At 36.3% G+C, this 72,089-nt stretch overlaps 1 long non-coding RNA gene across 2 annotated transcripts; it reads left to right on the plus strand.

Annotated features, from left to right (window-relative positions):
* The first annotated feature begins 13,355 nt into the window (after window positions 1-13,355).
* LOC147825989 (uncharacterized) lies at window positions 13,356-52,327 on the plus strand. 2 transcript variants are annotated; one of them, XR_015440132.1, is made up of 3 exons: window positions 13,356-13,583; window positions 13,734-13,831; window positions 48,382-52,327. It is a non-coding gene; the product is annotated as an uncharacterized LOC147825989 (long non-coding RNA). The 2 variants fall into 2 exon arrangements; XR_015440133.1 differs by having other exon boundaries at window positions 50,644-52,327.
* The last annotated feature ends 19,762 nt before the right edge of the window (window positions 52,328-72,089 follow it).

Raw genomic sequence — 72,089 nt, forward strand, 5'->3', positions numbered from 1 at the left:
AAGCTGGCCAGGTAGGAGGTGGGGACTGTCGCTCACAGGTTTTGCCCACACTAGCAGTGTTCTGGCATTTCAGCAGCACACCGTTTTGGTGAGGATTCTGTATGTTATTTTAGCAGAAAAATTTTTGCCAAGATCATGAAGGGAGTGCAAGCTCCAGGAAATCTTGTAAAAGAAGCAAAAATGTTGTCATGTGCTTGGGTTTCAGACCAACTGAGGCAAAACTACAGTTCACTTACACTCAAGCCTATCAAGTATGAGAATTCTGAGACTTCCATTGAAAAGTCTTGCTCAGAGGTGACAAAATTTCTAATATTATTTTCAAATCACCTCCTTTGTATTAGGTTGCTCATCTTTACATTTATAGACATGTATCAATACTTTATTTCTATGATGTTGAGCGTTCCACAAGATTATGTGCACAGACAATATATTATAAAAAAAGGCAAAAATTAAGAATGATTCTAGAAAAACAAAATTCCTTAATTTTATTCTACCTTATTTTGTGTTCAGTGAACACATAAAATATGTTAATTTTCTGTAATGGGGAAGGGGGACAAAAGTAACACTTGGTAAATTACAATTATGTGCCAGGCACAATTCTAAGAACTTCACAAATGTTTTCTAGCTGTACTATGTAACATTTTTATCTTACATATACTCTTTAAGGCTTACCGTAATTCAGAATCAGAGATTCCCAGTGTTTTTTAAGGTGACATAGACAAAAAGGAAAGTATACTCTGACCCTCTATCTGTGACATAGAAGTTTTAAGTATTTTTCTCAAGTCCACAGAGCAAGAGGAGAGAAAGGAAAGGAATAATATTTTTACACTCATTCCAGATGAAAGCTAGGATGCTTCAGCATTATTATAGGGTAAGTTCTGGGTGATAAATATTTGGTAAAACAGTCTTCCTCTCAAATAAGATGTATAATTACTCAGTAGCTTCACTTTAATTCTTTTCTTTTGGCTCTACCTTTTTTTTTTATAATGCAGAATGCAGACAATATTTCTGCATTCATAAGGAGTCCTCAAAGCAGAACCTCATGCATTTCCTAGCCTTGGTTCCTCATCAGTAGTACTTATGTTCCAGATTCCCCCAGCTGCCTTCATTCCCACATTCATTGTCCCCTTCCCCCTGGAAGTAGAGTAGTGGACATTTGGCTTTGTTGTTTCACCAATCCTTCTGCTCCAAGGAAGGACTGGCAGTGACACCCTGGGGTAGCTGTTGGCTGTAGTCAGCCAGGTCAGCAGAGGCAGCACAACCTTCACCACCCCAAGTGGAATAGGTTCTGCCAGGAACTGGGGTCCAACTGGCCACCCAGGGAATGTTTAAGTCCTGTTTACAAGAATGAGGAAAGAAAAGGTTCTCTTAATGACATATTTGAAAAATGAACCATATCCTTTCCAGCAATGGAAATGCTACTTCTGACTTTTTTCTCTTCCATTTGGGCTCACCTATATATAATCTTCATGTTATCTTAAGTATTGTGCTGCATTTGAAAACTAATTGAATCCTGAAAGTTTTCTGTTGTAGTTTTTTCCCCTAGTATTAAGTATTGTGCTGCGTTTGAAAACTAATTGAATCCTGAAAGTTTTCTGTTGTAGTTTTTTCCCCTAGTAAAGTCATAACTCCATTAAGCATTTTATTATTCCCTAGTGGTTGAGTGATTTATTATCCTGACTCTATTGGTCAGATAAGCAAAAACCTAACTAAAAATGAACAACAGTCTCTCTTTCTTTGAGTGATGGGAAATGGTTGGTGTTTTTAAAAAATGAAAAAAAAACAAAGAAAAATGCTTTTCCCTTTTACATAAAGTGTGGGGTACTATAAGCAGAAATTTTTGTCTTCTACTCTCTGAAAATATCTTCATTTGTGTTCTGCAATGGAAATTAAGCTCTTTCATTAAGGAAATGTATTTCATTAGTAAATAATATTATTATTTGAAATATTCTCACCTAAACTTTCTGTTTTTTTGTTAGGTTTTAATTGTTTGGCTTCAGCTTTTTCTAATTTGAGGTGAAGGGAACTAGTAAATACTTTCTAATTTTATTTATGGATTTATTCAACAATGCTTCGGATCACTTTGTTTATGTCAGGTTCTTGGTCCTTAAGGAAACAGAAATGGAAAAATAAAATTTGCCTGTAAGAGGTGGGCAAATGGCCAAACAACCACACTCTGCACACTGTGATGGAGCAGCCAGCAAATGTGGTAGAGTAGAGGGAGTTAAAATGCAGAGATACTTAGCAATCCAGAAGGTCAGGAAAGGCTTCCCACAGGAAGTAATATTTGAGCAGAGTCTTGAGAAACTCCTGGATAGGGAAGAAGGTTGAAAACTGAGGGGAATAGCCATGCACAGCAAGGAGGACTGGTCCAGGTCTGGGGTAGACAGAGGTGTGATGAACCAGGAGTAAGAATAGTATTGAGAGAGACTAGAGGAGGTGAACGTACATCTGCAGGAGTAGAATCATATATAAGAAGTAGGCATGGAAAGAGGGACTCGGAGAAAACTAAAGAGTTGTGTAAAGAGAGGCAGAAGAAAACTTGAGAATGATACCATAACCTTAATCATCTTTAGTATTCCCGAGAATCTAGAGTAAGTTACACCTAATGGTTTTATCTTTTGGTTACTAGTTTTCTAAATAGAGAGGATTATTTGATTTGAAAATACAAAAGGCATCCGTTATTGAACACCCATTATTTTACTTAATACAAAAATATACCTCTGTAAACACTTAAATTTAAGGCATGATTAAAGTATTTGTCTACAATAAAATATGATTGTCCCCTGGTCAAATTGGGAAAGATTTAGGAGATTGATACTACTTAAATTTTCTGGAAAGCCGTTTTGCAAAGTATATAAAAATTTATCTGTATCCACATCTTGACCTTAAAATTCTATTTTTATTAAAACAAATAACATATGCATTCTTTGTTCAAGAAGAAGAGTGTACTTAAATAATATTTCACTATGCAAAACGATGCTGTACTCTATGAAAAGTAAAATGATGAGCCAGAAATATATATATATATCTATCAAAATGGAAGGATGTTTTTATATTGCAGTATTGCTAATTATAAAAAGCAGGTTATAGGCTGGGTATCTAGCTCAGTGTTTTCACTGCCTGCCTCCAAAGCACAAGGTTCTGAGTTCGATCCCTGGTACAAAAAAAAAAAGCAGGTAATAAACAGAATATATAGATTTGCTTTATTTTTAATTTATGATACATAGAGAAAAGGGGTGGAAACACTTGCATAAAAATGTTAATACTGTTAATATTTGTAGTTCTGTGTTTTTTTAATAAACATTATATTATCTGATAAAAATGTCCAATTATAGTATTATTACATTAAAAGTGTAATAAAAATAGGAAAAAAATCATTTGCTCATACCATTAGCAGTTAAACACAGGGTCTGAGACTGCTTTTCCCACTGTCTGACCATCCCTTTCTGCCTTGCTGGTTTGGGACCACACTATAAATAGCTAATTTAAAAAGCCCATGATACAAACTATAAAAAGCCTTTTATTGTTTTTGTTGTGCTTCTTTTATTACAGGCAGAAACATGCATGGAATAATAGAAGATTTCTAAGAAAACAAAACTGAAACTGTCCCGTAGAATGAGTCTCTTAACAAGTTGAGTAAGCTGAACCCCCATCTTGATAAATACGGTCTTCCTGAATCCATGGGACTATTCTGGGACTCACACTTTCTTTTCTTTTTGAAAAAAAGCCAAATAAGGACTTTGAATAAGGAAATTACTTTGTAGATTTTTTTTCTTAAAATTAATTTTTTGGTACATTTTAGATACACATAATGATAACATTCACCGCAGGGGATTTGTATCTGTACATAATATATCTTGATTCTTTTTCCTCAAGCCCCTCCCCTCCCTTCAGCCCCTTTTATTACTTATAAAAGCTCTTGTTTCCATTTTTATCCTTTTTTCTTTTTTTCTTTTCCCTTCCTCCTTTCCCCTTTCCTCCCGCCCTCTTCCCCTTCCCATTTGAACATTTTCTTCCTATATCTATTCCCAATATCTAGTTTAGATTTTTGTCTTTATTTACCCTTTTGGTTCCTCACACCAGACAAACAATGAGAGATTTAAATGTGTGTCGGAGACTTGTGCTTTCGCAGCAGAACTTTCTTCTCAAAACAGAATCTCCTGTCTAGCTTCTTGGACAGCCATCTCCATCTATGAAACTTGCCAATTAGAAGTTCCTTTGCCTTGGAAAAGTATATGGGACTCTTCTGAATGCTTACACAGAAATACTTTCTTGAATTTTTAGCTTCTTCTAAAGTGCTTAACATTTCACATGTTTCTACAGGTTATTAAGTCTGAGAAATTGAATAAAGCAGCAAGCTCAGGCATGAAAGGATCAGCAGAGATTTTCTCAAAATGCATCTGCCTGCTGCCAACAGGGCTTAGCTTCAGTCAAATCTGTCTCTGCCCTCACGCAGGTTATTAAGCCACATACTTTGAAGTTTCAACAATTTAGTTAAAGGGCTCAGCAGTCCAATTAAAAACAAACAGACAAATCAAAATTGTCCCAAATAGTCCCACTTAATTTGCCAAAAGTTGCTGTTTTATATTTATTGTTCTTATTGTTGAGCTAACTAATATGGCAATTGGTGTTAACAGTACTTATTTTTGAATCTATTAGTTTCAGAACTAGCAGAGGGTACAACTGTGGCAAAATGTCATGCTCTTATTTATTATTAACTTGCTTGTTTGAGGGGGGTCTGTTTTGCTGCACTACAGGTTTCCTTAATGCAAATTATTCTTATGGGATTGATGAATAGAAAAATGATATCAACAGAAGCAGATTTAGCCTAGAGTGAATTAGGCATTACATGCATATGATGATAATGTGTTTCTGTAAAATTTACTAAAGTGTGGTACAAATGACAGCAATTATTTGGGAGCAAGAGATACATTCTTAATAGAATTAATTCCTACAAAAGAGAAACTGAGAACAAATTTTAAAAAATAATTTAAAAAATGCCTAGACTCTTGGGGTTTTTTGATAACCCACTTAATGAAAGAATGGAACCATATGATCATATTGTAGAAAAATTTGAGTTTTCTGCTGGTTTGACACAAAAGACAGTCATTAACACAGATAACATACCGTATAATGTGCTAGTAGAGTGAGGACATAGAGAACTAACTTGTTAATGCATGTTAAAAATCCCAAAATATTTAAGACCAGTGACTACATGCAGAAACTTACAGAGCCCCATGTTCTTTTCCTCTTACAGTTCTTATATGAAAGAAACTTGATAAATATTTTCCCAAATTGCTAAAAATTCTAAACACTATAATAACACATAGTGGAATTTAGAAAGAAACTTCTCTAAAGTATCAATGAGAAAAAAGATTTTTGTCAACTTTGCTTGACGGGGGATTGAATTTTATTTTCTCCAGAGGTAAGATTATCCTTTATCCATTGTACCAAGAGATGATCAAGGAGAGTAGAAGTGAAAATGGAGTCAGCAAAATCAGTCAGGTCAATTAATTAATGAAAACAAATAGATTTTCTGTGTCTCATAAAGATTTTGGCAATTATCAGCATTTTAATATTGGTAAATTGTTGTGATTTGGCTCTTATTCTAAATTCTAACTGAAGAGTTACTTCTTGACCAAATTTGACATTAGTAATTTCATATACTTTTTTTAAAAGAAGTACTTCGAAAGTGTAGAGGATTGAAGTCCCTCATAAAGCTGCATCTGTCCCTGATTCCAGAATAACTTGAAATTCTAGGTGACTCCTATGGGATGTTCTCTGGCATGCTAATATTTTGAACTCAGCAGCAAGCTTTTTCACAATAAAAGGGAAAGCCTTAGGAGTATGTGCAGAAAATTTAAAAAAGCCTCAAAATAGAGGCACTTCTTCCTTTACTGCAAATGTGCCTCATTCTGTGTCACTTAGATCCTTATATGTTGCCTAGGTTGGACTGTCTGGGGAGGCACCAGTGAAATCTGTGAAAACAATTCTGCTTGTGTCATTACCCTCCATTTCCCACTCCAACTGATGAAGGTGATTCCCTTAAACTATAGTTTGGATTTTGATGAAATTGATCTCTGTTACAGGAAAATGTTACCAGGGGCTGGCATCTTGAAAGGGGAAACAGAAGCCCAGAATATAAATATACAAAGAATAAATGAGATTTTAAGTGTGTCTGAGGAGAGTTAATTGAACTAGAGTTTTATTAATATCACTATTATTTGAGATAGGATACTTGCTACAATGCTCCATAGGATTTGAGTTCATCTGTCTCATTTCTGTTTTCCCTACAAACTCCATTATTTTTGTACATTGTTTTGTATAATGATGTTGAATGTGAGCCTTTTCCAGAACCTAATTATGACAATAAGGCAGATACGCTTGCATTTATACCATGGCTATTTGTAAAAGATTTTGTGCAACTTCTAAGACGAACATGACACAAAGCAAAAATATAAGCTCTACGAAAAGAGAGATGATCTGAGAGAGGCAGGGTATAGAGATGTTAGGAACAAAATGTTTAAAACAACAAAAATTTGTCCCCAAAAGAAAGAAGTCCTGATAAATAAAACAGCACTTTTTTCTCTTCTTCCTGGCACCTAGGATAGGAAAATGCAGTCCTAATACAGTTTTCATTTTGGGATGAAATGAATCATAGAAATTTTAAAGTTGAGACCACATGGAAAAAATATCCCAGCACTGTGTGGAGCTCATAGTAGGTGCTTAGAAAATGTGGAAGAAACATGAGTTGTGCAGTCTGAAGAGCTTGTTTTCATCCTAGCTCAGTTTCTTACTGGATTTCTGACTTTGGTCATGTTATTTACCTCTTGAAACTTTGTTTCATCTGTGACAAGGGAATAATATCTCAGAAGCACAAGGTAAATACCTAATAGTGTTATATGATGATACTGTTGTTGCTATTATTATTTCACAAAGGGTACAGAATCATAATTCAGAAGGACAGATTATTATATACCACTTTAGAAAATCAAAGGCCATAATATTTGACTATTACCTAGGAAGGCATTCCTGTAGATACTTTGCTTTCTGAGTTGGGATTCAGCGTTTGAAAATGCTAGATGAAAAATGTCTCTCCTTGGGTAGATGCTATGACAGGTCTATTTTGCTAATGCTTTCAAACCTTGTCTACAAACTGCTTTTCAAAAGTAATGAAAATGGACATGACTTGCCAGATCCTGGCCCTGTGGTTCACCATGTGATGTCTGTGGTTGGGATGTGGCCAGAACAAATTCTACCACCTGGATTGTCAGCCAGGTGATGCCCTGCTTCAGAGTGGGTTAGTGAAGTCCCCACAGAACCGCACCCTGAGGGCTTCCTGGAGAAGCATGTGACCTGCTTGCTACATGTCCTTCTTCCTGTGATTGAGGTCCCTGCTTATGGGGCCAAAGGACTCTGCAGATTTGAGCCACCTAGTCAAATCTGTCCAGCTCTTCATGCAGATAGAAATCTGCCTAAGTCTTGAGTTACCTCATGGTAGGGGATAGCAGGTGCCAGACAGCACAGAGCTGGTCTGGGAGGCGCTGTGCTCTCAGCACTTTGAGCTTCAGGTTTCACCCTGCCCAGGCCCCTGTGGGTGGCAGCCAGTGGCTTGTCTGCTCCACACACAATGGAGCCAGGGAGGGGAGAATGTGTCACTGGGATCAGGGAGCCATTTAAGGGCGGTGACTGCTTTTGCTATCTCTACAGAAATGGAACTGCAGAGCCCACCAGATTTGGTTTTATATCAGTTTTCAACCTTAGACAACTATATTAAGTGCTCTTTGGGTTAGACTGAAATGCTTCAAGAACCTCATTATGGACTTTAATTATCATAGCGTTTTATAAAGGGGAAAGATGAGTCCAGCTGGGAGTCCACAGCTATCTGAATGCTGACAATGCTGGTTTGATTTCAGCAACTGCCGAAAGGTGCATTTTGTATTCTTTGCAGATGTACTTTGCCAGACAGGAAACTGGAAGGGGCAGAGTGGAAAAAACAACAAAACACCACTGATCTGTTTTCTTTTTTGAAATTGTAAATTACATAAAAAAGAAGAAAATCGAAACATGAATAGACAAAGACTTTATTTATTGCCAGGAGAGGCCCATTAGGATGCCGCACTGTGTTTCCATGGCACTGTGGAGACATAAACAGAAAACACGGGCTAATGCATTCAGTTAGGCAGAGATTTTAAAGTCTAATGTGCAATCTAAATATATATCACATGTATCTTTGTTATTTATTTATCTATTGTATATCCAGCAGTGAAGGAGGAGACTGGCTAACTAACAGGAGGTTGTGATCCATTTGTAAATGTGCCTACATGTTCAAGGCTTCAGCCTTTGATGATTTCTGTGGCTTCTCTGTGCTCTTTGTTGCCTCATAGCCATGAGTTAACTTACCTTTGCCTCTTTGAGACTAAGGATGGTAAACTGAGATGCTTTAATTCACCTTGCTTAAGTGTATATAATCATCAAGAGTGGTGAGGATGCAAGAAATCTGAGAGCCCATGGTCTCTTGACAAAGAGCAATTTTTAACAAACACAGGTTTCCTTTATGAGCTATGACAAATTTTCAAGAAAATCTGTAAATATGCAATTGTATTTAAAATCTGCTAATTTAAAAATTAGCATACTAACCCCATGCAAAAGGACAGGTAGAATACAAGGGCTACCAGTTTATACTTTCTGATTTGTGATAGTAACTTTGCTGGGGGTTTTGTTGTTGTTGGTAAAGACAAAGAGTCTTTAACCCTTTGATGGTACAAATTGTACAGTGCATATAATGCAACTGAGCCAAGGCCAAATCAGAGGCCAGGACCCAGGACTTTTGAATCCCAGTTCAATGAATTTTCTCATTGCCATAGTTTTGCTAACCTGTTAATTCTTTAGAACCTTTAGCTTCTATGTTTTCTGAGAAAAAGCAGGGGATAATATGGTACCAAGTTCCAAGGAGCTCAATAATGAGTGAACAATACATGAGCAGAACAAGAGAGAGTAATTCTATTCTATTGGAGACCATGCTTGAATACCACTCAAAGAATTCAAGATCAAGAAAGTTAATTATAAAACCAGAAATAGGGCTTTCCAGGCTCAGAGGATGCTTATAATTATTACTGCCTGCAAGAAATCAACTGGTATCACTGGGATTTCCACTACCCTTAATTTCAGAAAATCCTTTCTCATAAAGGTCTGTTCTTAAGCAAATATGGCCTTTCACACTTTTTCCCAAAACTTAGGTGTAAGCTTTTTCCTTTAGGACAGTGTGGTTGGGCTCAGGCTGACTGTGAAATATAGCATATATCTTCAGAGACAGAAGTACAAATCCTTGTTGCTTGCCGTCAAACAAGAAATTTTAAAAATTGCAGATAATATATTTTCTACACCCCTAAAATTAAAATGGATTTCTTGAAAAATATCTAAACAAATAAAAATAATGGCTCTAAAATGTCAAAAGCCAATCACTGACTTGTATTTTTATTTTCTTTCACTTTGTTTGCCTGTAATTTTGCAACTATGGTGGACTCTTTGTATTGGATTGTCTAAGGCTTCATTGCCTTTTGCTTTTCATATGGATCAAGTTTACACTGTGGTTGAGAACCACCCACTTTTCTTGTTCTTTTTTGTTTGTTTTTATTATCAGATGCCCATTGAACAGGAAACAACCCACTCTAGCTACAAAGTGAATATGTTTCTCTCTTACCTCCTGGTGTCGCAAAAAGGGTCTGGTTTTCTGTGAAGAGGATCCCCTTGCTACCAGTATCACAGTGTGCTCGAATTACCTGCCAAGTGCTTGCTGTGTAAATTATAGCTGCCTGGTGGGAGATTTAATTCACATGCTTGATGTTTTAAAAATATATTTTCAAGGTTGTACTCCATAAATCCAAGTTGTTGACTGGGTTATGTCTGCTCTCATTGTTTTCTTCTTCTTGTGTTTGGAATTAAATCTTCAGAGAGAGAAGGAAGAAGACAAAAGCTCCCTGAGAGTAACTGTTTTGATGAATTTCAATAATGAGTTAGCATAGATTACAGAATAATATAGCATACTACTTATATTTATTCATATAAAGCAGTACTTTTAAACCTTGAGAGAAACTTTGGGCCCCAAGATTGCTTTGTTCTGTTTTGCACACTTGGGTGCATGTGTGTATGGAGCTCTGACATACACACATTTAATGTAGACCATCATGTGACTTGGCATTGAGACACTGAGAAGTGATGAGCATTTCTTTTGTGTCTGGTTTCAAGTTTGGCATTAACTTAAGTACTTTGCCTTTTCTCACCCAGTCTTTCTCTTCTTACAGGAAATAAATATGGATTTGAATGTCCATATTAACTAAATGACATCCTGGGATCAGAGAAGTTGAGATAAAGAATTGGTGTTTGAAGGCAGACACCATGAGAATGTCTTAACAGATCAGAGATGAGCAGCGCTTGGTGTAAGATTTGGAGAGCAAAGTTTTGCTAATAAGTAGTTCCTCAGTAAGGAAGGAAAAAATTGCTGTAAGATGGAATAGTTTGACTAAAGATAATTATGATGCATCTTGTCATTCATTCATTCTCTCACAGTTCTAGGTATTAAACACAGGGTGCTCATCCTGAGCTACATTCCCAGCCTTTTTCATTTAATTGACTTAATTTTATATTGACACAGGGTCTGGATAAGTTGCCCAGGTAGGACTTAAATTTTAGATCCTCTTTCCTCAACTTTCAAAATTCTGGGGTTACAAGCCTGGGCCACCCCACCAGCTATTAACATTCTATTTTAAATTGAAATACTCTTGGAGTAGAGTCTTGTAGCTAAAGGCTGCCTCTCCTTTGCTGATGGGTGGGATATGTAAGCTAGACTCCCAAGCTTGGGTGGGTGAAGAATTGCTCTGAGTAGTAAATGGAGAGATGAACTGAGATTCCTAAGACTAAGGAAGGGCGAGGAACTATCTAGAGGGTCTCAGGAGGGGAAGGACAATCAGTGAAGTTGGGTAGGTCTCAGAAGAAGGCAGAAGAGGCGACAGCTTGGATAGTAAGGAGAAACAAGAGTGGGACAACTGATGAATCTGAATGGAATTTGATGGCTTTGAGGATCAGTAATGTGACGAAAAGCCTTTCGCTTGCTATGTCTTGTGTAATTCTCTCAATTGTTGATGAATGTTTTGGGTACATATGACTTACTTTTGCAGTCTGTCAGAAGACTGATATTAAGGTTGAAGGCAAAAAAAGTTTAACTGGGTGAAGTCTGTTGTCTAGATGAGCACAGCAGCAGTACCAGTAACAGCAGCAGCTGCTGCCAACAAAAACGATGCTGAGGCCTACAGTGTGCCAGGTGCTTTATATGCTTGATCTTATTGAATGTTTACAGCTCTGCAGAGCTGTTCCTGTCTGTACCTTTGGACAGTTTCATTCCTTTCCCACCTTGCTCTCTGGATTGGCCTGAACCTTTAACAAGATAGCAGGAGAGAGCATCCTTTTCCTCCAATCTGTGTTGTTTATTTTGGCATTTCCCTTTAACTAAGGACAGTGGCAAAGACTTGATACCAGAGTGTACATTTGTTGCCTAACACTCACCAAACCCAGTCTGTAAAAGTAGTGTTACACGGTATATAAAGCTTCTCCTAGATATATGGGCTGTAGTTGACCCTTTTTTTTGAGAACTTATTTTCTTTTCCTTCATGACATTCACAAACTCCTCCCTAGATTCTTTTGCAGGGGAGCTAAGGGAACCATGGTGCCACCCCTAATTATAGCTTATTTTATTTTCATGTGGTGTCTCATTATAATGCAATTACTACAAGTCAGTGGTATCTTGCCAGGGTACCTGGGTAATGGAATATGCTCAGTACAGACTAAACCAACAACTTGAATTTGATAGTCTCAGTCTTTCTTTGCTCTTGACTACCTTCCCCTAGGAAGTAAAATAAAACAAAGTACTCACTGCTTTCCTTTTTTTCCCTCTCATTTTGCCCTCCTCCTACTTTCCTCTTATTCCAAGGGCAGACTGCCCTGCAGAATGTCTTCTGAATCATCTCCTTCCCTTCCAAACCATAGATTCTCCTCTGATCAATACTTTACTGTGATTCAGTGATATAAAGAAGTAATATCATTTCCTGCTTTATAGACGAGATTTAGGAAGGTAAATTAAGCTGTTTAGTGTTCAAGGTCACATAGTTAGGAAGACCTGAAATCAGACCTGAGTCTGACTTTCAAAATCAGCCTTTCCTTTCCTTTCCCGTTCTCACTCTCTACTGGTTAGGGAGGATTTATGAAGGGCAATCAACAAATTCTGTCTTGTCCTACCATGGAAACAGGCTGGACAGTCGAGGGGTATCTGGTGGTTAAGCAATAAGTATCATAAAGCTACTTTACAACATCTAATGCATTTCCTTGAACTATTTTTTCCAGTTTGAACTTGTTTTTAATTAAAAATATAAAATCTCCATCTAAGATTACATTAGAATTAGTTCCAGTAAAAGTTGCAACTGATATTAAATTTTTGTAATAATGCTTACATTATTATTTTATGTGAGAATTCAGGGACAATGCATTTTCCATGAGTTTTTTCCTATAGTTCAAAAATAAAGTTTCCCCATCAAAATTATTGTAGAAGAGATAAAAGTTTGCTTAATGGCAGGAACATGTAAAATACCTTTTACACAAAGAACAGCTTTTATTTCACTAAGACTAACTCTAAGATATTAAACCTTAAAAACAATAGCAAATCCTTACAAATGTATTCCTACACTGACAGTTGTTGAGAATATACTTTGCCTCATTACTCTACCTTAATATACAGTATAAATAATATCAAAGTAGATCTATGTTTCCATCTCAGGAACCATAAGCCTGCCTTTGACATTGTAGTATCTGCTTCATTTTCTACATGGTAAATTGAACTTATTTTCTTTATGATACATTGGATGAATCTATTTTCAACTTTATATTACAAAATTTTTCAAACATATACAAATGTAACAAGAATTTTATAACTAAACCCCACTTGCTTTAATAATAATCCAGTCATAGCCAATTCTGTTTTCTCTGTTGTCCCCAGTTTGGGGTAAAGGTAAAGTATATCATTGTATACAAATCTGAGTCTCCTTTCCAGTATCTCTGCATTAATTCCAACTTCTCCAAGTAGTTCCTATATATAATAAACCATGGAAATTACCTTTTCCATTAATTAAGATCTGCAGGAAGATGTAATGAGAGTGCTCTGGGCTCTGTTGTGATGTATGTCTTCTCCTCCATCAGGTGGCACAAAGGTTCCCTTGGTCAAGTGGGTACAGTGGACTCAGAAGAGGTGATGAGTGATGGCTCGTTATGTGCCTGGCCTTCCTCTTCCATCCTCCCTGCACCCAGCAGATATCTCTGTCACAAACAAGGGAATGTGTGATAATTCCTTCCTTGAAATTCATGAGCTTTGCATGCACTGTATATAGACTGGGCTACCAGAGGACCTGACTGACAGAGGAGCCACTCATGTCAACCTCACAGATCCAGATCAGCACAGAAGAGAGATGCGTTTTACCCCCAAAGTCAGCAACCTCTATGATGGCCCTTCAAATACTCCTGAGCCCATAAAAAAGGTTGGTGAATGGGGCCAATGTTTTATTTTGTCTAGATCTGCTCGTGGGTTTATTGTTTCCGGTGTCTAGTTATTATTAGAAAGTTCATGAGAGGGTACATCTTCAACATTCAAAATCGATTATTTGATATTTATTTATTTGTGATTCTAGGAATTGCTCAGTGTTCTGGGCAGTATGTAACAGTAAAAAGAAGAAAAACCCTCAGCTTTCATGGAGTTTATGTCATAATGTGAGAGACTAAACAAAATGTAAGTAAACAAATAATAGCAGTCATGTAAAGTGGTGGAGGGATAGAGCCTGACTGGGAACATAGAACCTACAACTTTATGCTACAGCCATGATGGTGAACCTGTGGCACGTGCCGCAGCAGACTGTATTGTTGAAAGCACTAAAAGGTTTGCCATCACTGTGCTAAAGGATATATTTGTCAGCATCAGCAGGGCCAGTGTTTCAAAGTGTGCTCTGGGAGCATCACAGCACCTAGGAGTCTTTTAGAAATTCAAGTTTCCAAAGATCTAAATATTTTATCTAAAAGTACAAAATCTACAGAATCAATATCTTTGGGGGAAAGAGATTTCCCAGTTATAATCATGCAGCTGAATTTTCAAACACACGGGACTAGGTTATGCAGTGATGGTGAAAACCCAAAACTAAAACCAGAGCTTCATAGTACATGCTTACGCAGGTCACCAAAGGATGGTTCTTAGAGTTTCCCAAGAGGCCCAGGAAGAGCAAGGCTACAGTGTGACCAGGAAGAGGAACACAATAGGTAAGCAGGAAAACTGGCCTGGAGCAACATCATAAAGTTGAGACCTGATAGATGAGCAAAATCCATCCCTGTGAAGAACATGCCAGAAATAGACATAAGTGAGAGCAGACACGAAGGCCAGAAAAAAAAGTAACTGCTCTTAGCTTATTCCAGAGATCAGAAATTCATGGAAGTAAAAGGTGAGACTGATACCATCTCATACCTTTGAGTGGTCAGTACACCAGGTTCAGCCATATATCCATGGTTTCCTTTGAAACAAATATGATTTAGGGAAGTGGTACCACAGAATAGAAAATACATGAGAATTGCTTCCAATCCCTGGTATGCCACTTTTTCAGCTATGTGTCTACAAGTAATTTATTCATGTTCTTTGATATTGAGTTTTTTTTATCTGTAAAGTAGGTTATAATACCTTCTTTTCAGGGTATTGCACAAATAAAATAAGGAATCTAAGGGATCTGTCTAGTACAACTTGTGGCATTTGTGTCTAGTAGCAGACACAAAGTATACTACTCTTTGTGTTTAATAGTAGACACATACTATATAGTGATGCCTATCTGGAATGAAAAAGATTCATGAAATCTTGGGAATTGAAGGGACTTTAAGAAGTCTCTGAGTCTGTGTCCCATCAGACACAACATTCCCCCAAAACTTCCTGGCAGTTTGTCATACAATCTTGCTTGAAACTCTAGTGACAAACTAAACTTCCCTTTCTGAGAAGGCTTTTTGAATCTAGCATTCCCAAAACTGTGCATTTTCAGAAACTGATCCATTAGTATGATTAATTTGTGCTTGAGGAAAAATGTGTTGAAAGATCAAATAAGTTTGAAAACTTTGGGGGTTCAATGAAGTTCCATAAGCTTATTACACAACTATTTAGATCTCATTATATTTTATAAAGTATCGTGATTTTCCAAAATAGTGCTATGTATGCAGTATTTTCCAAGTAGTACTTCCTTCCAAAGCCTTTTTTTGAAAAACACACTATTTAAATACTGATAAAAATTTTAGATATCTTTGCATTGAAGAAAACTCTGATAACAATTTGAAACTGCTTTTCATATTTCTTCTCTTTAGTACAACAGAAATATGTCACACAGCCTTTGACATAATAGATCCCTTAGAATTGATGTATGAGTTGAGGACATGATCTGACATAGAATGGAATGTGTCTTTGTGGTTGTTACAATATAATACCTTTAGTATCTGTTTTTAACCCTTGTTATGCATACAGGTAGATTGCTAAAAATGTAAGAGGTGGGACAAATTTCTCTGAATGATATTTTTAATTGAGCATTAAAGAAAGTATTTATCTGAAGAACAAAAGAAAGATTGTGCTCAATCTCCCACGTGTGCTTTTGATGCCTCTCATTATACGGCTACCCTTCTGCAGCAAAGTTATGCTATCATCTTTTAGTCCAGGCTGACCAAGGCAGAAAAGCTAAGGGATCGGCCAAGGCCACTGAGGGAGTTTATGTGTCAGCTCCCAAAGTAGAATGCAAAGGTGTCTGGCTCCTGTGGTCTGAGCTTGAGAACACATCACAGCTCTGAAGAGGTCATCTGATGCTGGGAAGGGAAACTGAACTGGCAACAGAATGAAAAGGTTTCAATGATATCCTTTCCCTCCTATGAAATCTTTGTGATGAGATCTTCTGATGTCTCCAAATCCACATTAGTTGTGTAATGTAATGAGAAATTGCCCCTGTCATCAAAAGCCTAGGACAGACAATAGATCTTCTTTGAACATTTTATTTGAGTAGTAATTCTTTTGCAAAAAAAGAGGCATCATGGATGTAATGCAAAGAACTGTGGAATGGGAAGCAGAATATCAGAGCTATTGCCTACCAGTGTGCCACCAATAAGCTGTGATAATAAGCAATACATTTCCCTTTTACAAATCAAATTCTTCATCATGAAAGTAAGTAGGCTGAACAAAATATCTATGTTTTATCCCATCTCTTCAGTACTATAGTCATAAGACATTCTATTTTTAATGAAAGGAATTCCCTTTAGTTCACAAAATCAGAGTTATAAGAAATAATTTTATTTATTAAAATCAACTTAAATGTGACTCTGAGCCACATTTGGCCAAGGCAAAATTCACTTTGACATTATTGGTATTAACATTCCCCACCTGGAAGACATAATCAAGTTCAGCACCTTATTCAGCATCAAATTATCAGCAAAACCTCTGGTTACCAGGTATAGAACCATACTAGTTGGCATTGAGATGTTGTGTCTACTGGCAAAATGCCCTCTGGTGTCAGGACTCACTGGTTCTGTGTCACAGTAAAGCACAGGTCCTTCTGCTGGGGATGTCATGTATGTCTAGACTCCTTCTTTGCCCATGAGTCATGAAGCCATTTCTGTCTTGGCTGTCTTCCAGAAAGCTGCCAGAGAGGATCTCTGCTGTTGTGGAATCTAAATTTCTGTCTTTTCAACAATTTAAGAGACTAACAGTCCCTAAAGACATTCTTTAGTCTCCCTGTACTCTCCAGGAAATAAACAGGCTCTGAAAGTTATTTTATATTGTTTAAAAAAAGAAAGAGCTTTTGTTTTTTGTCTTTAAGTAACTTACGCTGTATATCGACAAATACCCCCAAAGCTAGTAAATACTAAGTGGCTGGCCACTTGCTTAAAAAAGTAAAAAGGAAAAACATGGGAGACAAACATCAATGAATGTTTTGATAAATTATACTGACATTTGTAAGAGACAATTTTATGATCTGTAAGAAAGGCAAAACTTTTAAGTTGTTCTGGAAAATAACAACTGGGGAAAAAACAAGTGAGGTGGATCCTGGGACCTAGGAAGTGTCTGATGGGAAAATTGGAGCCTGTACATGGAAGAGACAGAACACAACGTGGGAGAGGGGGAGGAAGGGGCAACCTGTACTTTCTGCCTGGCTCCTGAGAAATGAAGACTGACTCTGCAGAGAAAAAGTGAAAGTGGGGGACTGTAGAGGCCTTCAAGGGAAATGCACCAATAGAACAGAGTGGTGTATGCTGTGTGCTGCAACAGCTGGTGAGTGACTCCAGTCCAAGTGCCTGCCATCCCCTAGAGGAGGTGGTGCATGCCATTCCAGGAAGGGATCAACTGAACCTGGGTCTCAGAACATCCACAAGTTGGCTTCCTTTTAGGTCTCCCAGTTACATTTACAGGGTCAGGGACAGCTATGGGAGACATCTGTGGTCAGGAAGCCATGGTCAGTCCAGCAAAAGACCTCTAGTGGTGTTTAAGCTAAATGACCTAGGGCCCACCCTCATAGGCAGAGGATAGGCTCAGCCTGAGTTGTGGATCTGAAAGTCCCACGGTTGGCACTGTTAGCCTAATCCTACTGCCTGCTTGCTGGTGACTGCACACAGTATAACAATAAGAATAGGGATGTAGCTTGACTTGGAAATTGCCTCAAAACTGTAGACCCTGGAAGAAAAAAACATGTTTGAAATCACAAAGAAAATTTTAAAAATTTTGTTTGTTTTTTGTGAGTGTAAGCATTGTTTTTAGTTTAGTTTTTTTCCCTCTTCTTTCCTTCCCTCCTTTCTTCTTTAGTTTCCTGTGCATTGGGAAATCTTTTGTTCTTCTCTCTTGCTTCTTATCCTTTTTTCCTCTTCTCCCTCCCCCCATAATATTTCCCTCTTATTTAATTTCTTTATTCTTCCATCTTCTATTTCTTGCCAGTTTTTTCTCTTACTTTTACCTATTCTATAAACATCCTTCCACTTCCCAATAAGCCTTTTTATCACTTCTTGCTCTCCTTCTCTTATCAATATTTGAAGTTTCAAAGTTTTTCTCTTGCATTCCTACATTCCCAAACCCTGTATCTTAAATAGTATAACCATAAAGATTTGCTGATCTTTTGATAGTTAATTTTGTAAAATTATTGTTGAATTCTTCTATCGTTTGCAAAGACAGAGTTAATATGTACTAAATGTGACAACTATAAGTCATAAACATTAAGGCAACCTAGGTTTTATCATAAGTGACAATTTCTTCTTTAGGATTGGTAGGACATAATTGTTTCTTATGGTATATTTATATCTAATTTGTCTTGGATGATACTACTATAGCTGATTAATTTGCTATTAACAGGGTCACATAATTGTTGCTATTTCTCTCTAACTCAAAACTCAATGCCTTTGTGGTATTAACAATACCAGAGTTTGGTTACTGTGCTAACAACACTGTATCCTCCCTTCCCAAATTAAGCAAGGTGGTTGGATTTTGGGGCTGTGGGAAAGGATTATAGTTAGTCACATCCAAATTACATCACTGAAAAGCAACTAAAGATATCTCCATCTGAGTAACAAAGTATACAGACTATATGATGCACAAACCTGAGCACAAAACATCTCTCAAGACTCCCAACTCCCCCAAAGTCAATCCAGGGGGCACCAAGAAGGCAGAATAGCATAAGCCACAACCTGAATTACTTAAAAAGATAGCAGAGGAGGTTAGAAAACAGCACAAAGAGATATTCAGCAGGATTAGAGAAGATCTAACTAAACAGATAACGGTAGTAATAACCAAAAATATACAGGAGCTTTGAGAAGACACTAATAGAAAGCTAGGTGAGCTAAACAAAACAATACAAAACATGAATATCACTGTACCAAAGAATTTGAGTCCATGAGAAGCCCTCAGTCAGAAATCCAGGAAATTAAAAGATATATTGATAATATGGGCAGGAGAAACAACAATTTTGATGACAGAATTTCAGAACAGAAGACAATGATTACTTTAAAGACCACCTACTCTTATAAACAAGAGAGCATGAAAAAATGGATCCAACAACTGGTAGATGACTAATCTAAGAGTAATTGGAATAAGTGAAAAATTAAGACATAACACAAGGGGCATAAAAAATCTGTTCACAGAAATAATGGCAGAAAACTTTCCAAATATAGGGAAAGAAATATACATATGAGTGAGGCATATAGAACCCCACATAGCCATGACCAAAAGAGAACCTATGTACCAGAAGTCCATTACCAGGACAAAAATTTTAAAAGCTGTCAGAGAAAGGAAACAAATCACATATCAAAGTAAACCCATTAGAATCACAGCAAATTTCTCTACACAAATCCTAATGACCAGGAGAGCTTGGAGTGAAGTGTTTCAAGCTCTAAAAGATAACTTCCAACCCTGACTTATGTATCCTGCAAAACTTTCCTTTAAAATTGATGGAGAAATAATGTATTTCCAAGACAAGAAGCACATCAAAAAATTCATGACCATCTAATCAGCATTACAAAAATTCTCAAGGTTATACTATAAAGACAATGAAGCCAACATTGCTAACAAGTTAAAAAAGAATGAATACATCTGGTGGGATGAGCAGCTAACCAAAAGGGGAAAATGAGGCAATCAGCAACAGGAAAATAATCCAATGACAGGAATGTTAATAAATGTCAGTAATAATTCTCAGTGTGAATGGTCTCAATTCTCCAATCAAGAGACATAGACTAGCAGAATGGATTAGAAACCCAAACCCAACACAGCCAAAGGCCCACCTGGAAAAGAGCTGCACAAATAACAGCCAGAGACCTGGCCAGATACCATCAGTAAGTGTGAACAGAACCCAGCAAGAAGTCCACTGTGCAGGTATGCACAGGTCCCAGCCAGGGCCCTGCCTAGACCCCAGTAGCTTGGGCCCACAGGCCCTGGCCAAAGGCCTGCCTGGAAAGGAGCTGCACAAGCACACAGGCAAAAGCCAGAGACCCTCTCAGACACCATTGGTAAGTGTGTGCAGACCCAAGCCAGAAGTCCACTCAGATACCACAGACTGGGGTGCACAGCCCCTAGCCAAAGGCCCTCCCAGACAACAGCTATGAAGGGGGACAGGCCCAGATAACACACCAAGTGTGCACAGGCCCCAGCTAGAACCCTGCCCGGAAAACAGGGCAGTGCAGGGATCCAGAAGGCCACCATTCTGAACCTAGGAATTAGCACATTAGTGAGCAGCAGAGAAAAGGTCTATTGGTGGCTTGATGAGAATTGAAGAACACTAGACAAGCAAAAAGTCACATCAACAAAGGTGAAGCAGGCTGCAACTGTTGAAATGAGAAGACATATAAACAAGGATCAAAACCAGACTTCGAGATCACCTAAGGCAACTCCAAAGGGCAATGAGATGGAATAATCTGATATTCAAATACTTGGACTCCCTTAACTGGCAACAAAAGAGGATCTGGAAAAAAATCAGAAATAATTTCTCAGATAACAACAGAGACTGTGTCCATAGTGCAAGACATGATTAATAACTCTAGAACAGACATAGATAAAAAAATAGAGGAGCTGAGGAACATTATGGAATTCTAGCATAGGAAACAAATGGAATCCATAAAAGCTGAAAACAGATATCCAGGAGGTTAAAAACTCCATTGAAAGTTTACACAGCAGAATGAGCCAATGTGAGAGCAGAATATCAGATATAGAAGACAGGCTTGTGACCAGGAAAAGAAAAATTTCTTAAAAATAGTAAGGGACCACAAGAAATCAATACAGCAGCTGCTAGATGATGCAAAGAAGAATAACATAAGACTGATCAGACAACATGAAAAAACTGTTCACAGAAGTGATGGCAGAAAACTTCCCAAGCAGGGGAGAAGAACTTGACATACAGATAAGTGAGGCATATGGGACTCCAACTAGCCATGATAAAAAAATAAAATCTATAGTTAGGCATATAAAAGTTAAGATTACAGAAACCCCACAGAAGAACAAAATTCTACAAACAGAGAAAAGGAACAAATCACATACAAAGGAAAGCCCATCAGAATCATAGCAGACTTCTCAACACAAACTCTCAAGGGAAGAAACTGAAGTATTTTAAGCCCTAAAACAAAACAACTTCCAATGCAGATTGATGTACCCTGCAAAACTATCTTTCAAAATTGATGCAGAAATAAGATACTTTCATGACAAAGAGCACCTTTGGAACTTCATGAATAGCACTCCAAAAATTTTTAAACAATATTCTAGGAAAAGACAATGAGGATCACAACCCCAGAAAGTCCAACATAATGAATCTATGAGGCATGACAACAAATTAAATGCTAATGGGGAGAATCCAACAACAAAAAAATCATGTCAGGCATAATTCAGTATATATCAGTTATAACCATCAATGTTAATGGTCTCAACTTATCAATCAAAACAAATAGACTGGCAGAATGTGTCAAGAAGCAAGATCCAGTAATATGCTGTATACAAGAAACACACTTAATTCAAAAAGAAACTCATAGACTGAAAGTTAAAGGGTGGAAAAACAATACTCCATGTGACAGGAACTCCCCCAAATCAGGAGTAGCTATTCTCTTTGCAGATCAAAATGATTTCAAATCAACACTAAGAGACAAAAAAGGGTGCTTATCAAAAAGTAAGAGACAAAGAAGGGCACTTACAAACTTATAAAGGGAACAATCCAGGAGGAAGAGATGACAATCATAAGTATATATGCACCTAATACTAGTGAACCCAACTCTATAAAACAAATGCTATCAGACATGAAAAATCAAATAAGCACTAATACAATAGTAGTGGGGGACGTCAATGCCCCACTGCCACAAATATATAAATCAATTAAACAAATATAATCAACAAAATACTAGAACTCAAACTCTTGAAGAAATGGACTTAACAGATATTCACAGAGTGCTCCACCCCTCAAAATCAGAATGAACATTCTTTTTGGCTGCACCCAGATCATTCTCCAAAATAGACCACATACTAGCTCACAGAACATTTTTAAGTACAAAGCAATCAAAGTTATCTGGTGTATATTATCAGACCATAGTGCAATGAAATTGGATATCAATAGCAAGAGAAACTGCAAGAATTTTATAAACACATGGAAATTGAACAACACACTTCTGAATAATCAGGGTTCAGAGAGGAAATTAATTGTAGAAACCATCTGATTTCTTCTGTAAATGACAATGCCAGTACAACATATGGGGATCTATGGGACACAATGAAAGCCATACTATGAGGGAAATTCATAGCACTGAATACTCATGTTAGGAAAACATTGCAAAGTCAAGTAAACAACCTAATGCTGAACTTCAAGCTTCTAGAAAAAGAAGAGCAGGACAAACCCAAAGCTCATACAAGGGAGGAAATTATAAAGATCAGAGCAGAAATACATGCAATGGAGACTAAGAGAATGATACAAAAAATCAACAAAGCAAAGAGTTGGTTCTTTGAAAGAATGAACAAAATTGACAAACCCTTAGCCATCTTATCAAAAAAAGGAAGAAAAGACCCAAATCCATGCAACTGGGAATGAAAAGGGTGAAATTACAATGGACCAAGCAGAAATCCAAAGGATCATCAATATCTACTTTCAGAAACTATACACCAATAAGATGGAAAACACAGAGAAATGGACAGATTCCCAGATACATATGAGTTACCAAAGTTGAACAAAGGAGACCTAAAAATTCTAACCAACCCAATATCAATCAAAGAAATGGAAACATTATTAAAAACTTACCAACTAAGAAAAGCCCAGGTCCTCATGGCTTCACTGCTGAATTCTACAAGACATTCTGCCACTACCATATAAACTCTTCAATGAAATTGAAAGGGAAGCAATACTCCCAAATTCATTCCTGGAAGCAAGAATCACCTTGATCCCTAAAGCAGAGAAAGACCCACCTGAAAAAGAGAAGTATAAGCCAATCTCACTAATGAACATAGATGTAAAAATCCTTAATAAGATACTGGCAAACAGAATGCAAAAAATCATCAAGAAGGTCATACACTCTGACCAAATGGAATTCATCCCAGAGATGCAGGGGATGGTTCAATATATGCAAATCAATCAATGTAATGCACTATATTTATAGAGCTAAGGACAAAAACCATATGATCATCTCAATAGATTCAGGAAAAGTGTGTGACAAAATCCAACACAACTTCATGATAAAAACCCTACAGAAAATTGGAATACACAATCTCTATCTCAACCTAATAAAAGCCATCTATGAAAACCCAACAGCCAATATCATACTAAATGAAACTGAAATCCTTCACACTAAAATCAGGAACAAGACAAGGATGTCCTCTATCACCACTCCTATTCAATACACTTTTGGAAACATTAGCCACAATGATTAGACAAGAGCAAGAAATAAAAGGAATAAAGATAGGAAAAGAAGTTAAATTGTCATTATTTGCAGATGGCATGATACTCTATGTAGAAGACCTTGAGAACTCCACCATAAGTCTTCGAGACTTAATAGCAAAATTCAGCAGAGTAGCTGGATACAAGATCAACACACAAAAATCAAAGCTTTCCTGTACTCAAACAACAGACTCACTAAAAGAGGAACTGGAGAAACAACTCCCTTCACAATAGCATTTAAAAAAATTAAATACATAGGATTCAACCTAATGAAAGAAATCAAAGACCTCTACTTTGAAAAGTATAGCACTCTGAAAAAAGAGATTGAAGATGATATCAGAAAATGGAAAGACATCCCCTGCTCCTGAGTGGGAAGAACCAATACAGTGAAAATGGCCACACTTCCAAAACTGCTATATAGATTCAATGCAATCTCGATTGAAATTCCAACAGTATACTTCACAGACCTTGAGAACACAATCCAAAAATTCATTTGGAACAAGAAGAGACCTAGAATAGCAAAAGCAATTTTAGGCAATAAAGACAAGGTAGGGTGTATCACAGTTCCCAATTTGAAAATATACTACAAAGGTACTGTTATAAAAACAGCATGGTACTGGGAAAGAAACAGACCTGTGGATCAGTGGAATAGATTAGAAGATCCAGAAATGACTCCCAACACACTCAACCACCTCATCTTTTTTTTTGGTATCAGGGGTCAAACTTGGGTCCTTGTGCTTGCACAGCAGGCGGCGAAGCCACTGAGCTAAATCCCTGGCTGAATCACCTCATCTTTGACAAAGGAGCCAAACACCCTCACTGGAGGAAAGATAGCCCCTTTAATAAATGGTGCTGGAAAAATTGGGTTTCAGCTTGCCAAAGATTAAACCTAGACCTATATCTTTCACCATGCACTAAACTAAAATAGAAATGGATTAAAGATCTAAATATTAAAACAGAAACACTAAACTGGTTGGAAGAGAGGTTAAGTAGGATACTTGAAGACATTGGTGTAGGAAAAGTTTTCATGAACAAAACCTCAGCTGCATGTGAACTAGTACAAAGAGCAAGTGGGATCTTTTCTTATTAAAAAGCTCCTGAAACCTAACACCAACTAGACCAGCTGCCAGCTTGGCCGAGTGGGGCCGAGCAGTTGCTGCCTGACTGGGACCTGCTTTCTCCAGCTTGCTCCACCAGGTTGCAACCAAGACAGGATGAGGAGGACTCCCCCTAGAACTTGTATTTGAATTTAGCAGGATTAGAAAACACAAGGTATATATACAAATTCAGGTCTATGTATACTTGCTATAAATGATGAATTGGATGTTGAAATTTAAAAGTTATGTAGGAGTACAAAGGACCTGGAAAAGTAAAAAGAGAAAAAAAAAGTGTTGGAAGATGTTTAGTACCTAATTTTAAGACTTCTTCTAAAACTACAGTAATCAAGGCAGTGTTGGTGTAAGGAAAGACATATAGATCATTGGAATAAAACAGAATCTAGAAATAGAACCACACATATATGGTCTGCTGACTTTTGTAAGATTATTTAACATTAACATTTTATAGAACATAAACTCAACTCAAGAGCAGAGCAAAAGATAATGTTTTCAACAAATGATACTAGAACACCTGGTATCCATATGTAAAAAATTAACCTCAACCCTTTATTTCCATACATAAAAATAACTTGAAAGGATCTATGAATCTAAATATGAAAGACTAAAACTATTATTGAGTTCAAAAATAAATTAGTTGTTACGGTTTATATCTACATGTTTCACAAAGCCTCATGTGATTATAGGCAGAGCTTTTGAGATGTGATTGGATTATAGTGGCAGTATAGCTGGCTTGATGTTGGGAGGCTGAGTCTAGTCTAAGGAGAGGCTGAGTCTGGTCAAAGTCAACAGGTAACTGAGGGTGTGGTGTGGAAGAGTTTATTTCACTTCCCAGCTCCTCCCTCTGCTCTCTGCTCTTTGTCCACAATGTTTTGAACAGTTCTCATCTGCCATGCACCTCTGCCATGCTCCTCTGCCATGCTATCTTACCTTGGAACCAACTAAACATGGACTGTAATAAGAGCTCAAATAAACATCTCCTTTACATTTTTGGTATTGGGTATTTTGTCCCAGAAATGAAGAAAGTGACTATGATACTAGTTGAAAATACACAGAGGAGAAAAAGAAGAATGAAGAAGACTAAAGAAAGCTTACAAGGAGCACTGAGACAGTACTACTAGTGCAAATGTTTGTGTTTCTGAAGTTTAAAAATGAATAGAGAAGGGCTGGTGATTTAGCTCAGTGGTTCCGTCACCTGCCTAGCAAAAGCAAGGTAACGAGTTTGATCCCCAGTACTAAAAAAAAAAAATGACTAGAGAATGCCAAAGGAGTAGAAATATTATCCAAAGTAATAATAAGAATTTTCCAAAACCTAGGGAAAGATATATACATACACACACACACACACACACAGATACACACACACTCAGGTACAACAGGTCAGAGGGTCGAATTTAATTCAACCAATTCTACCCCAAGAGATTTTGTAATCAAGCTTTCCAACATCAAAGGTAAAAAACATTTTGATATCGAACTCAGGACCTTGTGCTTGCGAGGCAGGCACTGGAACCACTGAGCTAAATCCCCGGCCCCTCAACACTCACAAGTTAAGGGAGGAAATGTTCATTTAGCTCACAAATTATAGAAGTCCATCATTGACTGGCTCCAAGGCAGGGTGGGATGGCAGACAGACATCTCAGGGTAGAAACGGTTCATGGCAGGCAGAAGGTAGCAAAGCAAGCAAGGGACCTTAGTAGCTTTTTTCTGCCTCTTTTATATTCTATCCAGGTTACTGGGATTAGGGTGGTACCAATCCAGTCAGTGGACTGATTTATTAATTACCCACCCTTAATTTTAGCACCCTCAATCTTAGCATTGTACCATGAATCAATCACACCCTCTAGATTCAGTCACCTCTGAAAAAGCCCCACCTATGATATGAGGCTTTGAGGGGACATCTAGACATAAGCTATAACAACAGCTTATTAGGTATATGAATAAAATGCTTAACCTTACTGATCATCAGGGAAATGCAAATGAAATCCACAATAAAATATCACTCAAGTAGGTTGGTTGTTATTGAAAAGATTAATGATAAGTATTAGTTAAGATGTGGAGAAAGCAAATTTTATACAATGTTTGTGGGGCTGTAAATTAGGATAGTTACTGTGTAAAAAATATGGAGTTCTGGCTTCAGGAATTTAGCTCAGTGGTACCACACCTGCTTCACAAGCACAAGGTCCTGAGTTTGATTCCCAGTACTGCAAAAAAAAAAAAAAGTATGAAGTTCCCTCAAAAATTAAAAATAAACTTACATGAGATCCAGAAATTCACTGCTGGGTTTTTCATATCTAAAGGATATAAAAACAGCACGTCCAAGAGAACCTGCCATTGCATGTTCATTGTAACATTATTCACAATAGCCAAGAGATGGAAGCCACCTAAGTGTCCATCATTGTATGGATGCATGAAGAAAATCTTGTGTATCCGTACACAGTGGAATACTATTCAGCCACAAAAATGAGTGAAATCCTGGGACATGCAGCAGCATTGATGGAATTGAAGGTGATTATGTTAAAAGAAATAAGCCAGGCACAGAAAGACAAATCTGTGTTTTCATTCCTATGTGGAATCTGAAAAAATTGATCTCATGAAAGTTGAAAGAAGACTGGTGGTCAATGGAGGCTGGAGAAAGAATGGGGAAAGTTTGATTTATGGTTATTAAATTACAGTTAGGAGCAAGAATTTCAGGTGTCTTATTGCTTAGTAGCATGATTGTAGGTAATAGTAATGTACTGTACATTTTAAAAAGCTAGAAGACATGATTATGAAAGTTTTAATCATAAAGAAATGACAAATGTTTAAGGAGATAAATTCGCTTAACCTGATTTGAACATTAGCAATGTATACATGTATCAACACATTACATTATACCCTGCTAAGATGTAGTTTATGTTTTTATGTATCACTCACAATAAAAATTAAAAATAAAGCATGATGTAACACATCAACAGAATGAAGGTCAAAAATCTTTACACATTTTTATAGATGCCGAAAATTCATTTGATAAGATTCAACATCACTTCATCATAAAAACTTTCAACAGAAAAATGCACCTAAAAACACTAAAAGCTATATGTGAAAACCCCACAGCCAGTATGATATTCAGTGGGAAAGAGCTGAAAGGGTTTCTTCTAAAATCAGAAACAAGAGAAGCATATCTACTTTCACCATTCTTATTTAATATAGTACTGAACATCTTAGCAAGAGAAATTAGGCAAGAAAAAGAAATATAGTACATCTAAACTGCAAAGTTAAATCATCTATGTTTACAGATAATATAATTTTATACATAGAAAACCCTAAATAATCAAAAAGCTTGTAGAATGGATAAATGAATTCGGTAATGTTTCAGGATAAAAAAATCACTATACAAAATACAGTAGCTGTTTATGTTGTGATAATGAACTTCCTGAAAAAGAAAATAAGAAACCAACCCTATAGCTACACAAATAAAATATTTAGGGCTAAATTCAACCAAGAATGTGAAAAAGCTTTACAACTATAAAACACTGACACAGGTAATTATACCTTATTTAGGTATATTTAGGTATTATTTAGCACATGAAAAAAGAAAGAAATCCCATGTTCATGGAACTGAATAATCAATATTGTTAAAATCACCATACTATGCAAAGTGATCTATAGCTTCAATGCAATTCCCATAAAAATACCAGTGGCTGGTTCAGGGAAGGGCACACAGGTAATGGGGAAAAAATAAGAACCAAGATACATCATGTACAGGTACAAACACCCATTGATAAATGTAAATGTATTGTATACCTAAAATGTACCAATAAAAGAATTTAAGCCAAAAAACCCCACCAATGGCTGGCTTCAGTGAAATGGGAAAAACAATCCTAAAACTCATTTAGAACCACAATAGAGCCAGAATAGCTGAAGCAATCCTGAGCAACAAAACAAAAGCTGGAGACATCACAAAATCTGACTTCAAAACATACTATAAAATTACAGTAACCAAAACAGCATGATATGGTCATAAAGGTAGATACACAGACCAATGAAACAGAATAGCAAACCCAGAAATTAATCCATGTTCATACAGACAGCTGATTTTTTTAGAAAAGCACTAAGAGCAGACAATGTGAAAAGGACAGTCTTTTCAATAAATGGTTCGGGAAAAATTCAATGTATATGCAGAAGAGTGAAACTATACCTTTTCCTCTCACTGTACACAAAATCAATCAAAATGGATAAAAGGCCTAATTATAAAATTTGAAGCTATGAACTTACTAAACAAAGCCATAGGTAAATCACTGTTAGACATTAGTATAGGCAATGATTTTTTGGTAGAATCCCAAAGACATACAAAACAAAAGTAGAAGTAGACAAGTTTATGTTAAATTAATAAGTTTCTGCACAGCAGAGGAGTTAATCAACATTTAAGAGGCCACATACAGAATGGAAGAAAATATTTCCAAACTATTCATCTGACAAACAACAATATCCAGAGCCCCCGCCCTGTGCAGTCAAAATGAGAAAAAATGTAAATAAGTCTCAAAACCAGACTTCCAGATCACCTACAGCAACCCCAAAGGGAAATGAGATGGAACATTCTGATACTCAACCACCTGGAGTCTCTACTGCAACAAAAGGGGATCTGGAAAAAATGAAATCAGAAATAACTTCTCAGATAACAGGAGAAATTGTGCTCCTAGTATAAGACATGATTAATAAATCTAGAGAGGAGCTGAGGAACATAATGGAATCCCAACATAGGAAACAAATGGAATCCGTAAAACAGATGCAAATAGATTTCCAAGAGATTAAAAACTCGACTGAAAGTCTACACAGCAGAATGAGCCAATGTGAGGACAGAATTTCAGATATAGAAGATAAGATTGCAATTAATGACCAGAAAAAGAAAAATTGCTTCAAAATTATAAGCTAACATGAGAAAATAATCCAGCAGCTGCTAGATGATGCAAAGAAGAATAACATAAGACAGATTGGAGTCAATGAAGAAACAGGAGAGAGTGCAGAAGACATAAAAAAAACTCTTCACAGAAGTAATAGCAGAAAACTTCCCAAGCAGGGGAAAAGAACTTGACATACAGATAAGTGAGGCATACAGGAGTCCAAATAGCCTTGATCAAAAAAAATCTACACATAGGCATATAATTGTTAAGATTCCAGAAACTCAACAGAAGAACAAAGTTCTCCAAGCAGTTAGAGAAAAGAAACAAATCACATACAAAGGAAAGCCCATCAGAATCACAGCAGACGTCTCAACTCAAACCATCAAGGGAAGAAGAGCTTGGAGTGACATATTCCAAGCCCTAAAAGAAAACAGCCTCCAACTCTGATTGATGTACCCTGCAAAACTATCTTTCAAAATGGATGGAGAAATAAGATACTTTCATGACAAAGAGCACCTTAGGAACTTCGTGAATACCAAACCAGCACTCCAAAGAATTTTAAACAATATCCTAGGAACAGACATTGAGGATCACAACACCAGGAAGCAAAGAAGAATGAACCCATCTGGCATGACAAGAAATTAAATGTAAAAGGGGGAGAACCCAACAAAAAGAAAAAGTCATGGCAATGACAAGTCAATATGCTTCAGTTATAACCATCAATGTTAATGGTTTCAATTCACCAATCAAAAGAAATAGACTGGCAGAATGGGTCAAGAAGCAAAATCCAACAATATGCTGCATACAGGAAACACACTTAATTCAAAAGGAAACTCATAGACTGAAAGTTAAAGGGTGGAAAACAATACTCCATGTGACAGGAACCTGAAAAAAATCAGGAGTAGCTATCCTATTTGCAGATCAAGTAGATTTCAAACCAACACTGATTAAGAGAGACGAAGAAGGACACTACTTCCTTGTAAAGGGAAAAATCCAAGAGGAAGAGATGACAATCATAAATATCTATGCACCAAACACTAGTGCACCCAACTATTTAAAACAAATACTAATGGACATGAAAAGTCATATATGCACTAATACAATTGTAGTGGGGGACCTCAACACCCCACTGTCACAAATAGATAGATCAACTAGACTAAAAATAAGTAATGAAATACTAGAACTCAATCGAACTCTTGAACAAATGAACTTAACAGATGTTTACAGAGTCTTCCACCCCACAAAATCAGAATACACATTCTTCTCGGCACACGGGTCATTCTCCAAAATAGACCACATACTCACACATAGAACATGTTTAAGTAAGTACAAAGGAATTGAAGTTATCCCCTGTATATTATCAGACCATAGTGTGATGAAATTGGAGATCCATAGCAAAAGAAACTCAAAAAATTTCATGAACACATGGAAATTGAACAACACACTTCTGAATAACCAATGAGTCACAGAGGAAATTAAAGAAGAAATCAGACAGTTCCTTCAATTAAATGACAGTGACTATACAACATATCGGAATCTATGGGACACAATGAAAGCAGCCTTACGAGGGAAATTCATAGCAGTGAATACTCATGTTAGGAAAACAGAACGAGCACAATTAAACATTCTGATGCTGCACCTCAAGCTTCTAGAAAAAGAAGAGCAGGACAACCCCAGAGCTCATACAAGGGAGGAAATTATAAAGATGGGAGGAGAAATCAATGGAAAGGAGACTAAGAGAATGATACAAAAAATCAATGAAGCCAAGAGCTGGTTCTTCCAAAGAATCAAAATTGACAAACCCTTAGCCAACCTTATCAGAAAAAGGAAAGAAAGGGCCCAAATCCATGCAATTAGGAATGAAAAGGGTGAAATTACAACAGACCCAGCAGAAATCCAGAGGATCATCAATACCTACTTCCAGAAGCTATACGCCAATAAGATGGACAACACAGAAGAAATGGACAGATTCCTAGATACATATGAATTACCAAAGTTGAACAAAGAAGACCTAAAAATTCTAAACAACCCAATATCAGCCAATGAAATTGAAAAGGTAATTAAAAACTTATCAACTAAGAAAATCCCGGACCCTGATGGCTTCACTGCTGAATTCTACAAGACATTTAGAGAGGAACTGCTGCCACTACTGTTTAAACTCATCAATGAAATTGAAAGGGAAGCAATACTTCCAAATTCATTCCTGGAACAAGCATCACCTTGATCCCCAAAGCAGAGAAAGACCCAACCGAAAAGGAGAACTATAGGCCAATCTCACTAATGAACATAGATGCAAAAACACTTAATAAGATCCTGGCAAATAGAATGCAGAAGATCATCAAGAAGATCATACACCCTGACCAAGTGGGATTCGTCCCAGGGATACAGGGATGTTTCAACATATGCAAATCAATCAATATAATACACTATATCAATAGAGACAAGAACAAAAACCATATGATTATCTCCATAGATGCAGAAAAAGCATTTGACAAAATCCAACATGCATTCATGATAAAAGCCCTACAAAAAATTGCAATAGATGGTCTCTACCTCAAACTGATAGAAGCTATCTATGAAAAACCAGCAGCCAATATCATACTAAGTGGTCAAAACCTGAAATCCTTCACACTAAAATCAGGAACAAGACAAGGATGCCCACTATCACCACTCTTGTTCAATATAGTTCTGGAAACATTAGCCACAGCAATTACACAAGAGAAAGAAATAAAAGAAATAAAGATAGGAAACGAAGTAGTCAAATTGTCATTATTTGCAGATGACATGATACTCTACATAGAAGACCCCAAGAACTCCACCAAAAGTCTTCTAGACTTAATAACCAAATTCAGGCAAGTAGCTGGTTATAAGGTCAACACACAAAAATCAATAGCTTTCCTCTACACGAATGAAAGACTCACTGAGAGAGAAATAGGGCAAATAATTCCTTTCACAATAGCATCCAAAAAACTGAAATACCTAGAAATCATCCTAACGAAAGAAATCAAAGACCTCTTCTTTGAAAACTATGGCACTCTGAAAAGAGAGATTGAAGATGATATCAGAAAATGGACAGACATCCCCTGCTCCTGGGTAGGAAGGATTAATAGAGTGAAAATGGCCATACTTCCAAAACTGCTATATAGATTTAATGCAATTCCAATTGAGATCCCAGCAGCATACTTCATAGACCTCAAGAAAACAATCCAAAAATTCATTTGGAACAAGAAGAGACCCAGAATAGCAAAAGCAATTCTAGGTAACAGAGACATGGCAGGGGGGTATCACAATCCCCAACCTGCAACTCTACTACAAAGCTACTGTGATAAAAACAGCATGGTACTGGCAAAGAAACAGACCTGAGGACCAGTGGAATAGATTAGAAGATGCAGAAACAACGCCAGACACACTCAGCCATCTCATCTTTGATAAAGGAGCCAAACACCCTCACTGGAGGAAAGATAGCCTCTTTAATAAATGGTGCTGGAAAAATTGGGTTTCAACTTGCCAAAGATTAAAACTAGACCTATATCTCTCTCCATGCACTAAACTAAAATCAACATGGATTAAAGATCTAAATATTAATATAGAAACTCTGAACCAGTTGGAACAGAGGTTAGATAGATCTCTTGAAGTCATCGGTGTAGGAAAAGATTTTATGCACAAAACCTCAGTTGCCTGTGAACTAGCACAAACAACAACTGGGATCTCTTCTTATTCAAAAGCTTCTGCACAGCAAGAGAAACCACCAGCAGTGTGGAGAGACAACCCACAATGTGGGAAAATATCTTCACCTGCTTTTCATCAGACAAAGTTCTACTATCTCGAATCTATAAAGAACTTAAAAAGATCAGACCTCCCAAATTTAAAGACCCAATCCAGAAATGGACATCTGAAATGAACAGATATTTCTCAGACAAAGAAGTAGAAATAGCAAATAAATACATGAAAAGATGTTCAACATCACTGGTCATTCGAGAGATGAAAATGAAAACAAAGCTGAGATTCCACCTCCCTCCAGAAAGAATGGCTGCTATCATGAAATCACCCAATAAATACTGGCAGGGCTGTGGGGAAAGAGGAACCCTGTTCCACTGTTGGTGGGAGTGTAGACTGGTGCAAGCACTGTGGAAATCAGTACGGAGATACCTCAAAGAACTAGGACTGGAAGTCCCATTTGATTCCACTAATCCACTGCTTTGGATCTTCCCCAAAGAATTAAAAGAATCATACCACAGTGATATATGTGTGCCCATGTTTATAGCAGCACAGTCTGTGATAGCTAAAACTTGGAAACAGCCCAACTGCCCATCAACTGGAGACTGGATCAAGAAAATGTGGTTTTAAAAAATAAAATGGAGTACTACTCAGCCATAAAAAATGAGAAATTAGAGACATTTATAGCTAAGTGGTTGCACATTGAGGCAATACTCTTAAGTGAAATAAATAGGATACACATGTATAAATACCAAATAGTTTCTCTGGTGTGAGAAACTGAAAGTGTAAATAAGGAGTAAAATGTATAATAGGTAATGTGAAATAGGAAGAAAAGGGGCAAAGGGGAAGGAAGTGGGAGGGCTAGGGGAAAGGATAGAACCGAATGGGATTAATATGAGAAAATGGAAAAATAGGAACAAAATTTTTGTAAATAGGGAGGGATGGAGGGGTTGAAGGGAGGGCTGGGCAAGGGTGAAAACTAAGAACCAAGAGAGACTATGTAAAGGTGCAAATTTCCAATGATGAATGTCATTATATTGTATAGCTAAAATGTACCAATGATTAGAATGAATAATCGATAATGCAAAATCGGAAGAAAAGGTCCAAAGGGGTAGGGGTAGTGGGAGGGGCAGGGGAAAGGAAAGAAGGGAAAGGAAAAACGCTGAGAAATGGAAAAAATGGAAATGAAGTCTTTGTAAATAGGGAAGGGTGGAGGGGGTGAAGGGAGGGCTAGGAATGGGGAAAAAATAAGAACCAAGATGCATTATGTAAAGGTACAATTCCCAATGAGAAATGTAATTGTGTTGTATACCTAAAATGTACCAATAAAAGAATTTAACAAAAAAGTAAACATATTGTATACCTAAAATATACCAAGAAAATAATTTTTTTAAAAAGTAAGAGCGAAAAAACAAACAAATCAAAAACCCCAAAAACCCAAACAAACTAAAAGTAGAGCTACCATGTGTTTCACCAAGTCTAGGATATATCCAAAGAAGATGAAATGATTATATCATAGATGCTTGGACTCCCATGCTTATTGAAGCACTGTTTCCAGTAATTAAGATATAAAATCATTTAATCCCCATTAAATAGATAACAAAACAAGGTAGATATACACAGTGGTGTTATTCAGCCATAAAGAAAAATGAAATTCTGTCATTTGCAGCAACATGGGTGGGACTGGACATCACTATGTTAAGTGTGAAATAAGCTAGACAGAAAGACAAGTATCATATATTTTTACTTAGAAACTAAAAAGTCGATCTCATAGAAGAATGGAGTAGAATAGTGGTCACAGAGACTGGGAATAGCAGTAGGGCAGGAGGATGGAAGGAAGTCAAATAATAGGGATCAGAACAGAGAGGAAGAATTTGTTCCAATTTTCTGTAGCACAATAGGGTAACTATTGATTAAAACCATTTATACTGCAAAATGACGAGAATAGTATAGAATTGTCAATACATAAAAATAATGCTCTAAAAGATACAAATGTTTCTTACCCTGATTTGATTTTATGCATTATATGCCTGTATCAAATTACCATAATGTATTCTTTAACAGCATACAAATACTATGGTCTCAAAAAATAAAAATAAATGTTCAAGAAGAGGCTGTTTCTTTTCATTTGGATTTAGTGAGTATGATCCCATATTTCTTATTGTTTAACCTATTTTAAGGTAGTATTTATGTTTCTTGAGGCTGCAAGTGTTTCACTCAGTACAATTCTCCACCCATAAGTTTGAAATTTCTTTTCAGTGACAAGTCATTGGTCTTTCTTTATTGGTGAACTGTTCATGACCTTTGGAAAGACAGTTTAAGGCTATTATAATTTTTATTTCTTGTAACTTCAGATAAAGTAATGTACTTGTGTAAAGCTTTCCCCATACTTCTTTTGCTTATTCTTAAAGGTACCACTTTGATTCATAAATTAACTTCACTGACCCCTGTGTTCTCTCTTGCATTGGTGATCCCCTCTTAGCCAGTAGGGTCCACCGCTTTTGCTAATTTTACCTGGCCCAAACTTGCTCTGCAGAGCCTGTTTTTTTCCTACCTTTAATAAAACTTTGCAAACATTAAAAAATAAATTATTAATTTTATCATTAACTTTATTTTTGTCATAATTGTAGAAGATTGCATTTTAGCATTTCTCTAACAAATTAGGAAAACAATGGGTCAACTATAATTTATTATGTAAAAATAAGCTATCTGACTGGGCAGTCTTTTTAACTGTGTGTTGTCTTTTTATTTGTGTGTCTCAGGGCATTATACCTACTGTAGTTTGTATTATAGTGACTTCTTTCCTTACCGCCTATCAGTTTGTAAGTCTCCTGAAGCCAAAGTCTATAAATACTAAATTTTGTTCCAAGTCAATAGTTTCTTCTTGAACTGAGTAGGCTAGAACTCTGGGCTATTTATGGGAGATGTACATAGCAGACTTGCCTTTATTGGGTACTAAATAAAGTACTGGGATCTTGTATATGACACTTTGTATATGATGCATCAAGTAACTTTATAGGTTAGATAGTCTTACTTCCAGTTAATAGTTAAGGAACAGCTCAGAGATGACAAATGCCACTCATTCACTTATTCAGTTAGTAATTTCTTAAGCACAATCTACCTGCCAGACATTGTGATGGTTGCTACAGATACATGGCAAACAGGTTATAGTCTGCAAGAAATTTACAGTTAAGGGACAAAGAGAAGGAAGTCAAGGTAATTATTATAGACTGAGATTTGAGAGGGAAGGATAGGAAGGTATGGGTGCCAGGGAAAAGGGTAACTGATTAAAATGTTGTGATTAGGGAAAGTTTTCTTAGGAAAGTGACATATGATTTGAATCTTAAAGTGGTAGCTAGGTTAAGGGGAAAAAGCCAGGGTTTGACTTCAAAGGCAAAGAGTGTGTTGTACTGGTCTCGGAGCCATCAACTGAGCCCTATTCTAAGTACAACACATTCAAGGAGTTTAGAGGAAGATGGTGAGATGAGCCTGGAAAAGGACCTGTAGGTCAGAGGTAGAGTGCTAAGAAGTTCTAAGTTTGTTCTCTAAGTATTGGGGAGCAATTTGGGGTGGAAGAGTGAATTATTTCTATTTTGGAAAGTTCAGAGACTATCGTAGAGCAGAGGGACAATTTTTTTCTGTAATGAACCAAGTAGTAAATACTTTCAGCTTCATCAGCCATATGGTTGATGTTTTAAATACTCTGCCTTGCTACTCTTACTGTAGCACAAAAGCAGCCATACACAATGTGTGAATGAATGGTAAAGGCTATATAAAACTCTATTTTCAAGAACAGGCAGGAGTTGGAATTTGCCAGAAGGAAAGTGGAACTAAGGAAGAACTTAGGAAGGAAGTGGAACTCAGAAGAGAAGCGCCTGCTCATGGTAACCCAGTCAAATGATGGTGGTGATCTGAAAGAACATAAAGGTAACTCAGAAGAAGTAGGCAGACCACCATGCATTTATATACACAGGACTAGGACCGAGAATAGGACCTGGACTATGAGTAGGACCTAGAGAGTGACTTGATCCATGCGAAGAGTGAGTGAACATGGCTCTCAGAGGACTGGTATGGGCATTGGTATTTATACTTAGGCTCCCACTGTAGACAAGCTGGTTAGAACAGCAGGCTGCGGGAATAAAGTAAGGAGGGAAAGCTTCATTTAAATGCATCAAGGCTAAAAAGGTGTGTCAGAGGGCCAGGGATTTAGCTCAGTGGTTCCAGCTCCCGCCTCGCAAGCGCAAGGTCCTGAGTTCAATCCCCGGTACCAAAAAAATAAGATGTGTCAGAACCCAGAAGGAGATGTTCGCTGGTAGTTGGAAGTTGGGTGTTCAAGAGAGTGCTCCAGACTAGCAACCAAATTTTGTTAGTCATTAGCATGTCTGACTTATAAGTGAACTTAGGGGTATGGAACGGGTCTTCCAAGAAGAGTGAGACAAAGAGAAGAGTGGTAGAAATGAAGCCTCAGAGACCCCTAATATCTAGGTGCTTTCCATGAAGGAAATAGAAGAGTGTCACTAGAGGGAGGTGGAAAAACAGAAGTCATGGGATAGATAAAGAGATACAAAGAAGCAGACCAACGGAAAAATAGTCAGTGGTATTTAGTATTGTGACCATTCTTGGTCAGTGACATGGCTGGAGCATCAGAGGTGTGATGGTCAGTAAAGCCTGTGTGTAGTCAGCTGAACAGTAGGCCAGAGGTGAAAGTTGACTTCTCTTCGGAGCGATATAATTGTGAAGTGGAGAAAATAGATGTAGATATGTGTGATATGTTTTAACAAAGAAGGGAGGAACTGGACGATATTTACTTTCTAAGGGGAAATATTTAAAATGCACAAAGACAGCATCATTGGAGGAAAATGTTGGAAGAAGTGGAAGGACATGGGTTGCAGGGAGAAGGTTAAGCACTTACCCAATTGCAGATGAAAAGTCACAGCGTTTTCACTGGGACAGGAAATAGGAGTTAGGAAAGGTGGAAAGTTTAGAGAGTCAGTAGGTAGGGCAGAGACAGGAAGCTGAGGGGGATCTGTTTTTCTAAGTTTAGAATAGGGATCTCAGCTGTGAAGGGGCCATGGCTGCTGATGTTTGGGACATTGACTGGTGTAGAGAAAGTTGAAGACATCTTTTTGGAAAACTCAAGAGGAAAATAAAATATTTTGGAAGGTCCTCATCTAGAGCCACTCTTATCTAATACAGTATACTGCTAGTGAGAACTCATACAATCTTCTGATTTATATGAAACTGTACTAGATATAATGGGACCAAAGACAGTGGTGTCTACTTTGAAGGACTTGGTCCTTTTTCTAATTTTTCCTGCACAGCATTTATGAAGTACTAACAGAGATTTATCCAAAAGGCACCATGTCCCCATTACTTGGGTGTAGGCCAGCCCAGGTCCCGAGCCCCAAGTTGTGATGCCACCCATAGCCGACCCAGTTGGCTGTGTTCAGGGACCAAGACTCGCTAGTTACTTTCTTCTCCGACACCTAGGGACTTCCACATATCCCTATGTGCTATAAAGACAGCAAGCTGCACAGAGAAATATTTTAAGATGTGATTTCTCAAATGTAAGCAAACAAGATGATTTTAAGTGTGTGTGAGATAGCAGGGAAGATGGAACAAACAAAACAACACAATTACCCAGAAACAAAGATAATAAGGAACCAAATCAGGGATAAATGAGAACATTTCATCCCTGCAAAAAAGAGGAACATCCCTAGTGAGAATGTTGGAAATTATCAAGGCCAGACCGTAATATCTTGACTATTTAGCAGCTTTGCACGTCCTGAAAATCTTTCATCAGATGACAGAATGAGAAGAGGACTGAAAAATTTACTTGCTTGCTCAGTTTCTCACTACCACTGTGATATTTAGGGTCAATCTCTTTCTTTTATCTCCATAAAGTAGTTATTTATCAGCAAATTTGGCAAAGCTCAGTGTACATTCCCAGGCCAGTGATAACTCCACACTGGTCAGGTGAGGAGTGTGTACTTTAAAGGCAGGCTCCTTTAGCTGACCTATGGATAAAAAAAATACAGGAAAGCTTTCTTGCTTTGTTCTTATGGACTATATTAATTTGCCTGATTCTATATTGCAAGATCCACTTTCTCATTATCCCAAAGAAAAGGATTTTTTTCCTTATAAACAGCTTGGGGCCTTTCTAATGCCTATCATCAGAAGATAAACATCAGAGGAAGTAAAAGCAGGTTGGAATTAGAATAGATAATATAATTTACTTTGTAGAGGTGGAGAAAGTCTATAAATGACAGAAATTTCACTAAGTATTTATTAGTTAACATGGACTTGGTTATTTTGGACTGCCCAATTATGCAGTGCATTAATATTTTATGCACAGCACATTACATTTCATAGTGTTGCTAAAATTAAATCTGACTACTATAAACACTGGCAGCAAACCAAGTCGTGTAGAATGTGGCTCCAGCATCACTCACTGGGCTCTCTACCCTGTTCTGATAATCATCTCTGGTTCTAAGAAACAGAAGGCCGCACTTCTCCCAATAATAATTTAATAACTTAGATAATGTTTCAAACATGAGAGTTTGATCTTTTCTCAAAGTGGAGATTAATGCTCCCTTTCCTTCAGGATTCCGTCACTTGGGAGATGCTCTTCAGGGACTTTGGAGGTAGGAGGGGCTGTGGGGGATGGGAAGCCCTGGTCTCTTCCTCTAGATCTGATGTGAAGGGTGGTGGTGGTGGGTTATTGTCCAGGCTGAGAATCACAGTTCCAGAAAATAGTGACACTGAAATACTGGTAAAGCATTTCCTCTATTAGTGCATATTTGAATGTATCCATGACTGCTAAGGGGAAAAAGCAATTATCCCAATCAGAAATGACTTTTCCTTCATATAGGTTGGGCATCCTTCATCCAAAAATCCAAAATCCAAAATTAGAAACTTTGAGTGCCAATGTTATACTGCAAGTAAAACATTCCACTCCTGTCCTCAGACGGCTGAGGTTGCAGTCAAAAAGTAAAGCAGTTTATGAAGCATCCCCAGGGAAAAGGGTACTCACAGTCCATGAAACAGTTTCATGCATAAAATAAAAACATTGCATAAATTTAGCTCAGGGTTTGTGTGCAGGTGTTTATGAAACAAATTTCATGTTCAGACGTTGGTGCCATGATGATACACATATCTCATTATTCATGTGCAAATATTCCAAAATCTCCCAAGCCCTGAAATCCTTAACATTTATGATTCCAAGCATTTCAGATAAGGCATACTCAACCTGCACTTTAATTTTGATTACCCAAATGCTTTGTAAGAAGCTTAGCCTTGTTTGCATGTTTTAGTATCCCATGAATAAATGACAATGTATTTTGAATCTTGCAAGATCTTGCTTTTCATACGTGGAAACCAGCTGAGCCCAGACTTTCAGGTGTTGGCAGTTCTGTTCCTACTTCCTCTGTCCTATGACTATTTCCTTAGACATTTAAAAACAATCTATAGTACATGTAATTTTAATTGGTCCTTATTGCCATTACTTGCTATTCTTTTCAAGGATTGTGATCAAGACTCATTTCTTTCCCTGAATTGGATTTAAAATAGTTAAAGAGCTGACTCTGGAGGTATCTTTTACTTCAGCAAGATGCAGGTATTTTTCTTAAATGTCCTTTTCAATTTTAAATTACAAATTATTCCAAACATGAAGTACAAAAATTTCACATAGTGGAGTCTTGTGCCACTAAGGTTTAACAGGTGACTTTTAATACTTGTTTCAGAAGAATATTTAGGATCTAAACAGTATAATGAACAAATCTGATCAGCGAATAATGACAGCTTAGTTTTTTTCAATTGTTATTCTTTTATTTCCTTTTGTAATCTTATTAAGCTGGTTAGTGCCTTCCATATTATTGAATAGAGCTACCAACACTGTTATCTTTTAAAGAAAATGCTTCAGATGTTTCACCATTAAGTGTGGTGTAAGATTTAGAAAAATATTTTACCAGATTAAGGACATTTCTTTCTATTCCTAATGCTTTAAGTTATCTTCCCACAGTGGAATAGTTACTGAATTTTATTATATATTTTTCTCCAGAGATGATGTTAATAGTTTTTTATTTTAAAAATCTGTTTGATAATTACATGAAAAACTTTTATAATACTAGACTTTCATGTGTTCCTAGGTAAAAATGTTTTTCCCTGATGAATGTGTATTTCCATTATGGCCTCCAGGGACCTTTTATGTGTTCATGCAGGTTAAGGTATGGAGCGTGGTATACCTGCACCTTGGAGGGACACTTAGTGAGACTCTGAGCACAAGACAATTGGAAGCTGAGGAGCAGTTCTCAAGGCTGGCTCCCACTCCCTCCTCTCTCTGCTGAGAGGCCTTTATAGGACAGTTTCTCTGCAATTCTGGCTTATGTTATACATAAGATTTACTGTCTTGCTGTCCTCAGAATAGAGATGCAGAATATATTTTTAAAAACTAGCTGCAGTTTTAGTTGTGAGTATCCCTAAATATATGCTGTGCTCCATTGGCCTTTTGATACTGGTTGCTTTTGACATGTGGGACAAGAACCTCTGGCTATACTTCCTTTCATGGACTAACAAGAAAATTTCCAGAAATGAAAAGCATCTTTGAACATCTTTACTGGTCCTAATAGTCAGGCCCAGGCATAAGGCTTGTCTTGTCTTATGTGCTTGACAGAATCTTTGCAACATTGCTAGAGCAAGTTAAATATTTTGTTTAGTATTTTTAGGATATCATCAATAGTAAAATAGATCTAAAATTTTTCTTTTATGTATGTCATTATGTTAACTATCTAGGTTACATTGATCTAATAAAACAGAGCTCTTTTTTCCCCTATACTCTGGAACCATTTATGAAAGATCTGAATTATCTATCACTTGTGCATTTCGTGGAGTCATCCCAAAACCTCTCTATATGTGAAAGATTCCTTTGATTGGGAAAGAAGATTTTTGGCTACCAACTTACAGTGCTACCTCAGTTCAGGAACTTAATTCATTCCATGATTCTGGGGGAAAAAGTCACGTTTATGTTCACGCAAAAAAGATGGCCATGGTCCTCTTAGTCACTCAATACAGAGTTCACGAACAAAAACAAAATTTTGTCAAACACTTCTATTTGAGAACCAAATTGTTAGCAAACAAAAGTGCTCCTGAACTGAGGTGCTACTGTATTTAATAGATGTAAATCTATTCATTTTCAATTCATCTAATTTTATTAAATCATTTCCCTTTAGGTAATATTATTTCATATAGTAGCTTAGAGTTGTTTATAAGTTCTTGTTTTCATTCCTTTTCATCTTTACTGATTTGTTTGGTATTTGATGAATCACTTTGTGACCCAATAGACATATGGGGTTTATAAATGTTCCAAAAGTGCTTAAAATGTGTATTCTCAGACTATTTAATCCAGTGTTCAACATGTATCTGTTAGAACAAGATTGAAAATCATGAAAGAAAAAGAAGATGGTAGAGTAAAACCTTGCAAATTACAACCTTTATAAGAGCTGGAGTTGAGACACCTGGAAGACAACAACTTAGCAAAGAGAAAGCAGAAAAGAGCTCTAGAAATCAGGAAAGCTAGAAATCACAGAGAAACTGAAAACAGTGTAGAGAAGATAATGAGGCAGCCTGGAACCCTATCCCTAAATTCTGAGAGGAATTTGTCTCTGGAAACAGAGGGAAGCCTGGAGAGAGTTGGCAGCTCCAGTGATAAAAAATGGTTCAGCAGCACTAGCCCAAGAAAAGGCCACCTTTATTGTAAACTACAAACATAATGCAGAGTTTTACTCTGAAAGTGAATGCTTCCACTTGGCAGGCTAGTGCTGAAGAAGAAAGAAACTGAAGCACTTGCTGTATTTTGGACTGATATAATCAGGAGCCATTTTGAGAAGAGGTTTATTTTTCAAGACTAGGCTACTCCAGGAATAAGAAATCACAGAACAATTACATTTTAGGGTCTCTAGGGGCCTCTTTTCACAGCAACTAGATAGGAAATGGCCACAGGAGATAGTAACAGAGAAGGGGGAGGGCTAGTCAGGACTCCCTGAGAAGTTTAAGCAACAACAAGCTCAGGCTGAAGAAGACATGGTGGTCCTTCCCTTTGTGGGGAGAAGCAGGTTTGTTGCATGTGGTTTTCTGAGGGGGCTGAGTGTGAAATTGCTAGAATTTAGTCCAGTAGACTGCTTTGTTCCCCTTGTTCCCATTTTCTAGGAGAGAATTCAATGATTCGTTTGCTTTGCCAGTGTGATCAGGCATATCCCTTAGCTTGGACAATTGCCATTGATTGATAGGCCCATGGAACAAGGTGGGGAGGTGGAGGCACCTCACAAGCTCACAGACTGCAAAGCTGATGGGGATAGTACTAGGCCTGGGTTCACAGAAGAGCATCAGCTGTAAAAGCTGCTGAAGGGAATATAGTCTGGAGGCAGATGACACACTATTGACTGACCCAGCCCAGCAGGAAAGACAGGACAGGGCTCAGCATTCACATAGTAAATAGTATGCATGGAAACACAATAGGCCCTGGGTGTGACTTACTATCTCTCCCCTAATGGTAGATTCCAGTATCACAGGCTTTGGAAAGTATTCACCCAAACACCTCAAGGGGGAGCAACTGCTTAGACTAAATTCTCTCTCTTTTGTTTTTTTCATTTGATTATTTGGGCTCTTTTTATGTTCTTGTTGCTGTTCTTTGTTCCATTAGTTTGCTCTTTTTAATTTTTTCTTATTTTTTATTTGTTTCTATTACCTCTACCAAATTCTTTTATTCTTTAATTGAATTTTTATCTCACTTTCTTTCCTCCTCTTCTCATTTTCTTCCTTCAAATTTTGTATTTTCCTTCAGTTTTTCCTTTCTCCACCCCATCCATTTTATTATTATTACTATTAAACTTTATTTCATTTTAGCTATTCAGTTTATGCTATTATTGCTAATTTCTATTATTAATGGTGGAATAGTTGTTGCTGTTAGTAGATATTTACTGTATATCAATATTTGGTTTGTCTTTGTGTCCACATTATTGTTACAGATTTCTTTTCTATTGTTAAGGTGGTATAGTTGTAGCTTTTATTGTTTTCTATAGTATGTCCCTGTCTTATTCGTACATGACTTTTTTGTTATTGCTGATTTCTTTTCTATTTTTTTTTTTCCCTGGTACTGGGGACTGAATTCAGGACCTTGCAGTTACCAGGCAGGTGTGGTGCTACTGAGCTACATCCCTGGACCTCCTTTTCTATTGTTAATCATAGCATAATTGTTGTTTTTAACTAGTTTTTACTATTTGTTGAAATCTAGTTTGTGTTATCAACAATACTGCAGGTTATTTTCTTCCCTCAGAGTAGTCAGGGGATCTAGTCCCCAGAAGAAAGTTGGACACTGTGAGGACCCTCAATTGTTATATTGAGTGTAAATATAATCATTACAACATAATCAAACTCAAGGACACATCAATAGAGATAGAATCTAACTACAGAGTTTTCCACAGTAGTGACAGGTATTCTACCCTAACTGATCTTCAATTTGCAAGACAAAAATAATAGGTACATGGAAAAGCAAGGCAACAAGATATAACCAAAGGGTCAACACTCTGCAAAAGCTGATTAGAAATTAGAAAAAGAAATCAAGCACAAATTCAGGATATGAGAAAATTCAATGGAAAGCCTGATTAGCAGATTTGACTAAGGTGAAGAAATTCTCAGAACTTGAGGACAAGGTGGATGTGGTAGATCATGTACTCAGTGAACTCTGAAAATAAGACACCATGGAAGCTGCATCTAACAGTTGTTAGATGACACAAAAAACCCCTCAGAAATATATGAATAAAGAAAAAATTAAAAAATTATTCAGAAGGTATAAAAATTTATTCACTGAAATCATAGCAGAAAAATTCCCAAGTCTAGAGAAAGAATTCATTGTTAAATACAAGAGGCACATAGAATCATAATCAAAATTCCAGAAACCCAACCAAAGGACAAAATACTGAAAGGTGTTAGAAAAAAAATCAAGTACTCTAACCTGTAAAGGAAGGGCTATCAGAGTAATAAGGGACTTCTCAGTACAAACTTTAAGACCAGAGGAACTTAGAGCAAAGTTTTTTAAAGTCCTAAAAGAAAACAATTGTGAACCAGACTTCTACGTCCTGCACAACTATTTTTAAAAATTGACTAAGAAGTAAAGACTTTCCATGGCCATGATGACCTAAAAATACATGACTACTAAACCTACACTGCAGAAAATACTTAATTAAAGAAATTAAAGAAATCCTCGATAGAGAGAAGGATGTCGTCAGCACCACAGATCCCAAAGTATTCATTTAATGGGGAGAGACATTAAACAGAAAGAACAAAATAAAGGAATAAGCATGAGAAAATAATACAATGACAAGATTTAATAAATACCTTATAATAAGTCTGAATGTCAATGGTCTTAATTCTCCAATCTAAAGACACAGGTTGGCAGATTTGATCAGAAAACAAAATCCAACTATATATTTCCTATAAGAGACACACCTCATCAAAAGGAAGAATATAGACTGAAAGAGGATGGAAAATGATATTCTATCATCAGAGCAACAAAGCAACCATAAGTAGCTACTTTATTTTCAAACATGGCCGACACCAGTCAAAACTTATCAGAAAAAAAAGATGGCCACTATATACTGTTGAAGGAAACAACAGAAAGAGATATCAGTTGTACATCCAACTTCATAGAAGTAAAAGTACTGGACATAAAATGACAGCCATCAATAGAGTCATGGTAGGGGCTTCAATACCTCAGTCTCATAAATACATAGGTCAATCTGACAGAAATCAACAAAGCAACGTCAGTTAGACAATGCCATTGAATGAGAAGGCCTAACAGATATATCCAGAATGCTTCATCTAACAACAACTAAAACCCACATTTTTCTTAGTAGCATACAGAACTTTTCCCAAAATAGACCACATCTTAGGCCATTAAGCCTGCTTAAATAAATCCAAAATAATTGAAATAATCCCCTGCATACTATTGAATGATAACTGAATGAAACTAGAGATCAGTAGCAAAATAACCCCCAGAAACTATGCAAAGAATTTTTGTTTATTGAATAAACAATAGATCACAGAAAAAAATCTGGGAAGAAACTGAACAATTTCTAGAATCAAATAACAGTGGAAGTACAACATACCAAAACGTTTGGGACACAGTGAAAGTAGTCCTAAGAGAGAAGTTTATAGTTTAATTTGTGAATTCACACATTAAAAGAATAGAGTGATCCCAAGTAAATAACTGAATGATGCATTTGAATTTCCTACAAAAACAAGAACAATTCAAATCCAAAACTATTAGAATGAAAGCAAGAGTGGAAATTAGTGAAATTGATAATAAAAAATACAATAGATCAATTAATCAATGAGCTGATTCTTTGAAAGTTTGCTAAACTTACCAAAAAAAGAGAAAATTTTTATGCAATTAGAAATGAAAAAGGGTGAAATCACTATGTACACAACTGATATCCAGAGGGCTATAAAGAACTGTTATAAAATTATATTCCAATGAATAGAAGAGGCTAGAAAAATGGAGAAATTTCTAGACAGATATGAATTATCACAATTAATCAAGAAAATATGAAAGCTCTGAATAGTCCATCAGCAGACAATGGAATAGAAGCAGTACTAAAAATCCTACCAACTAAGAAAAACCCTACACCTGGTGGATTCACCACAGAATTCTACCTAATGATGTAGTGTCAATACTCCTCAGTCTCTTCCATGAAGTTGAAATGGAAGAAACATTGCCAAATACATTCATTGAAACTAGCATTACCCAGATATCAAACTCCAACAAGGAGTTAACAAAAAAAGGAAACTACGGCTAATATCCTTAGTGAACATAGTTGCAAAAATCCTCAACAAGACACTGGCAAACAGAATAAACAAATCATTAAAAAGATCATACATCATGACAAAGTTTACTTCATTCCAGGGATGCAAGGATGATTCAACAAGTATAAATCAATAAATGTAATGTATCATAAACAAGAGCAAAGGCAAAAAAATCACAGGATCATCTAAATAGAACTAGCCTTTGATAAAATCATACATCCATTCATGCTAAAAACCCTAATGAAAATTGGTATGGAAGGACCTTATCTCAAGGTAATAAAAGCCATTCATGGCAAGCCCACTGCCAGCATCATATGAAATGGGAAAACTGAAACCATTTGTTATGAACTCAGGTCAATAAACGGTGTCTGCTTACCACTCCTGTTCAGTATAATAACAGAAAGAAAAGAGATGCATATAGGAAAGGAAGAAGTTAAATTATTCTTATTCATTGATATGATGTTTTACACAGAAGATTCAAAAGAAAAAGCCCTCTATGAAACTCTTAGAATAAACAAAATCAGCAAACCAGCAGGATACAAAATCAATAGCATTCCTGTGCATCAATGATGAATCAACCCAGAAAGAAATTAGGAAAATAATTTCATTCACAGTAGCCCCCCAAAATTAAATGCCTAGGAATTAACCTAACAAAGGAAATGAAAGACTTTTATAACAAAAACTGTAGTAGTCTGAAAAAAAGAGATCAAAGAGAACATCAGAAAATGTATACGCAATCTCTGTTCCTGGATAGGCAGAACTAATATTGTTTAAATGGCCTTATTACCAAAAATGATATGTAGTTTTATTGAAATCAAAATACTGACAGCATTTTTCACAGAACTAAAAAAATCTTGAAATTTATATGGAACCAGAATACACCCAGAATAGTCAAAACAATCCTGGGCAATAAGAGCAAGGAAGGAGGCATCACAGACCTGAATTTCAAATTATATTACAAAGTAATAGTGATCAACACAGCATGGTGTTAGCACAAAACCAGTAATGTGGGTCACTGAAACAAAATAGAGGATGCAGAAACAAGGCCAGGGACCTTCAGCCATCTGATATCTTCAAAGGGGCCAAAAATATACATTGCAAAAGATAATCTCTTTAACAAATAGTCTTGGGAAAACTGGCTACTCACATGCAGAAGAAATAAATCTAGACCCATATTCCTCAGCCTATACTAAAATAAAAAATGGACCAAAGTCCTAGATAGAAAAACAGAAACACTGAATCTGCTGCAAGATAAAATAGGTAAAATTCATGAAAAACAGGGATAGGTAAAGACTTTCTGGTAAGGCAACTCATTTTTTTTTTTTTTTTCAGTACCGGGGATCGAACTCAGGACCTTGGATTTGTGTGGCAGGTGCTGGAACCACTGGGCTAAATCCCCAGCCCTGGCAAGGACTTTCTGAACAGAACCCCATTGCACAAGAAATAGTACCAAGAATCAATAAAACAGATTATATATAATGATAAAGCTTCTGCACAGCAAAGGAAACAGCCAAGAGAGTGAAAAGACAACCTATCAAGCAGTGAGAATTTTAGCAATTACTCCTCAGACAAAAGATGAATATCTAGAATACAAAGAACTAAAAACAAAAATAACTACCAAAAATAAAAGACCGAAATGAAAAACAGCCAGTTGAAATGAATGGATACTTTACAAAAGAAGAATTACTAATGCCTAATAGATACATTTTTTAACAAGTTCAGCATCTTTGGCCATTAGAAAGATGAAAATCAAGACAAACACTGAGATTTCATCTTACTCCAGAAAGAATGGTTATCATCAAGAACTCAAAAAAACAACAAGTGCTCACGAGGTTGTGGGGAAAATCAAATACTTCTAATTATTGATGATAATGTAAACCAGTACAACCACTATAGAAATCAGTATGGAGATTCTTCAAAAAACTAAGAATTGAAATTCTATTTGACCCAGCTGTACATCTTCTGGGTATCTTCCTGAAAGAGTTGAAGATATCATGTTACAGTGATACACATACATGCCCTTGTTTACACCAGCACAACTCATAATAGCTGAATCTTGGAAGTGGTTGATATGGCCACTAACAGATGAATGGGTAAAGAAAATGTAGGATATATACACAATAGAATACTACTCAGTCTTAAAGAAGAATAATTTTGAGTCATTTATAGAAACATAGATGCACCTTGATTCCATAATGCTAAGTATAATAAATCAGACACAGAAAGTTTAATATTACATGGCTTCTCATATATGAGAAACCCAAAGTATAAATAATTAAAAGAGGAAAATAAAAGATGATAGTAACAGTGAGATAGACTTTATAGAGAGAAAGGGGATCTGGGGTTGGAAGGAGAGAGTAGGTGATCAAGAGAACGGGAAGTAAAAAGCACCATGATGTGATATACAATATATATGTAAAAATTAATTCTACACACATACATTAATAAATTTTTTAAAAAGATTGAAAATTGTGTCATTAAAATCTATGACATTTTTAATTATTTTGCTTGCTGAGGCACTGTTTTTACTAATACAGGAATATTACAAATGTCCCATGATTTTGAATTCATTAATTTCCAGTTGTAAGTTTGGCAATTTTTTATTGTTTTAATGCTATTGCATTCGATACATACAAGTTCAAACCAATTATCATTAAAATTGTCTTCATAATTTGTCATACCATTCTGGACTATTTATGCCTAATACTATTTATGATTTAAAAGTCAATTTTGTCTGATGCTAACAGAGTCTTACTTTCTTTTGAACAATATTTTCAAGGTATATATGTTTCCACTAGAATTTCAAAACTGAAACTTTAAAGAAAATCAAATTTTATATGCCTTACAGTTTAGGTTGTGAAGTTAGTTCAGGTACTTTTATTACTATTGATACTTTGACTATGTTTCTACCACCGTTTTTGCAAAGCCAGATTTTCTTTATTTCTTACCTTGCTTTCAGATCAAGTATGTTTTCCCCTTTTTTTCTGTAGATTTCCAAGTTATGTTTGGAATTTATATTTTTATATTATTTTTCTACTTTTAAATGTTAATTTTTACTTCAAATTTACTTTCAGTTATTCATTTAAAAATTATTAATAATTCGTAATGTTTGTAGTAAGAGGGTTTACATATTTTATTAGCCTATTATTTCACTGGAATCATACATCCTAGATGCAGCTTTCAAACTTGAGATGTTACTTAAGCAAATTTGAGGTGGTAGTTACACACAGGTTACATAGGCAGGGACAGTGATGGACAGGAAGAGACGTGGAAGATGGTTGAACCCTTAGGTACAGACAGTGTGGTCCCTTCACCTGCCTGCATTTTTCACTGTCCTGCTATGCAGCAATCATGCTGCTGGGCTGTATTGTTCCACCTGATCCCATCTCCAGAAAAAAAACAAACAAACCCTAATTGGTTTAAGTTATTTTCCCCTTGCCAACATTATTAATACAAAGGGCATAATTTACATGCCGACAGTGATTAGCTTTGGGTAGGAAAATACCCTAAGATATATTGGTCAGATCAAAGTTGAGTACTAAAAAAAAAAATCTCATGAAAATGAACACTCTCTCCCTCTTCCTATATTCTCAGAGCTTGTTGGCAGTCATTTTGAAACCATGAGAGAATGTACCTTGTAAGTGAACCTGATAACACAGAAGAGGACACCATGGAGAGAACACTGTATTCTCAAACTGGGGGTGTAAATATAATTTCTCAAGACAGAGAAAGTTGAGCTGATATATTTCCTTATTCCTCAAGCAGGTTGATGTGGATATTCTGTATCTTACAATACAAAGGATCCTTCCTGATTGACAACGAGGAGACAAAATGGCAGAGTAGGAGGAAATCACATGCCTCTAGCAAGTGGTTAAGTAAACTCTATTCTAAATGGAGATGAATTAATGTTATATTGGAGTATATAACCCATATCTTCTTTTCATTTCAATAAGTTACTACTGGTTTATTTTAACTTTATTTGCTTATGAAAACATTTTGAAAAATGAGGGAAAACCATGTAAATTGTCTTTGGCTTCTGTGATAAAGAGAGCGGGTATACTAGCTGAGGCCATACAGGGATATTTATAAAAAGGAAATATAATATGGCAAACTTTTACATGATGCCAACTACGTGAAAGGGATCTCTACCTTTATATATGGCAGAGCATTTAATAATCACAATCATATTTTGAGGTAGGGACTCTCAGTCAGGTCCATTTCACAGATGAGGAAATTGAGATACAAAGAAGTTTCATAAGAAGGGAATCTGGGATTTGAATCCAAGTAGTTCATCTCCAAAGTAATTATTCTTGGCTGGCATTCTTTCTTATGATACTCAAGGAAAAGTGAGGTGATTTCAGCTTAGAAAAAATTTTCTAGAAACCTATGCCAAATTACTGAATATTCTTGCTGTGGCCACTCTACTTTCTATGTCCTTCCATATTATCCATTTTTGCTTGTACTCAATTTTCTTTGTTTTTTGGCATGTGGTGGAAATTTGTGTTTTGTGGGGAGTAGGAAGATAGGGTGAAAGGGGAAAGACAGGGTGAAAGTAGGAAAGATAGGGTGATTTGGGGATTAAAAATGATAAAAGAGAAAACCCAAATTTATTAATTAAAATTTACTATATTTCAAGTGACAGAAAATCCAATGCAATTGTGCCTAACAGAGTGCAACTGATGAGCTCCCATAATTGAAAAAATTTTTAAGATGAATTTCAGATTTGCCCTGGAAGTTCAACAGGGACCATCAAAAAATTTTTGCCCAACTTATATTAACTTAGACTGCAGGGTTAATTTCACTCTTACGCTGGTTTCTTTCATGAGGAACATGGTCACCAGGACTGGTGGAGTCAGTCATATCTTTTCACACAAAAGGAGACAGACTGCATTTCCTGGGTGTTTTCAGCAATCCTTTCTTTAGTCTCATTGTGGCTGAGTGGGTCATTTGGCCCCTTGAATTTGTGACTGGGACATAAGCTTATAATGGCTTTTTTTGGGCCCAAGAACCATGTCCTTATCTTTTTATATCTGCCTAATATTTCATTGTATGTAGGTACCACATTATGTTTACCTATTCGTCTATTGCTGGACCTTTTGGCTTTTGAGGATGGAGCTGCTCTGAACACTAATGTACAAATATTTATTTATCTCTTTTCAATTCTTTTTGGTACATACTTAGGAATTACTGAGGCATATGATAATGATATATATAAATCTATTGAAAAACCTAAGAAGATTTTTTTTTTACATTTTTAAATGGTTGGAAAAGGAATTTTTAAAAAACATTTTGTGATGTAAAAATTGTAGGAAATTAAAAACTTAATGTCCATAAATAAAATTTTATTGGAACACAGCCATGCTCATTTGTTTATTGTCTTTGACTGCTTTTGTGCTACAACAGGAGAAGCATAAATTGTAGATAGTTTATAAAACAAAAATAAATGACTAAAATTAGATCTGTTTTTTATTGTTATCATGCAATAACAATTCTAATTAATGTTAGTGATAAAATTCCTCTCTCTACAATATTTTCTTGGTTTAAGTTCTTAGAAGTAGTGCTGCTTTCTACTGAATTTTAATAATATGTCTGTTAATTTCAAACTAGCACATTTTAGTTACTTATTCCTTAATAACATTGTATCATACTTATATTGTACATGGAATTCAGAGAGAAACACTTAAGACACAGAGAGAGACAGAGAGAGAGAGAGAGAGAGAGAGAGGGGAATTTTATGATCATTCACATACACCTGAACTAGGCTATTTATATGTGTCTGGTAATTAGTTTTCCATCATCATAACAAAAAGCTTGAGATAATTAACATATAAGGACACAAGATTTTGAAATGGCGGCCAAGTAAGATGCTCCAGCAGTTATCTTCCCTTAGACACACCAAGTTTAATGTCTCTTCAAAACTAAAAGTACCTTCACAAGAGCTAAATCAGGTGAGAGAATATATTATGTGGTTCTAATATAACAGAGCAATAATGCTCATTGAAGAAGGCAGGAAGGAAAGCGTCACCCATGTTAACCTATCCCCAACTCCAACCAGTTAAGTGTGGAGAAAGATGCTCCCTGCTTTGTGGAGGGAGAGAAAATTAAGTTCGGTCTTGGACTTGAAGCTCAGTATCAGGCCCACTATGGTGAAACCCAGTGGAGGTCCACCATCCCTATCGCCAGGCTAATACCCACAGACTGTGGCATTAGAACTGTATTAGGCCAGGTCGTTGACTGAGAACATCAACCCTCTTCCAACCTTGGACAACAATGTGGGGAGCAAGACACCACTTGGTGATGAGCAGGGTATGAAAGCTAGCAGTCCTATGTCTTAGAGCCCAGCACCAGGCCTGCTACGATGATGAGGTTCTGTACATGATAGAAACTGGAGACTCTACATGCTGGCCAGAGTATATAGACAGAGGCTTTAGACCAGGGTTGGCATCAAGTGCAGTCTTGTGCACAGGTAAAACAGACCCTAGTCCTGGCCTGCATCACCGCTGGCAGTGCTGTCGGTCTCAGTGTACCATAGACTGTGTTTCTAGCTGTTAGACCTAGGTGCAACCCAGCTTAATGTCGATCTAGGTCATTAAGAGAGGGACTACTTTCACCAACACTATGCCAACTTCAGGCAGCATAGGTTGATGCAAGATCCCATTCGCTGGGAGTAGAACAAGGTAGTTGGCATAAGAATAAGACTCTGCCCTGGAATTTAGTGATGGGCTGGTAAAACCTAATATTAGGCAGATTCCAATGCCCCCACATCCCCGGCTGTGTTTGCAGATGGAGCCTCTGACATGTCCAGTCCCCGGGGAAGGCACCCGACCTCAGTCTATTGGACTATTCCAGCTAGCATCACTCATGCTTAGTTGCAGTCGTTTAGGGCCATGAGACCATCTTAGCAATAGGCAGCCCATAGCAGTGTGGGCCTTCCTGCTATCACAGTATAGTGCTGATCTTAGTGGGCTGTGGTCTCTGGATGTGACAAAGCTTAGTGGCATTGGTGGCCACAGCAATGACATATAATGTTGTAGCTGATCCATTTACAGTGACTGTTTTCCAAACTGGAGAAATCTTGTAGGGCCTGGCTACAGGCCAGTAACTGTGGACAAGAAACCTGGGTCTATGTTGGCCCCCATGAGGTGCTGATCATATCTTGTAATCAAGTTCTCTGCACTGAAACATGTAAATATTCTAAGGCTGTAAAACAAAACAAAAATAAAAAATAAATGATGCATAGGGGTATTCCAATTTATCTGATATCAGATTTCTCAACAGAAACCTCTTTCTAGATACTTCCCTCAATCTTTTTGAATGACAAATCAACAGTGTATTTGGGACAAACCTAGGTTTGGAATGCCCTCTAGTATTGACACAGTGATAACGTACCAATGGGACATGCAAGGAAAATTTGAACACAGTGCCATCAGGTGCTGAAATTATGAAAATGAATATAGACTCAGAGAAAATAAGCAGCCAAATTAGAATTTATGCCGAAACAAAGCCAGATAGCATAAATACATAATTTTTAAATGCCCACATGCCCAATGGTATTACACACCTGTAAGCTTTAAGAGATATACCTGAAACTTTAACAGATTGTATTCATATGGAATACATGTATGGAAGAACAGATACAAAATGTGAAATAGCTGATTTTTGTTATTTTGTTTTACAGTACTGGTGACTGAACCCAGGGACTTCCCAATGAGCTTCATTCTCAGCTCCTTTTACACATTATTTTGAGACAGAGTCTTGCTGACTCACTAAATTGCATAGGCTAGGCACGAACCTGTGAGTTTCCTGCCTCTGCCTGCCAGAGTGCTGGGATTACAGGTATGTGCCAACACACCTGGCTTAAAATAGCTGTTTCAAGGAAACTCAATGAGCTTGAAAAAATACATAGAAATATTTCAATAATCTAATAGAACCTTAACAAGGAAATGGAAGAAATAAAAAATAAATTCTTGGATTGAAAAATATACTCAGTCAAATAAAAAATGCAATAGAAGGTATCCACAGGAGAGATCAAATAGAATAAAGAATTAGTGAGCTTGAAGATGGCATATTTGAAAATACTGTATACAGTTGGAGGGGGAAATAAAAGAGGAATACTGAAAGCTTATCAGAAGACTGTGACAGTAGTAAAAGAGCAAATATTTACATCACTGGTGTTCAGGAAGTTCTTGAGAATGCCAAAGGGGGAGTAAGCTTATTCAAATAACACAAAAGCTCCTAAACCTAGAAAAGGATGCAAAGGTACAGATCCAGGAAAGTCAAAGGTCACCAGTCAAATTTAACTTAAGTCTACTCCAAGACATCTTGTAATCAAGTTCTCTATAGTGAAATATATAAATATTCTAAGGCTGTAACAAAACAAAATAAAACAAAGACAAAAAATAAATGTTGTATAGTGGTATCCCAATTCACCTGATATCAGATTTCTCAGCAGAAAGCTACAGGGCAGGAGAGAGTGGCAGACTTTCATGCCTTAGCACTGAAGAAAGAAACCATCCACTGAGAATACTGTACCCAGCAATGAATCCATTCTAATGCATCCATTAGAATGAAAGAATGATAAAGACATTCCCCCCAAAACAAAGCATCTCTCTGCTGGACCAGCTTTATAAGACATGCTAAAGTAAGTTCTACAAGCAGAAAAGAGATTTTAATAAGAAGAAAACATGAAAGATATAAAATTCACTGCTAAGAGTAATTATTTAAAGAAATAAAAATGCTACAATATTTTAAGTGCTGACCATGAACTGAAATGTCAGAAATGTGAGCCAAAATAAACCTCTGTTCTTCTCAGTTGAAACTGTCAGATATTTTGCCTCAATGACAGGAAAATGGCTAATACAGGTGTAAAATGGGACATCAAAAATTCAATATTATATAATATATACTTTTTCTTTTGCTTCTGTGCTTATCTTCATAATTAAAAATCAAAAGATATAATTTGTACACTTCATGACAAACAAAAAGCAAAAGTTTATAATCCACAAACTAAAAATAATAAGAAAGGGATCCAAAAACACAGAGTAAATCACTTCATCTTAAAGGAAAAAGAGAAGGAAAAAGAAGCTATAATTACCTTGAACACAAACGGATTAAAATTTCAACTAAAAGACAATGCAACAGAATGAATAAAAACAACAATCCAACTGTATATTGCTACAAAAAACTCACTTCATCTCTAAGGACACGCATAGACTAAAAATATGATGCCATATTTTATGCAAATGTAATCTAAAAGAAAGCAGCAATAGTCATACTTATATGAGGTAAAGTAGTCTTTAATTAAAGCAATAATGAGAGACAAGAAAAGTGTTTTTATAAAGAAAAGTGGATCAGCTCATCAAGAGGAAATAATTCTAAATGTATATGCACTCAATATCTGAGCACCTACATACATAAAACAAATATTTAAGTACAAAGGGGGACACTCCCATACAATAATAGTTGGGGAGTTTAACATTCTGCTTTCTGCAATGGCTAGGTCTTCCTGGAAGAAAGTAAAAAAGAAACAGCAAAGTTACACTCTAGATAATATGAATCTAACAAATATGTATATAGGATTTTTCATTAAATAGCTGCAGAGTACACAGTTTTCAGCACATGGAATATCCTACAGCATAACTCACACAATAGGCCACAAAATAGGTCTCAACAAATTAAAATGTCTAAGTATCTTTTCTGACCACAATGCAATAAAATTCAAAATCGATAACAACAAAACATTTGGAAGCTACACAAACACATGAAAATTAAACAACTTACCTCTCAATTACCAATGGATGAAGGAAGAAATCAAGAAGGAAATTAAATGATTTCTTAAATTACAACATATCTAAACCTATATGATACAGCAATAATAATGTTAAGAGGGCCATTTATAGCAATCAATACCTGCATATAAGTAGAAATATATCAAATAAACAACCTACCCTTGCATCTTAAGGAACTAAAAATACAAAAACACACCAAAGCCATAATTAGTAGAAGGAAAGAAATAATAAAGAACAAAGAAATAAATGAAAAGGACACTCACAGAAAATCTTCTGATCAATGAAACAAAGAGCTGGTTCTTTGTAAAGATAAGCAAAACAAACTCCTAGCTAGACTAATGACGAGAGAGATGAGGGTCAAACAATGTCAGATGAAAAGGGAGAAATTACAATTGATATCACAGAAATACAAAAGATCACTAGAGATTATGAAAAATTTGCTACCAAATTTAATCACTCAGGGTATCCAAATTGGAAAAGAAGTCAAATCGTTATGCTTAATAGGTGACACAATCTTATATATAGAAAATATCAAATATCCTACCAACAACTATTCTAATAAATAAATTCAGCAATATTGCAGGATATAAAGCAACATACAAAGTCAATAGCATTTCTATATGTGAATAAAATTGTCTGAAATAGAAATCAACTTCCTTTACAATAAGATATCTGGGAATCAATTTAACTAAAGGGGTAAAAGATTTTTATAGAAGCTATGAAATATTGATGAAAGAGTCATCAATTGAAGAGGACACAAAAAATCTAAGGGTATCATGTCTTTACAGGTTGGAAGAATCATTATTTTAAAATGTCCATATTGCCCAAAAGTGGTCTACAGAGTCAATGCAATCTTTATCAAAATACCAATAAAATTATTCATAGAAAAGTAAAAACAATTCTAGAATTTTTATGGGACTAAAATTTGTGGAATAGCAAAAGACATCTGAGAAAAAAGAACCAGGCAAGAAACATACTACCTGACTTCAAAACATACTACAATTATATAGTAACCAAATCAGTGTGGTATTGGCATAAAAACAGACAGATTAATGGGACAGAAGAAAGAGTTCAAAATTAAACCCATGCATCTACAACCAACTGATTTTCAAAAAGATGGTAGGAACATGAATAGGAGAAAGGATAGTTTTTTCAATAAACAATGGTGAGAAAATTAGATATCCATATGTAGAGGAATGAAAGTATACTCCTTTTACCACTAGAAAAATAAACTGAAAATGGACTAAAAACTTAATGTAAGAGAAGCTACTAGAAGAATACAGAGAAAATTCTTCAGTATGTCAAAATAGGCAAGGATTTTTTTGGACCAGACCCAAAAAGCACAGGTAACAATAGCAAAATTAGAGAAACGGAATACATCATTTAAAAAAGCTTCTACATATCAAAGGAAACAACCAACAGGATACAGAGACATCCTACAGAATGGGAGAAAATCTGACAAGTCATGATATGTAGAGTATACATGTAACTCCAAAAGTTTAGTAGAAAATAATAAAAATAATAATAGTAATTTGATTAACAAATGGGCAATAGACATTGCTAGTTCTCAAAAGAATACATATAAATTTCCAAAAAGTTCATCAAAAAATGTTCAATATCACTAATATTTGGGGAAATAAAAATCAAAGCCAAAAGAGGTATATTACCTCGTCCTAGTAAGAAAGATTATTGTAAAAAACCTAAAGATCACAAGTGCTGATATGAATGTAGAGAAAAGGCAACACTTGCAATACTGTAGTGAGAATATAAACTTTAAATTTATGTAAATTAGTTCAGACGTTATGGAAAACAGTAGGGAGGTTCTTTAAAAATACGTGGGGAGGGCTGGGGATTTAGCTCAGTGGTTTCGCCGCTTGCTGTGCAAGCGCAAGGACCTGAGTTCAATCCCCAGCACCAAAAAAAAAAAAATAAATAAATAAAAAAAAAAATAAAAATAGGTGGGGAAAAAATAGGTGGAGGCTTTGCTGAGAACTGTGGCCAGGGGCAGCTGGTTACAAGGGGGCAGCGCAGTGCAAGAGTGGAGCAGGGCAGGGTGTGGCAGGGGCCACGACGGCCAGTGCTGGGGAGTGGTACCTCACAGAAAGCGGCCCCAGGGTCTTCACCGAGCTCATTAAAGGATCCGGTTCCTGAGGTGCCCAAGTAGAAGAAATATGGAGTTTAGAGCCTGAGATTTTGAAAAATTAAAGCCGGTTCATGGGTTAATTTTTCTTTTCCAGTGGCAACCAGGAGAAGAACTAGCAGGCACTGTGGTTCAGGACTCCAGACTTGACACAATATTTTTTGCCAAGCAGATCATTTGAAAAGAATAAAAGTACAGTCTCTAGTGATTTTTCACTGATACCAATAGAAAAGGTAATAAATATTCCCATTTTATTTTAGCAAACTTTCTTGAAGTGTTTGGAGTTAATTCTATGATTATCTAGAGAAGTCTGGATATTATACTTCAAAACAAAATTTCAGTTAAGAACAAATTGTAAATCTTAGAGTTTTGATGTTATGGTCTATTTGGCAACCTTTATTCATGCTATTAGCTGTATCTTCATTCAAAGTTACAGGTTTGACAGTTCAGGTTATCCGCTTTAAAAAAAGATGGCAGCGGTAGGTAGAGAACCTTCTATGCTAATTTGAACAAAATTAGTAGAGCCCACAGGTTCTAACAGTCATGTACAATTTGTTCATAATTATTTTTTTTCTCTTTTGGGAGTTGCTCTGGTTTTTGTTTTATAAATTAATATTGTAGACTATTCTTGTTAAGCTTCTTTTCAAGTTAAATTTCAAAGGAAATTTTATAAAACTGTTTTTATAAAGGAAATAGTATACTGTTTTATTTACCAAGCATGTTTTTAAAGTTGATATGTCGCCTTTTTTATATCTTATTATTTATTGTAAAAAAATTTAACATAATTAATTTTGTTAGGTAGATTTTAACACATGACTTTTTAAGGATTATTTTAAAGCTTAATAATTGTGGTATTATTAAATGACTTAGAACCAATGGGAGGAAACCTGGGAGGAAATTGAGAAGAAAAATTAGTGAAATATTTTTCATATATAATTTCAGTTGAGAGTAATAAAGAAGAATACGCAGTTTTTCAGTTATTTGTCAACATATTTTGCTCTTGATACAATAGGAGTTATGGAGTGTTGCAAAACTGTCATTACAATTTTAAAAAATTATCTTACGGTCATTTTGATCTCATTCACTTACTTCTTTTGATTTCTGGATTTTATTGAGGCTTAAATTCTATAAAGCAATACAAGGATTATTATAGAAAGTAGTATCTAGAAATCAAATAAATCAGTGGAATAGAAGAGAGGACCTAAAAACAGATTTATATTTTTCTGATCACTTGACTTTTTTTTTTTTTTTTTTGTAGTATTGGGAATCAAACTCAGGACCTTGTGCTTGCAAGGCAGGCACAGCACCACTGAGCTAAATCCCTGGTCCACTGATTGCTTGATTTTTAACAAAGGTGACAAAGCAATCCAACAGGGAAGGAGAATCTTTTCAACAAATGGAGCCAGAATAATGTAGCTGAATATCCATAATGGGAAAAATAAACCATGACCCCACTACCTCACCAAAATGAATTTGAGTTGGATCATAGAGCTAAATGTAATGGCTAAAAAGTATAAAGATTTTTTTTTTTTGTAGAAAACATAGGTGAATATCTTTGTGATATGTGGCAGCCAAAGGTTTCCTAGGTCACAGAAAGCAGTACCCTTTTAAAAGATCCAGAATTCAGGTCCATCAAAATTAAAAATTCATCATGGAAAGATATTGCTAATAAGAGTAACTGGTATCAAATGACATTTATAAATTTGCTTTATAAAACTAGGTTAATGGATGTAAGGCTCTTTCTTGTCTAACTCTGATAAAGTTCTTTGATAAGAATTTCTAGTTTAAGAATGATTTATTGTGTTTACTTCTTTAATCATCACAAATGCATTGTGATACTTCATGGTTATTTCTTCTTGTGAATAAGGAAGTATGACTTATCAAAAAAATTTAAAAATAGAACTACTATGATCCTGCAATCCCACTACTGGGTATATATCCAGAGGAAATAAAATCAGTATGTCAAAGAAACATCTGTTCTTGTATGGTTATTGCAGCACTATTTATGATAGGCAGAAATGGAAAAATCTAAATGCCCACAAATGGATGAATGGATAAAGAAAATGTGGTACAATACAATACAAAATTTGGCCACATACATATTGAAAACCTGTTAAGACAACATGGATAGAACTGGAGATTATACTAAGTGAAATAAGCCAAGTACACAAAGCCAAGAACCATAGCCTCACTCATATGTAAAACTTGAAACAGTTGATCTCAGAAGTTGAGAACAGAAGGTGCTTACTGGAGATCAGAAACAATGGGGTCAAAATGAAGAATGGGAATTGTATACAAAGTTCCAGGTAAATAGGAACAAGAAGTTCTGGTGTGCTATTGTATAGTAGGGTGACACAGAAAACAAGAATGTATTATGCATTTAAAATAGCTGGAAGAAATTATTTTGAAAGGTTTTACCTTAAAGAAATGACAACTGTTTGAAGAAATAAACATGTTTAACCTGGATTAACTGTTACACAATGTTTATGTATTGAAATGTTACATGGTATCCCATTAATACAATATGTACGTTTTTTATTTTCCTATATCAGTTAGAAAGAAATTTTATAAAGTGCCCCCAAACTCACAAAAGAATGCACAGTAGCCAAAGAAAATTTTTAAAAAGAACAAGATATTATATATGAAAGTTTTAGAATAAGAGTTAGTCCTATTTTTTTCTCTAACAATTTTTTATATTATTGACCAACCACAAAATTACCATTTCTCATAAAATAGCCAACTTAATGCAGCTCTTGCCTTCTGCTTTCTCTTCCACTATTCTCCCTATAAATTGATCTTCAATATTCTAACAAACCAGGATCTTTATTATTCTTCATCCTAACTAATAAAATGGTTTTTGTTCAAAGTTCCATGGTGAGTAACAAGCAGTCATTGTCAACAGTATTTTAACATTATAGAACATAAGAGGTGGCATTATTTTAATGTTATAGTATTTTTATAGTCAGTTGAAAAATCTGGATTTTGAGAAGGAAACTGTTACATAATGATATTTAAATAATAAATTAAGGATCTCATTTTTAAGTTAAACAGGGAAGATATAAATAAATATACTTAACACATGCTTCCTTATCTTTGTCATGTTTCCCAGGCATTTGAATTGTGACAAAGGCTCATCTTAGTCAATTTTATGTTGCTATGACAAAATGCTGAGATAAACAAAAAGGAGGAATGATAATCAAGAGTTTGACTCTGGCTTTCAGTCCATGGTCACCTTGGTTCCAGTGTTTTGGGCCTGGGTGAGGTAGAACATCATGGCAGGAGCACATGGTGGAGTGACACAGCTCAGGTCCTGTCATGGTGGACAGGAAAAGGGGGTGGAGGATGGGGGGAGGGAACAGAGGAGGGGAAGAAGGAGACAGAAAGAGACAGAGAGACAGAGGCCAGGGTCCCAGCATGTATTTCCCAGCGAGTGTTCCCCTAATGGACCTAAACTCCCCATTGGGCAAAACCTCCTAAAGGTTCCACGCCCTTCCAATAGCACCACAGGCTGATAACCAAGTCATTTAAGATCACAACCACAATAAAGCCCATGTAAATCTTACAGCATTTAACCAAGCAAGAAGCATATGTGCCTTTGCTATAATTTCAAATTTGGCTTAAATCATCACTCTTTGTTATACTAAGCTCAGGTTACCGAGATTTCTTCCCTTGCTGCTCATATAAGAGAAAAGCAACCATATGAAGCCTGGGAGGTGGTCTTGTATTATTCTTCCTTGGCATTCTCTGTTGGATGCAAACAATCTCATGGACCATCGAAATCACACAAGATCACTCTGTAGCTATGATTAAGCTATGATTACAAAAAATAAAGATCATTCCCACAATTTTGTCTAAGCCCAGACAAAAAACAAAGTAACATAAAACCACAAAAATACCAAATATCTCCCTATGGTATGAGTGACTAACGCTTCTTTACCAATTGGCAGCTTTAGCCTGGCTTCAATCTTATTTTAGATATGGGCTACTAAAATAGCAAATCATAGAATCTCTTCAGACAGCATTTAACCTAGAGTGATGGCTTTGTTTTTGAAATCCTCAAAACCCACCTAAAATTAACCCAAATCCTACAAATTGTTTTCTAAAATCATCTTACCGATCTACTGCCCCATGACCCATGCGATATATTCTCCATTGTTACAATGGGCAACAGACCCAAGTTATTCAGCCACAGGAATGTTTCTGTTCGTCTTTGGATAAAATTTTATTTACACATTGATTTGGAAAAAATAGAATGCTAAGGCACTTTTCCTAATGACTATATTGTCATGTTTAAGCCATATATAGGCCTTCATTCAGTTTATGCCAGGTACAAAATTCCCTTAAAAATTGTTCATGAAATTAATGATTTTGATTTGACTCCTAACACTTTCTGAAGGAAGTATATTCAATAGGCTACATGATAGCTTCTGTGACTATTAGCCCATTTCTGGTCACAATGACTTCCAAATGTTCTTGACTAATACATTATTGTCAATGCCAAATGGCACAGGCCTGAAAGGGCTCCAATTATCTTTCAATGGCTCTATGTTGTCTTTGTAATAAATATTAGGTATCTTCCCCAGCCAAAAAAATAGGGTTCTGATCTGGCTCAACTTTCCCATCTTAATTTTCACCCAGAAATATACTGGGTCACTACATTCTAGTCACATTTAGTTACTTGGAATTTTATGTTGGAATCATGGTCATAAATATAGTGTCAGAGAGAGATTAGCACAGGGGTTAATAATGTTACTGATACCTGGAATGGATGGATGCCAACATAGGCAAAGAATAGGAGTTCCCATTTAAAATATAATAGCAAAAGGGTTCAAGTTTCTACCATGAGCCAGACCTAAAGCAGGTATTGAGTCAGAGAGGGATTGTCCAGTCTCCTGCCAACCTCCTAGCAACTCAACAGGCCTAGTCTTTGATTCTTTTAAAAATAGTTCTTAAATCTCCAACAGAACACACAAAAACCTTAACTGCTTTTTCTACAGTTACTCTTTGAATTACCTAATGAAAGGGAGAAAATGTCTCAATTAAACAAATTGGTGTTAGTTTATGTTTATTCTTCAACTCAATGATTTGTTCTAATTATATACCCTTCTATTAAAACATACTAGAAATTTGGCATTGGTCAATTGCCTCACAACAGTAAATAATGATTTTTCTGCATGTTATAATTTCATCCTCTTTAATTATCATTGACTCAGGGCCTTCATATACAACAGTTTCAATCAACCTCTGAAATGTAGATAGTTAGGAAAGCATTCTTACTTTCCAACCAGATTTTCCACGCTTGTCTTAATTCCTCCCATTTTTAAACTACTCTCCAAAGGGTCATGGTCCCTTTTAGTGGAAATTGTTATGTTTTAGATCTAAAATATATCTCCAAGATTTCATGTGTTGAGAGGTGAGGTTTTTGGGAGTTGACTGGATTTTGGGGTGCTCTGCTTATCAGTGGATTAATGTGAGTTAATAGTTGAGTGAGCTGTTAAGACCTGATGCCTGGGAGAAGGTGGGTCTCCGGGGCTGTGACTTGGAAGGCTGTCTCCTGTCCAGAGCCACTTCCTGTCTCTTCCTGTCTCTCTGCTTCCAGCCTCCACAAGGTAAACTGTTTTCTTCCACCATGCCCCTTTGCCATGACGCTTCTGCCTTGGAGCCAGCTGGCCATGGACAGAAACCTCTAAATCCTGAGCAAAAATAAACCTCTCCTCTAAGTTTTGAGTTTAAGGTATTTTGTGCCAGCAATGAGAAAGCTGACTAATACAGAAATAGAGACCAAATCAAATAGTGTCCACTTTACACTATTTTACATGGGTATCAGAGCAGGGTGACTCAGGATAGCAGACATAGTTCACAGGGGCAAAAAACTACATTTTCATGTAATAAATTGCAGCTACAAAAAGATTCATTGTCATTATTTTTGTTATAACTTCAGAGTTCATTATTTTATTCATACTTTATGTAATTTATTCCCTTTCTGTGGATTTTAATGTTAAATATACATGATAGGATCGTGTATCTAGGACACATTTCTAAATTAAATGTTTATTATACAGTGTTCTGTGACAGAAAGGAGGATGCAAGTTTGTGAATATTAGACACAATATACATAAAACCCCAGGCTACGATGTTGGGAAATACCTCTTAACTATAAAATTAATGCCAGAAATAATTTGAACAATGAAGTTCTGTATTCTTTTTCTGTGGTTTTGGGGTAGAGGATGATAGGATTTATGTTGGAGGATTCTTTTTACAACTTTATTGACATATATGCATAATTCTTGTACCACACAAGTCACCGATTGAAAGTGTTTCAATAATTTTTAGTATACCACACCATCAGCAAAATGAGTTTTTAGGATATTTAACCAACCCAAGAAAAATCATGTACTTGGCATCCACTCCCATTTTCCCAGAAACTCCTCAGCGTTAGCCATTAATCTACCCTGTATCTGTATAAATTTCCCTATTCTGGACATTTATATAATGAGAATCATACAATACATGGTTTTTATGACTAAGCTTCTTTTATATAACATGTATTTTAAGAGTCAGCTGTATTGAGACTATCAGTGCTCCACTTGTTTTCATTGTTGAAACATATACTCCATTGTATGGGTGTAACACATTTTGTTTATCCATTCCTCAGTTAATAGACATATGGGTTATGCATCCTTTGTCTATTAGGAATAATGATGTTCTCCATATACAAATAATTGTTTGGACCTATGTTTCCATTTCACTTGAGTATTCCATATTCAGGAGTAAACTTGCTGGGTCAGCTGATAACTTTATTTTCAACTTTTGAGGAACTACTAGACCATTTTCCAAAATGGATGCATTTTTACATTTGATTTAGAGAGGATTTTTTCCCCCGACTACGGCTTTGTTAAATATGGACACTATTTTGTTATTCTTAATTGTAAGGGCTGATAGTATCATAAGAATAAAATATAACTACTTACAGGTTTTTTGTTTTCCATCATGCCTTGTAAAAGATTATGTGTGGGGTCTGTCTGCCTTTTGGTCCCTTCCTTACATTTACTGGAGTAACAAGTAGAAGAAATAGCTGGACAAAACCTAGAGAGAGCAATTCTTCACACAAGGTCCAGGGTCCAGGGTTACTTGTAGAAGATATAACAGATCAAGGAGATGAGAATGCCAAGGGCTGAAATTCTAAAGGAAACTGAAGAAATTTTGTTGGAGAATAGTTCTTTGGGAAACTATTGTCTAAAATGTTTTTAGAACTTTTTCTGTAGGAGAGAAATTCAATTATACTTATTTCTTCTTCAAGAGTTTTCAGTAAAAGACTTCAAATTTTGAGAATCTATTAGGCATTAATTTTGAGAAGAATCTGTGTGGATAAGCCTTAAGAATATATTTAATTATATTTGAGACACAATTATCTTTAATGATGTAAATGTTTTATATGTGTTTTATTCCTTAGAGGTCAGAATATATATCTGGTTTTCTCATTGCATAACTAAAGAGACCCAGTCCATAAATGATATAAAGCATGAACAATGCAGCCAGCACCTGGAGTTGCCTTTATATTCTGTAAGATATTTTTCTTACTTAGAAAACAGAAGCCTTTTTATTGTAAAAACAGATGCAGTACTAGCTCCAGAAGGTTTTAAGAATCTCTTTGCTAGTCTGTCATTGGGCTTGAATTATACCTTTTCATCTCCAGGCTCTTTTGCTACATATTTACCATGTAGTCTCAATGTATTTTACTAGATTTCCTGGTCTTCAGGATGCTAAATAGATTTCTATCACTCTTTGGTTTCTAAACGACTGTTTTTTTGTGAATTAGAAACTTTTGATACTTGATCAGTTGTAACCCTGTATAATGTCATCATTTCAAAATCTCCTTTAGCCCCAGGAAAAGTAATTTAGCAAAATAAAATAAAATGAACTAATTCAGTACAAAATCTGCATAAGTGGAATAGATGGGCAGAGGAAAGAGCAGTACTTGTGAGGTATTATTCAAAGTAGAACCTTTCAAAATTAATTTAACAGAAAAGTATATCTTAAAATAAAATACAACCAAAATAAAAACATGAGAAAGGTAAAACAGAAGGTCATGTGGTAAGTTTGAATTCAGCAGGCCTGACCTAATAAGGCCCAAGTTCTTTTCAAACAGACAGTCCCCAAACTTCTATTATTCTTGAGAAAGGCAACCCGAAGAACAAATTGAAACTTCAATTCTGGCTTCCTAGAGTTGGAGGGACTTTATTCTGCTGGGAAAAAGGATGCAAGAAATTGCCAAGAACAGTAATCATAGCAGCAGGCCTGAGCCCCTAACTGCAGGAGAATTTCCTATTCCTCTTAGGCTTTAAATCCAGTTTGGGGAGCTGCTTGGACCAAGAGCAACTACTCTACTATAAAGGGCTGCAAACCTAAGTAACAATAACTCCTACTAATGTTATTCTGCTTCAGAGACTGACAGCTGGTTTCCTTGGTGCTTCCAGAAGGCTTGGGCCTGTGTGTGTCTCAAAGAGTGGAAGCCAGCTGTCTTAGCATTCTTCAGCTTCAGGAGTAGTGGTTGCTGTAGCCACAAGCCCAATTCCCATGCGGTGGTAACTAGGGCATGATCTTTCCCTAGTCCATGGCCTTGAGACTGCAGCTGCTGGTGCAGAAAATTGCAGCTTCACTTATACTTGTATTGCAGATCCAAAGAAAGGCTGCATTTGTGTCCTGAAATTCCAAGGATGTGGGTCTCAGTGCCCCAAACTTGGCATCACCCACACTGGCATTATGGAAAAAGGAAGGTCTTTCTCTAGCCCACGGTCTTGAGGATGCTGGTGAAAGCTGTCCCCTTGATGCCTGCAAAAGTCCTTCACTGTCCTGCAGCTTCAGGATCTGAAGTTGCCATTTCTGCCATCCTAAGTCCTGTCTGTGTTCACGTGGTGGGAACTAAGAAGGTCTCCTCCTCAACCCACACCCATGAGACTGTAGCTGCTGGTACCCAAATCCTAGCATCACCCATCCCCCATGACCAGGGGGAAAGACCCAATTGCATCCCAGAGCTCCAGAAATACAGCTATGAGAACCAGCAGGAAGTAGGGAAGGTCACCACATCCTATAACTTTGGGACTGCAGTGACTTCTTTTACCCTGCAGGTCCTGGGGAAGGTTCTATCCTTGTTTTTCAGGTCCAGGATAGCTGTCCTGTTACAAGTGTACCAATTCTAGCATCAGCTGCACTCACTTGGCAGGCATTAGGAAGGTCTTCCTCATAGCCCACAGTCTTGTGGCTCTAGCAGTTGATGTGAAATATCACTCAAGGACAAAGGGAAGGTCCTGTTTTTGTCCTTCACACTCTGTAACCAATGCTTTCAACACCACAAGTCTGGCCTACCAGCTCTTGCCCCAATTTGACCTAAGGAACTCCCCATCTACGACTTGCAGCTCCAGAATTTCAGATACCAAAGCCCCAAGTCCCAGTGTCAACCATGCTTGACCCATGAGAACTAGGAAAAGTCATAGCTACATTGTAATCTCTAGGAACATGGATACCAGTGCCAATCCAAGTGGTATCTGCATACACCTTGGAGGAACTAGGGAAGAGCTTAGTAACAGTCCAAGGACTTGGGACTGTACCTTCTTGTGGCAAATGCCCCAGTATCACTTGTGATTGTACCTTGTTATCTGGGAAAAAAAAGCCATCTGTACCCCACAGCTCCAGAAGAGCTGCTACCAGCACTACAAGCCCAAAGAGCCATTGGCTATCACCCTATGGGGCCTAGGAAAACATCCCACAACCTCAGGTTTATGATCACCAGAGTCAGAGACCAACATTGCCCATTCCTTCTGAAGGACCTAGGGAAGATCCCATCCCATCCTGTGGCTCCAGAGCTGTGGTTGCCAGGGCTACAGGGCCAGACAGCTATTGAATTCATTTTGAGAGTTCTGGGGACATGTTGAGGCTTAGGAACCATGGCTGCTGTGCAAACAACCCTTGGTGTCACTTGTGCTTGCCCTGAGGGTCCTGGCAACAGTCCACGTCCTGCATCTCAGACATTGGGGCACTTGTCACAAGCTTATCAGCCATCAAGTGCTTGATTGTATGAGGAATGAGGACATGCACGTTTGAAAGCCTATGACCACTTAAAAGTTGCACAAGTGTCTTTACAAACTGCTGCATTCTATCTAGTAAAGCATTCTTGCACATTGTTGACATCAAGCAGAACTGAAGAAATCACACAGAGGCTACATCTTTGAGCACAAGTATAACCAAAGTCAAGGACCTACCTAACCTATACCAGATATTACATCTAAAATTTTTTTCTATAAAAGCTATTCCATAAATTACATTAGATGTGAAAACTTCAATGTGGGGATACAAAACATATGAAAGAAACGATGACATCTTCAGTGAAAAACAGCAATTCTTCAGAAGTAGATCTTAGTTTGAAGGAAATATAAGAAATTCCTGAAAAAGAATTCAAAACTTTGATCCTAAGGAAACTCAGAGACATGTAGAGAATACAAATAAGGAAACATTAAGAAATGAGAAAAAAATTTAGGGTATCAATTAAAAATTCATCAAAGAAGCAGAAACCATACAAAAGAACCAACCAGAAATCTTGGAGCTAAAAATTTCAATCAATGGAATAAAAATACAGTGGAGTGCTCCCACCACAGAGTAGAACAGACAAAGGAAGAATTTCTGAACTTGAAATAAAAATTAGACAAACAACAAAAAGAAAGAAAAAGAAAAAAGGGATAAAAGGAAACTATAAAAAATCTAAAAAGAATGAAGAAAGTTTGAGATGTATGGGATACAATTAAGTATTAAATTAGCCACTTGATGGGAATTCTAGAAGGCAAGGAAGAAAGGTGTTGAAAAACTTATTCAATAAAATGATACCTGGAAACATCCTAATTCTTCAAAGAGATATAGAGATCCAGGTACAAGAAATTTTTAAAGGACCCCAAGGAGTGTCAACCACAAAAAGCCCTTCCTCAAAGCATATGTCAGATATCAATAGTTAAAGACAGTGAATTCTCAAAATAACAAGAGAAAAGCATGAGGTCACATGTAAGGAATTGTCCATTAGATAATATTTCTTAGTAGAAACCTTATAGACCAGAGAAAATCATGAGGTCACATGTAAGGAACTGTCCATTAGAGAGATTTCTTAACAGAAACCTTAGAGGCCAGAAGAGAATAGGATGATATATTCAGAGTACTAAAAGGAAAGGTAAACAAAACAAAACAAAACACCCTACCAACCAAGAGAACTCTGCCTAGTAAAACTAACCTTCAAAAATGAAAGATAAAGTCTTTCCTATATGAGCAGAATGTGAGGATATTCAAAGCCTAGCTCTACACGAAATACTTGCAGGAGTCCTACACTAGAAACAAAAGGATAACAAGCACCATCATGAAAACACACTGACATAAAAAATGCATTAGAAGAACAGGTACATAAAAAAGAATAAGAAGAGAACTAAACCTTAGCATGGCAGGAAACTCCAAAAATTATGCAAATAATTCATATGTAGTAAACTAAGAAAGAATATACAAACAAGCAGAAAGCAATAAAATGATGGGGAAAGCCATACCTATCAATAATAATGTTGAATATAAATGGGTTAAATTCACCAATCAAAAGACATAGACTGACTGGATAGACTAAAATACATGTCAGGTCTCAACTACGTACCACCTAAGATAAACTCCTCTCACTGATGAGGATCCATATAGACTAAAATTGAATGGTCTGAAAAATTCATAAAATGCAAATGGAAACCATAAGCAAGGAGGAATAGTTATACACAAGTAATACCATGTATCTTCTCAGATCAGAACAAAATAAAAGTATAATGAAAGAGAAGAGGAGGGATGGAATGCACAAAAGCTGAGTAACATGCTCCTAAATGACCAATGTGTAACTGAAGAAACTAAAAGGGAAATCAAAAGATTTTTGAAATCAAATGAAAATGACAACACTGAACATATTGAAATCTGTGGGATATAGCCAAAGCAGTAAAGAGAGGGAGACTGCAGCAATAAACTTACACATCAAAAAAGTAACAACTCAAGTAAACAATCTAACAATTCACTTTAGGGATTTAGAAAAAGGAGAATAAAGCAAACACAAAATTAATAGACGGAAAAAAATATCAGAATGGAAATAAAGTCAAAACTAAAAAAGTATTAAAAAATCCATGAAACAAAAAGTTGTTTTTTTGAAAGGATAAAGTGACAAACCTTTAGCTAGACTAAAAGAAACTGAGAAAAAACCCAAATAAATAAAATCAGAGATGAAAAGGACACATTTCAACTGACACCACAAAAATACAAAGGATAAGAAAATGCTATGCTGAAAAACCAGAAAACCTAGAAGTCAATAAAATCCTGAACACATATAACTTACAAAAATTGAATCGAGAAGAAAAAGAAAATTAAAATAGAACAATAATAATTAATAAGATTGAAAGCTGGCCATCTAACAAAATGTCCAGGGCCTAATGGTTTCATTGCTGAATGATATAGAATGTTTAGAGAAGACTTATTCCAATGGTTCTGAAACTATTCCAAAAAATTGAAATAGAGGAAACTGGCCACTTATTTTTGTAAGATCAGCATTACTCTAATAGCAAAACCAGACAAAAACACAACAACAAAAAATGGAGAAAACAAGCAAGCAAGCTACAGACCCTTAGTCCTGATGAATAAAGATGTGAAAATTCTCAAAAAAAAAAAAAATACTAGCAAGCCATATTTGAAACACCATGTCACACACAACATTTCTACATCATGATCAAGTAGGAGTCATGCTAGGGAGGCAAGGATGTTTTGAAATACACATCAATAAATATGATATAACCCATTAACAGAATGAAAAGCAAAAAGCATACCAATATCTCAATAGATGTGAAAAAACATTCTGTAAGATTCATTCATAATAAAAACTTTCAAGTATTAGGCAGAGGAGGGACATACCTTAAAATACTAATGGGTATATATTATACATACTATATATATACTAATGGATATATATGAAAAATCCACAGACAAAAATCATACTGAACTGGAAAAAACTTAATTTTTTTTTTTCTCTAAGAAATGGGGACAAGATAAATGTTTCTACTTTC

This window comes from Heterocephalus glaber, unplaced genomic scaffold (assembly GCF_053883595.1).
Source record: "Heterocephalus glaber isolate CG9 unplaced genomic scaffold, H.glaber_assembly_v1.0 deba00001481, whole genome shotgun sequence".
Lineage (NCBI taxonomy): Eukaryota > Metazoa > Chordata > Mammalia > Rodentia > Bathyergidae > Heterocephalus > Heterocephalus glaber.